General features: G+C 44.6%; 2 protein-coding genes across 4 annotated transcripts; one reads left to right on the top strand and one right to left on the bottom strand.

The window, feature by feature from the left end:
• Positions 1-24,392: 24,392 nt before the first annotated feature.
• LOC112236701 (cholecystokinin-like) lies at positions 24,393-41,345 on the top strand. The gene is made up of 4 exons (XM_042310387.1): positions 24,393-24,517; positions 27,840-27,960; positions 28,266-28,406; positions 41,164-41,345. The coding sequence occupies exons 2-4, from the start codon at positions 27,840-27,842 to the stop codon at positions 41,298-41,300; spliced, it is 399 nt and encodes a 132-aa protein (XP_042166321.1). The 5' UTR covers positions 24,393-24,517; the 3' UTR covers positions 41,301-41,345.
• A 12,458-nt stretch (positions 41,346-53,803) lies between these two features.
• LOC112236705 (synaptotagmin-like protein 1) lies at positions 53,804-64,991 on the bottom strand. 3 transcript variants are annotated; one of them, XR_006080524.1, is made up of 11 exons: positions 64,779-64,991; positions 63,837-63,967; positions 62,498-62,646; positions 62,230-62,341; positions 62,006-62,105; positions 58,345-58,443; positions 58,050-58,216; positions 57,800-57,902; positions 54,826-55,410; positions 54,249-54,321; positions 53,804-54,155 (listed from the first exon to the last, which is right to left on the bottom strand). XR_006080524.1 is itself a non-coding variant. In XM_042310379.1 (9 exons), the coding sequence occupies exons 3-9, from the start codon at positions 62,640-62,642 to the stop codon at positions 55,276-55,278; spliced, it is 861 nt and encodes a 286-aa protein (XP_042166313.1). In that variant the 5' UTR covers positions 62,643-62,646; positions 63,837-63,967; positions 64,779-64,991; the 3' UTR covers positions 53,804-55,275. The 3 variants fall into 3 exon arrangements, 1 of the variants encoding a protein (XP_042166313.1); XR_006080525.1 differs by having other exon boundaries at positions 54,249-54,894; positions 54,942-55,410; XM_042310379.1 differs by having other exon boundaries at positions 53,804-55,410.
• Positions 64,992-72,089: the final 7,098 nt, after the last annotated feature.

Here is a 72,089-nt window from a genome sequence, read left to right as displayed (position 1 = left end):
CCAAGGAGAAGGTCATGATTTTCTGAGTGGGGAGGGTGTGCCTTTTGTTTCCCAGGCCAAGGAGAGGGTCATGATTTTCTGAGTGGGGAGGGTGTGCCTTTTGTTTCACAGGCCCAGGAGAGGGTCATGATTTTCTGAGTGGGGAGGGTGTGCCTTTTGTTTCACAGGCCCAGGAGAGGGTCATGATTTTCTGAGGGGGAGGGTGTGCCTTTTGTTTCACAGGCCCAGGAGAGGGTCATGATTTTCTGAGTGGGGAGGGTGTGCCTTTTGTTTCACAGGCCCAGGAGAGGGTCATGATTTTCTGAGGGGAGGGTGTGCCTTTTGTTTCACAGGCCCAGGACAGGGTCATGATTTTCTGAGTGGGGAGGGTGTGCCTTTTGTTTCCCAGGCCAAGGAGAGGGTCATGATTTTCTGAGTGGGGAGGGTGTGCCTTTTGTTTCACAGGCCAAGGAGAAGGTCATGATTTTCTGAGGGGGAGGGTGTGCCTTTTGTTTCACAGGCCAAGGAGAGGGTCATGATTTTCTGGGGGGAACAGGCCAAGGAGAGGGTCATGATTTTCTGAGGGGGAGGGTGTGCCTTTTGTTTCACAGGCCCAGGAGAGGGTCATGATTTTCTGAGTGGGGAGGGTGTGCCTTTTGTTTCACAGGCCCAGGAGAGGGTCATGTGGAAACATGTTTTACGTTGGGGAGGGGGCTGCATATATATATATATATATATATATATATATTTAGGAAATATTGAGTTGGATGTCTTGCAAGATCACATAGGCCTGATGATTAATGAATATTTTACATAACAGAGCCGAATATAATAGCATACTGGGCCTTTATTACTGTTACACCAAAAACAACTCCTCGGTCATTTCTAATGAGCTTTTAGGGTGATTAACTCGCTGAAGCTGAATAGTCGCATCACTAGGCAGGATGTATGCTTTGATTTGAAACAAAATACAAGAAAGGCTAATAATTTGCCATCTGCTCTAATTCGCTAACGAAACAGTAATTGAAGAAGATATTTGTCTTGAAGAGGGCACGACAAAGTCTATTCCCCTCTCAGGAGACTGAAAAGATTTGGCATGGGTCCTCAGATCTTCAAAAGGTTTTACAGCTGCACCATCGAGAGCATCCTGACGGGTTGCATCACTGCCTGGTATGGCAACTGCTCGGTCTATGACCACAGAGCACTACAGAGGGTAGTGCGTACGGCCCAGTGCATCACTGGGGCCAAGCTTCCTGCCATCCAGAACCTCTTTATCAGGTGGTGTCAAAGGAAGGCCCTAAAAATGGTCAAGCACTCCAGCCACCCTAGTTATAGACTGTTCTCTCTGCTACCGCACAGCAAGTGGTACCGGAGCGCCAAGTCGAGGTCCAAGAGGCTTCTTAACAGCTTCTACCCCCAAGCCATAAGACTCCTGAAAAGCTAATCAAAGGGATACCCAGACCCCTCTTTTATGCTGCTGCTACTCTCTGTTTATAATCTATGCATAGACACTTTAACTCTACCTACATGTACATATTAGCTCAATTACCTGAACTAACCCTGTGCCCCCCGCACATTGACTCTGTACCACTGGTTTACTCTGTACCAGCTGTAGTTGACCACTGGTTTACTCTGTACCACTGGTTTACTCTGTACCACTGGTTTACTCTGTACCACTGGTTTACTCTGAACCACTGGTTTACTCTGTACCACTGGTTTACTCTGTACCACTGGTTTACTCTGAACCACTGGTTTACTCTGAACCACTAGTTTACTCTGAACCACTGGTTTACTCTGTACCACTGGTTTACTCTGTACCAGCTGTAGTTGACCAGTGGTTTACTCTGTACCACTGGTTTACTCTGTACCAGCTGTAGTTGACCACTGGTTTACTCTGAACCACTGGTTTACTCTGTACCACTGGTTTACTCTGTACCAGCTGTAGTTGACCAGTGGTTTACTCTGTACCACTGGTTTACTCTGTACCACTGGTTTACTCTGTACCACTGGTTTACTCTGTACCACTGGTTTACTCTGAACCACTAGTTTACTCTGAACCACTGGTTTACTCTGTACCACTGGTTTACTCTGAACCACTGGTTTACTCTGAACCACTAGTTTACTCTGAACCACTGGTTTACTCTGAACCACTGGTTTACTCTGTACCAGCTGTAGTTGACCACTGGTTTACTCTGAACCACTAGTTTACTCTGAACCACTGGTTTACTCTGTACCAGCTGTAGTTGACCACTGGTTTACTCTGAACCACTGGTTTACTCTGTACCAGCTGTAGTTGACCCCTGGTTTACTCTGAACCACTAGTTTACTCTGAACCACTGGTTTACTCTGTACCAGCTGTAGTTGACCACTGGTTTACTCTGTACCAGCTGTAGTTGACCACTGGTTTACTCTGTACCAGCTGTAGTTGACCACTGGTTTACTCTGTACCAGCTGTAGTTGACCACTGGTTTACTCTGAACCAGCTGTAGTTGACCACTGGTGTTACGGATACAGGTATCCTGTGTGTGTGTGTCCTGTGTTCTTTTCTCTCCTTCTCCCCTCACAGGTGAACATCATCACTCCCCAATCAGTCACCAATCCAATCATCAATCAGAAGACACACCTCCTCCTGTTTCCTACCCAATCACAGTTCCTTTCCCTTGGTTTAAAAACCCCATCAGTTGTTTGCTCTAGAGCTCAATCTCTCTGTAAATGCCATGTCTGTAGGTCTCTGTGTTTCACTCTCTCTTTGTGTCTTAAGCTCTTTTGTTTGAGCACCTCCATAGCACTTTGTCATCCCCTGTGAGTATTGTTTTGGTTATGGTGTTTGTTTGCGGGAAAAGGGGAAACCAAGACAAGTCGCCCATGGGCATACACTACCCGTAGGTAGACTTTGTTAAAAACACGAGTTAGAACTGGGCGGACCACCCACTGTATTTTTGGTTAGTTAGTTAGCTGTTGTTAAAATAGGCTAGTCTAGCTTAGGGGTGTTTTGGATGCTTATTGTTTCTTTCCTTGGGTCCAGCTCAGCCCCTTTTCCTGCTCCCCCCATTACCGTGTGTTTATTAATAAACCCTGAGTTTGACGGTAGATTTCAGTTGTCGTGGTTATTTCGTTCTCACTTTTACTTTGTCACTATTTGATTTGCATGAGTTATGTTACAGGTCTCATTACCATCCCCCCCCTAGACTGTCGGGCCAAAAGGGATTCGTAACAACTGGTTTACTCTGTACCACTGGTTTACTCTGTACCAGCTGTAGTTGACCACTGGTTTACTCTGTACTGCTGGTTTACTCTGTACTGCTGGTTTACTCTGAACCACTGGTTTACTCTGTACCAGCTGTAATTGACCACTGGTTTACTCTGTACCAGCTGTAGTTGACCCCTGGTTTACTCTGTACCACTGGTTTACTCTGAACCACTGGTTTACTCTGTACCAGCTGTAGTTGACCACTGGTTTACTCTGTACCAGCTGTAGTTGACCACTGGTTTACTCTGTACCAGCTGTAGTTGACCCCTGGTTTACTCTGTACCACTGGTTTACTCTGTACCAGCTGTAGTTGACCACTGGTTTGCTCTGTACCACTGGTTTACTCTGTACCAGCTGTAGTTGACCGCTGGTTTACTCTGTACCAGCTGTAGTTGACCACTGGTTTACTCTGTACCGCTGGTTTACTCTGTACCGCTGGTTTACTCTGTACCAGCTATAGTTGACCACTGGTTTACTCTGTACCAGCTGTAGTTGACCACTGGTTTACTCTGTACCGCTGGTTTACTCTGTACCAGCTATAGTTGACCACTGGTTTACTCTGTACCACTGGTTTACTCTGTACCAGCTGTAGTTGACCACTGGTTTACTCTGTACCACTGGTTTACTCTGTACCAGCTATAGTTGACCACTGGTTTACTCTGTACCAGCTATAGTTGACCACTGGTTTACTCTGTACCAGCTGTAGTTGCCTCTTTCTACAGCTTGGTGTCAATATTTCCTTATAGTACGTTTAACCAGAGAAGCTTTCATACTGTTTTAATGAAGCACAGGAGCAGACACACGCACGCAGGCCAGACAGTGTTTCAGTCACGACTCAAAGCCAGGAGGACGCAATGACCTGGCTAGTGCCTTTTCAGTACACTCACCAATGAATCAAATGGTATTGGTCACATGCGCCGAATATAACAGGTGTAGACTTAACCATGAAATGCTTATTTACTTGCCCTTTCCAAACAATGCAGAGACAATAGAAAAATTACAATATTAATACAATAAAAAGGCAATAAGGAGACGATACGAGCTGTACCGGTACAGAGTCAATGTGGAGGCTATATACAGGGGGTACCGGTACAGAGTCAATGTGGAGGCTATATACAGGGTATTACGGTACAGAGTCAATGTGGAGGCTATATACAGGGTGTACCGGTACAGAGTCAATGTGGAGGCTATATACAGGGGGTACCGGTACAGAGTCAATGTGAAGGCTATATACAGGGGGTACCGGTACAGAGTCAATGTGGAGGCTATATACAGGGGTACTGGTACAGGGTCAATGTGGAGGCTATATACAGGGGGTACCGGTACAGAGTCAATGTGGAGGCTATATACAGGGGGTACCGGTACAGAGTCAATGTGGAGGCTATATACAGGGGGTACCGGTACAGAGTCAATGTGGAGGCTATATACAGGGGGTACCGGTACAGAGTCAATGTGGAGGCTATATACAGGGGTACCGGTACAGAGTCAATGTGGAGGCTATATACAGGGGGGTACCGGTACAGAGTCAATGTGGAGGCTATATACAGGGGGTACCGGTACAGAGTCAATGTGGAGGCTATATACAGGGGTACCGGTACAGAGTCAATGTGGAGGCTATATACAGGGGGTACCGGTACAGAGTCAATGTGGAGGCTATATACAGGGGGTACCGGTACAGAGTCAATGTGGAGGCTATATACAGGGGGTACCGGTGAGTCAATGTGGAGGCTATATACAGGGGGTACCGGTACAGAGTCAATGTGGAGGCTACATACAGGGGGTACTGGTACAGAGTCAATGTGGAGGCTATATACAGGGGGTACCGGTACAGAGTCAATGTGGAGGCTATATACAGGGTGTTACGGTACAGAGTCAATGTGGAGGCTATATACAGGGGGTACCGGTACAGAGTCAATGTGGAGGCTATATACAGGGGGTACCGGTACAGAGTCAATGTGGAGGCTATATACAGGGGGTACCGGTACAGAGTCAATGTGGAGGCTATATACAGGGGGTACCGGTACAGAGTCAATGTGGAGGCTATATACAGGGGGTACCGGTACCGAGTCAATGTGGAGGCTATATACAGGGGGTACCGGTACCGAGTCAATGTGGAGGCTATATACAGGGGGTACCGTCAGAGTCAATGTGGAGGCTATATACAGGGGGTACCGGTACAATGTGGAGGCTATATACAGGGGGTACAGAGTCAATGTGGAGGCTATATACAGGGGGTACCGGTACAGAGTCAATGTGGAGGCTATATACAGGGGTACCGGTACAGAGTCAATGTGGAGGCTATATACAGGGGGTACCGGTACAGAGTCAATGTGGAGGCTATATACAGGGGGTACAGAGTCAATGTGGAGGCTATATACAGGGGGTACCGGTACAGAGTCAATGTGGAGGCTATATACAGGGGGTACCGGTACCGAGCAGTCAATGTGGAGGCTATATACAGGTGGTACCGGTACAGAGTCAATGTGGAGGCTATATACAGGGGTACCAGTACAGAGTCAATGTGGAGGCTATATACAGGGGGTACCGGTACAGAGTCAATGTGGAGGCTATATACAGGGGGTACCGGTACAGAGTCAATGTGGAGGCTATATACAGGGGTACCGGTACAGAGTCAATGTGGAGGCTATATACAGGGGTACCGGTACAGAGTCAATGTGGAGGCTATATACAGGGGGTACCGGTACAGAGTCAATGTGGAGGCTATATACAGGGGGTACCGGTACAGAGTCAATGTGGAGGCTATATACAGGGGTAGTCAAATGTGGAGGCTATATACAGGGGTACCGGTACAGAGTCAATGTGGAGGCTATATACAGGGGGTACCAGTACAGAGTCAATGTGGAGGCTATATACAGGGGTACCAGTACAGAGTCAATGTGGAGGCTATATACAGGGGTACCGGTACAGAGTCAATGTGGAGGCTATATACAGGGGGTACCGGTACAGAGTCAATGTGGAGGCTATATACAGGGGGTATATAGCTGAGCACTGCTTTTCCTTCACTCTGTGGTCTGACTTATCCCAAACTATCTCAATTTGGTTGAGGTCGGGGGATTCATTTGAGTAAATGTAACTTCTAAACTCACCCTAAACCCCTGATGATATTGAGACTTGACATTTCAAATAGGATTGAGCTCCTATTGCTATGTGGGAAATTTTATTTAATAAAAAAATGGACCAAAAAATAGCATTCATTTAATTAATCTATTGAATTCATTCCAAATGGATGGAATTGGAATAAAAATGGGCCCTGACTGCTGAGGGGAACCCTGACCTGCACAGCAGTGGAGACTGCTGAGGGGAACCCTGACCTGCACAGCAGTGGAGACTGCTGAGGGGAACCCTGACCTGCACAGCAGTGGAGACTGCTGAGGGGAACCCTGACCTGCACAGCAGTGGAGACTGCTGGGGGAGGACGGCACATAATATTGGCTGGAACCAAGTGAACGGAACACCATTGGTTGTTTTTGAATCCATTCAACAGCCATTACCACAAGCTCGTCCTTCCCAATTAAGATGCCACCAACCTCCTCACCTCCACCGTTCCTACCTGAGGGGGACCTGACCCTTACCTCCACCGTTCCTACCTGAGGGGGACCTGACCCTTACCTCCACCGTTCCTACCTGAGGGGGACCTGACCCTTACCTCCACCGTTCCTACCTGAGGGGGACCTGACCCTTACCTCCACCGTTCCTACCTGAGGGGACCTGACCCTTACCTCCACCGTTCCTACCTGAGGGGACCTGACCCTTACCTCCACCGTTCCTACCTGAGGGGGACCTGACCCTTACCTCCACCGTTCCTACCTGAGGGGGACCTGACCCTTACCTCCACCGTTCCTACCTGAGGGGGACCTGACCCTTACCTCCACCGTTCCTACCTGAGGAGGCATTATCATTATAAAGCATTGTATAATTCTCTTGCTATATCATCTACATTCCATACGACTCATTAGCAAATAGGACATGTTTGTCTGTATTGTTTTTTTTCTTCTCTACTCTAATTCAAAGTGTGGACTTTCTCCTTTTCTCTACTCATTTTCCAGGCAGTTACAATCTTCCTGGTCCAAACATAATGACTGTACCAGCTTAAAGTTAACAAAGAGGCACATATTCTCATATTCCCCATTATTCATCAGGTATGTTGACTGTTGAATTGTCTGGAGAGTAGATTAGTCTAAACGTGTGTGTGTGTGTGTGTGTGTGTGTGTGTGCGAGTGGTGTGTGTGTGTGTGTGCGCGAGTGTGTGTGTGTGTGACTGCCGTATTACCAGCTAGGTCACACCAGATACACTTCAGTATTCAACGTTTGTCCAGGTACCCAGGACGTCAGGAGATGTCTTCAATATTGTCCACTAGGGGCAACATGAACACGTAATACCATCTAGTAGGCTCACAGCTTTCTTGCTAGGGTGTTGTGGATTGGGATAGTGGGTTCAATCCCAATGCTAGGGACTTGTTTTAAAAAAAAAAAGTGTTTCAACCTTATCCCAAAATGTAATCCGTACCTTAATATCTCAATGGGAACTGTGGTGAATACAAACCAAGCTCAGATTTCTCACATTCTGTTTTGATTTCTCCTCAGGATTTTGCCTGCCATATGAGTTCTGTTATACTCACAGACATCATTCAAACAGTTCTAGAAACTTTAGTGTTTTCTATCCAATACTAATAATAATATGCATATATTAGCAACTGAGATTGAGGAGCAGGCTGTTTTACTTTGGGCAACTTATTCATCCAAGCTACTCAATACTGCCCCCCCCCCAGCCATAAGTTAACCAGTCAGAATTGATGCTTCAACTTAATTGTCATGTTTTTTCTGTTTTACCAACCCTTACCTAACTCAAATTAAAGCTGACAGTCTGCACTTTCACCTCATAGTCACTGTACCATTTGAAATCCAAAGTGCTGGAGAACCATAATAAAAACAAAAATGTGTCACTGTCCCAAATACATTTGGAGCTCACTGTAACTAGCACATGTCAGGTCTCTAGCACCCTGACCCTTGTCACCAATCTAATACACTCTCTGTCTTTCTCTCTCAATTCAATGTAAGGCTTTTATTGGTATGGGAAACATATGTTTACATTGCCAACGCAAGTGAAATAGATTAATAAACAGAGTTGAAATAAACAACAGTAAACATTTAAAATGTCCTATTATGTATATATACAGTGTTTTAATGATGTGCAAATAGTTAAAGTACAAAAGGGAAACTAAATAAACATTTCCTACACTGGGCCAAATGTGCACCACCCCATGGACTAAAACCAGGGTCTCTAGTGGCACAGCTAGCAACTGTGATACAGTGCCTTATAGACCACTGCGCCACTCAGGAGGCCCTGATTGCCCTTTTCTTGTGGTGTTAGGTCACACATCTTGCTGCTGTGATGGCACACTGTGGTATTTCATCCAATAGATATGGGAGTTTATCAAAATTGGATTTGTTTTCGAATTCTTTGAGTCTGTGTAATCTGAGGGAAATACAGTATATCACAAAAGTGAGTACACCCCTCACATTTGTGTAAATATTTGAGTATATCTTTCCATGTGACAACACTGAAGAAATGACACTTTGCTACAATGTAAAGTAGTGAGTGTACAGCTTGTATAACAGTGTAAATTTGCTGTCCCCTCAAAATAACTCAACACACATTGTCTAAACCGCTGGCAACAAAAGTGAGTACACCACTAAGTCAAAATGTCCAAATTGGGCCCAAAGTGTCAATATTTTGTGTGGCCACCATCATTGTCCAGCACTGCCTTAACCCTCTTGGGTATGGAGTTCACCAGAGCTACACAGGTTGCCACTGGAGTCCTCTTCCACTCCTCCATGACCACATCACGGAGCTGGTGGATGTTAGAGACCTTGCACTCCTCCACCTTCCGTTTGAGGATGCCCCACAGATGCTCAATAGGGTTTAGGTCTGGAGACATGCTTGGCCAGTCCATCACCTTTACCCTCTACATTGTAGAATAATAGTGAAGACATCAAAACTATGAAATAACACATGTAGTAACCAAAATAGTGTTAAACACATCAAAATCAAATTTATATTTGAGATTCTTCAAATAGCCACCTTTTGCCTTGATGACAGCTTTGCACACTCTTGGCAAGCAGTTGCTAATCAACAGATAGTTTGTTGATAGCATGACCATCTGTAGAGCATCTACAGATGGAAAATCTGGACTATCCAAATCAAGTGTGACCTACATTTATATTGTTTCCTTTATCTGCTGTAAACTGGAAATCATTTTTGACCTAAAATCATTAAATATCTATATTTTTTTTACTCCAAGACACACTACTTACAGGGGGACCAAAATGATTGACACCATTCATAAAGATGAGCAAAAATGGCTGTATAAAATAAATCATTAAAAAACAGAGTTACATTGTAATACCATAATATAATGGGGAAATGCTATTCTAGTCTATTAAATACAATTGCTCAGAGAAATATATTTTGTTTAACAAGGAATATACACTGCTCAAAAAAAAAAAAACACTTGAACAACACAATGTAACTCCAAGTCAATCACACTTCTGTGAAATCAAACTGTCCACTTAGGAAGCAACACTGATTGACAATACATTTCACATGCTGTTGTGCAAATGGAATAGACAACAGGTGGAAATTATAGGCAATTAGCAAGACACCCCCAATAAAGGAGTGGTTCTGCAGGTGGTGACCACAGACCACTTCTCAGTTCCTATGCTTCCTGGCTGATGTTTTGGTCACTTTTGAATGCTGGCGGTGCTTTCACTCTAGTGGTAGCATGAGACGGAGTGGCTCAGGGAGTGCAGCTCATCCAGGATGGGACATCAATGCGAGTTGTGGCAAGAATGTTTGCTGTGTCTGTCAGCGTAGTGTCCAGAGCATGGAAGCGCTACCAGGAGACAGGCCAGTACATCAGGAGACGTGGAGAAGGCCGTAGGAGGGCAACAACCCAGCAGCAGGACCGCTACCTCCACCTTTGTGCAAGGAGGAGCAGGAGGAGCACTGCCAGAGCCCTGCAAAATGACCTCCAGCAGGCCACAAATGTGCATGTGTCTGCTCAAACGGTCAGAAACAGACTCCATAAGGGTGGTATGAGGGCCCGACGTCCACAGGTGGAGGTTGTGCTTACAGCCCAACACCATGCAGGACGTTTGGCATTTGCCAGAGAACACCAAGATTGGCAAATTCGCCACTGGCGCCCTGTGCTCTTCACAGATGAAAGCAGGTTCACACTGAGCACGTGACAGAGGTGACAGAGTCTGGAGACGCCGTGGAGAATGTTCTGCTGCCTGCAACATCCTCCAGCATGACCGGTTTGGCGGTGGGTCAGTCATGGTGTGGGGTGGCATTTCTTTGATGGGGCCGCACAGCCCTCCATGTGCTCGCCAGAGGTAGCCTGACTGCCATTAGTTACCGAGATGAGATCCTCAGACCCCTTGTGAGACCATATGCTGGTGCGGTTGGCCCTGGGTTTCTCCTAATGCAAGACAATGCATTAGTGTCAGCAGTTCCTGCAAGAGGAAGGCATTGATGCTATGGACTGGCCCGTCCGTTCCCCAGACCTGAATCCAATTGAGCACATCTGGGACATCATGTCTCGCTCCATCCACCAACGCCACGTTGCACCAGACTGTCCAGGAGTTGGCGGATGCTTTAGTCCAGGTCTGGGAGGAGATCCCTCAGGAGACCATCCGCCACCTCATCAGGAGCATGCCCAGGCGTTGTAGGGAGGTCATACAGGCACGTGGAGGCCACACACACTACTGAGCCTCCTTTTGACTTGTTGTAAGGACATTACATGAAAGTTGGATCAGCCTGTAGTGTGGTTTTCCACTTTAATTTTGAGTGTGACTCCAAATCCAGACCTCCATGGGTTGATAAATTTGATTTCCATTGATAATTTTTGTGTGATTTTGTTGTCAGCACATTCAACTATGTAAAGAAAAAAGTATTTAATAAGAATATTTCATTCATTCAGATCTAGGATGTGTTATCTTAGTGTTCCCTTTATTTTTTTGAGCAGTGTATATATATATATTAAATGTATGGGGTCGTGACTCCCGAGTGGCGCATCGGTCAAAGGCATTGTATCGCAGTGCTGAGGCACCACTACAGTCACAGCCGGCCGTGACCGGGCGGCACACAATTGGCCCAGCGCTGTCTGGGTTTTCCTTGGCTCATCGCGCTGTAGCGACTCCTTGTGGAGGGCTGGGCACCTGCAAGCTGACTGTCGAACACTGTTTCCTCCGACACATTGGTGCTTAAGAAGCAGTGCGGCCTGGCGGGTCACGTTTCGAAGGATGCATGTCTCCACATTCGCCTCTCCCAAATTGCAGCGATGAGACAAGGTTGGAACTATTAATTGGATATTATGAAATTGAGGATACAGTGTGGTAAAATTATTGGAGAACACATTGGGAGTGATCTTAGACTGTTCCTCCATACAGAATCTTCCCAGATCCTCAATATCCTCTGGTCTGCCCTTATGAAATTCCCTCTTCAGCTCAAACCACAGGTTTTCAAAGGTGTTCAAAAATGTTGATTCAGTGGTCATTTAACCATTTCTTTGCGCGGTCCCGTCGATGTGGATTGGGGGGGTCTCTGAAGTCCACGATGAGCTCCTTTGTTTTGTTGACGTTGGGTGAGAGGTTATTTTCCTGACACCACAACAACACAATCAGTAATGTTTTCCTCGCCAGGCGAGGTATTGAAAACAGGGTTGTTCCCAAAAAATGTATCCCTACATTTTTTGAGTATTAGTGTACAAGTATTTATTTTATATAGTCATTTTTGCTCATCTTTATCAAGGGTGTGAATAATGTCGGAGGCCATTGTATGCATTGCATTTTTTTTTTAAATATATGAATTAGTATTATCTATATTAGTTTGCATACATAGTGTTAGTATATCTGTTAATTATTTAGTCATCAATTTTATTAATCAGATGTAATGAATTGCTGGACGTGGATCCCCAGTGTAGTGCGCTTCAAGATTTAGCTCAATGTTAGATGTTTAATTATTAACTAAAGTAAATGATATACAAGTAACAATGGTCTATGTAGCCAGTAGTGTAAGTGAGTGGTTGCGTGCATAGATGATGATAATGAGGGGTGGTGAGAGGTGCCAAAACAAACAAACAAGCCACAAATGCCACAACCAAAATCCAACAGTGTGTCTGCGTGGAGAGACTCCTTGATGTATGTATGGAGGAAAGATGTATTCATCCCCGGGACACACCCCAGCCCAGGTGTGTCTCATTTCGCTGACGACCCTCCCAGCTCCGCCCACCGAGTCATCGCAAGATTCTTAGTCAAAATGGGGGGGGGTCATGACTATGACGTCACTAGGGAATTTTGTTTAACTTAGGCAGGGATTTAATTGAAGGCATGTTGGAAAACGTCCTTGATGTTTGCTAAAACATTCATGGTAAACACTGCAGATGCCGGCTCAAATGTGAATTACCTTCAAAAAATAAAGTACATTACTCTTGTCAACAACGACTTAGATCCTGGCCTTAGATAGACCTACACACACACACACACAGGCAATTAATCTGGAGAGGTACTTGGAGATTCCCTCAAGCAGAATAATGAGGCCTGTCTATGTATGTTTCCTGTGTGTACATGCCTGCTTGCGCGCTCCTACGTCTGTTAAACGTCTGACATTATCCCATTACAGGAAGTATTCCAGCATTTTGAGACAGAGATGAGCAGAGGACGTCACACTGCATCGTAGGAATGACTGAGCCACGATCGTGTCTAAGCGTCCATTACGGAGATGTATGGTGTGCTGTCTGGCACAAAATGGCTGCTGTTCTTCATCCAGAACATGAAGCTCTAAATGGAGATATCATGAAGCTGTTGTTGATTATCATGACCAGGGAGAAGATACCAAAGTTGGGCACAGATAAGTAGGCAAAAGCCTTTCAAGTACTTTGCATCTCATGTTGAGCACGCACACACACACACAGACTCCTTCCCAGCTGCTAACAGTAGACATGGGGACAACTTACAGCTTTTCTTTTCCTCAGACAACACACACTTCTCTTTAACCTAAAATCCCCCCCGGATGCAGACGTTGAATGAATATTATGTTTTCACTCTTTCCTGTAACCTTTATGACATCATAATGAATTACATGAATCATATCTGATGTATGTAACGTTAGCAGTAAGCCGTGCATATGTCTCCCACATATTCCACAGAGCAGAGACCATTAGGGCTGCATGTGAATTACAACATTTTTATGAAGGAGAGGATATTCAGCTATTAAAGCAGCACTTCAGGGGATGTAGTGGTTCGTTCCAGAGAGGAAATGGAGCAATCAACTGGGTCAAAGCATCTAGTTTCTCTCCTTTGAAACCAATTACCAGAGTAACTTCTCGTTATGTATGACATTTCACAGATTCTTGTCTCTTTTTCCCATGTCGTAAGGGGTTATGGGCCCAGCTGGTTGGAACATCTGTCGTAAGGGGTTATGGGCCCAGCTGGTTGGAACACCTGTCGTAAGGGGTTATGGGCCCAGCTGGTTGGAACACCTGTCGTAAGGGGTTATGGGCCCAGCTGGTTGGAACATCTGTCGTAAGGGGTTATGGGCCAAGCTGGTTGGAACCACTGTCGTAAGGGGTTATGGGCCAAGCTGGTTGGAACCCCTGTCATAAGGGGTTATGGGGCCAGCTGGTTGGAACCCCTGTCGTAAGGGATTATGGGGCCAGCTGGTTGGAACACCTGTCGTAAGGGGTTATGGGGCCAGCTGGTTGGAACACCTGTCGTAAGGGGTTATGGGCCAGCTGGTTGGCCTCTCTGATCAATCCCCAAGAGGAAATTGAGAAACTCAAAGATGGAGACTTTCCATGACTTACGAAATTGCTTATATATATATATATATATATATATATATAGAGAGAGAGAGAGAGAGAGTGGGTCAGAAGTTTACATACACTCAATTAGTATTTTGTAACATTGTTTATTAACTTGGGTCAAACGTTTTGGGTGTATTTTGGCCCATTCCTCCTGACAGAGCTGGTGTAACTGAGTCAGGTTTGTAGGCCTCCTCGTGCTTTTTCAGTTCTGCCCACAAATGTTCTATAGGATTGAGGTCAGGGCTTTGTGATGGCCACTCCAATACCTTGACTTTGTTGTCCTTAAGCCATTTTGTCACAACTTTGGAAGTATGCTTGGGGTCATTGTCCATTTGGAAGACCCATTTGCGACCAAGCTTTAACTTCCTGACTGATGTCTTGAGATGTTGCTTCAATATATCCACATCATACCATAATGAAACATGTATCACATATTTTGTACTACAATATTTAATGATTGTACGAACAACTACACAGTGAAACTGTCGGTATCTTGTGTCTGGGTGATCTAAATGAATGTTCCTATGGTATTTCATGATAAACTAGTTATTTGAACCAATGATTCTGCAAGGTTTCTTTAAAGATATGAATGCACAATGCTATGTTTTGAACAGTGGACAGCCTGTGTTACAAGCGATGACCGTTTTGAGTTTTGTGTCTAGAGTTTTGAGAAATGACCACAAGGTTCTGAAATTAGTGCCAAAGTGATTGTAAAAAAAACTGTAATAATTGGAATATAAATGTAATTACAATGAATAGTAATGTATGTGAGAATAAGCTTTGGCTAGCTGTCTAAACCACCTGGAAAAAAATGGAACCATATAAAAAAATCGGAATCAGGTGAAACAATGTTTTCATTAGCAGGTTGTTTGTACTAATCGATCTGACTGGCCTGTGTGGTCTGATGACGGCTGTTTTAATTACTGTGTGATTATAGCACTCTCTCCTGCATCTCAACTCCTCTCATCCCTCTCTCCTCTCATCCCTCCCTCCTCTCTACACCTCTCATTCCTCTCTCCTCTCATCCCTTTCTCCTCTCATCCCTCCCTCCTCTCTACACCTCTCATTCCTCTCTCCTCTCATCCCTTTTTCCTCCTCTGTCCTCCAGATGACCATAGTAAACCATCTCTACAACACCAGTCTCCAGATGGCTATAGGAACATAGTAAACCACCTCTACAACACCAGTCTCCACTATAGGAACATAGTAAACCATCTCTACAACACCAGTCTCCAGATGACTATAGGAACATAGTAAACCATCTCTACAACACCAGTCTCCAGATGGCTATAGGAACATAGTAAACCACCTCTACAACACCAGTCTCCAGATGGCTATAGGAACATAGTAAACCATCTCTACAACACCAGTCTCCAGATGGCTATAGGAACATAGTAAACCATCTCTACAACACCAGTCTCCAGATGGCTATAGGAACATAGTAAACCACCTCTACAACACCAGTCTCCACTAGAGGAACATAGTAAACCATCTCTACAACACCAGTCTCCACTATAGGAACATAGTAAACCATCTCTACAACACCAGTCTCCACTATAGGAACATAGTAAACCATCTCTACAACACCAGTCTCCACTATAGGAACATAGTAAACCATCTCTACAACACCAGTCTCCAGATGGCTATAGGAACATAGTAAACCATCTCTACAACACCAGTCTCCAGATGGCTATAGGAACATAGTAAACCACCTCTACAACACCAGTCTCCACTAGAGGAACATAGTAAACCATCTCTACAACACCAGTCTCCACTATAGGAACATAGTAAACCATCTCTACAACACCAGTCACCACTATAGGAACATAGTAAACCATCTCTACAACACCAGTCTCCACTATAGGAACATAGTAAACCACCTCTACAACACCAGTCTCCACTATAGGAACATAGTAAACCATCTCTACAACACCAGTCTCCACTATAGGAACATAGTAAACCATCTCTACAACACCAGTCTCCATTATAGGAACATAGTAAACCATCTCTACAACACCAGTCTCCACTAGAGGAACATAGTAAACCATCTCTACAACACCAGTCTCCAGATGGCTATAGGAACATAGTAAACCATCTCTACAACACCAGTCTCCACTATAGGAACATAGTAAACCACCTCTACAACACCAGTCTCCAGATGACTATAGGAACATAGTAAACCACCTCTACAACACCAGTCTCCACTATAGGAACATAGTAAACCATCTCTACAACACCAGTCTCCAGATGACTAGAGGAACATAGTAAACCATCTCTACAACACCAGTCTCCACTATAGGAACATAGTAAACCATCTCTACAACACCAGTCTCCACTATAGGAACATAGTAAACCACCTCTACAACACCAGTCTCCACTATAGGAACATAGTAAACCATCTCTACAACACCAGTCTCCAGATGACTATAGGAACATAGTAAACCATCTCTACAACACCAGTCTCCACTATAGGAACATAGTAAACCATCTCCACAACACCAGTCTCCACTATAGGAACATAGTAAACCATCTCTACAACACCAGTCTCCACTATAGGAACATAGTAAACCACCTCTACAACACCAGTCTCCAGATGACTATAGGAACATAGTAAACCATCTCTACAACACCAGTCTCCACTAGAGGAACATAGTAAACCACCTCTACAACATCAGTCTCCACTATAGGAACATAGTAAACCATCTCTACAACACCAGTCACCACTATAGGAACATAGTAAACCATCTCTACAACACCAGTCTCCACTAGAGGAACATAGTAAACCATCTCTACAACACCAGTCTCCAGATGACTATAGGAACATAGTAAACCATCTCTACAACACCAGTCTCCACTATAGGAACATAGTAAACCATCTCTACAACACCAGTCTCCACTATAGGAACATAGTAAACCATCTCTACAACACCAGTCTCCACTATAGGAACATAGTAAACCATCTCTACAACACCAGTCTCCAGATGACTATAGGAACATAGTAAACCATCTCTACAACACCAGTCTCCACTATAGGAACATAGTAAACCACCTCTACAACACCAGTCTCCACTATAGGAACATAGTAAACCATCTCTACAACACCAGTCTCCAGATGACTAGAGGAACATAGTAAACCATCTCTACAACACCAGTCTCCACTATAGGAACATAGTAAACCACCTCTACAACACCAGTCTCCAGATGACTATAGGAACATAGTAAACCATCTCTACAACACCAGTCTCCAGATGGCTATAGGAACATAGTAAACCATCTCTACAACACCAGTCTCCAGATGGCTATAGGAACATAGTAAACCATCTCTACAACACCAGTCTTCACTATAGGAACATAGTAAACCATCTCTACAACACCAGTCTCCACTATAGGAACATAGTAAACCATCTCTACAACACCAGTCTCCACTATAGGAACATAGTAAACCATCTCTACAACACCAGTCTCCACTATAGGAACATAGTAAACCACCTCTACAACACCAATCTCCACTATAGGAACATAGTAAACCATCTCTACAACACCAGTCTCCACTATAGGAACATAGTAAACCACCTCTACAACACCAGTCTCCACGATAGGAACATAGTAAACCACCTCTACAACACCAGTCTCCACTATAGGAACATAGTAAACCACCTCTACAACACCAGTCTCCACTATAGGAACATAGTAAACCATCTCTACAACACCAGTCTCCACTATAGGAACATAGTAAACCACCTCTACAACACCAGTCTCCACTATAGGAACATAGTAAACCACCTCTACAACATCAGTCTCCACTATAGGAACATAGTAAACCACCTCTACAACACCAGTCTCCAGATGGCTATAGGAACATAGTAAACCACCTCTACAACACCAGTCTCCAGATGGCTATAGGAACATAGTAAACCATCTCTACAACACCAGTCTCCACTAGAGGAACATAGTAAACCATCTCTACAACACCAGTCTCCACTATAGGAACATAGTAAACCATCTCTACAACACCAGTCTCCACTATAGGAACATAGTAAACCACCTCTACAACACCAGTCTCCAGATGGCTATAGGAACATAGTAAACCACCTCTACAACACCAGTCTCCAGATGGCTATAGGAACATAGTAAACCACCTCTACAACACCAGTCTCCAGATGGCTATAGGAACATAGTAAACCATCTCTACAACACCAGTCTCCACTAGAGGAACATAGTAAACCATCTCTACAACACCAGTCTCCACTATAGGAACATAGTAAACCACCTCTACAACACCAATCTCCACTATAGGATCATAGTAAACCATCTCTACAACACCAGTCTCCACTATAGGAATATAGTAAACCATCTCTACAACACCAGTCTCCACTAGAGGAACATAGTAAACCATCTCTACAACACCAATCTCCAGATGACTATAGGAACATAGTAAACCATCTCTACAACACCAGTCTCCACTATAGGAACATAGTAAACCATCTCTACAACACCAGTCACCACTATAGGAACATAGTAAACCATCTCTACAACACCAGTCACCACTATAGGAACATAGTAAACCATCTCTACAACACCAGTCTCCAGATGGCTATAGGAACATAGTAAACCACCTCTACAACACCAGTCTCCAGATGGCTATAGGAACATAGTAAACCATCTCTACAACACCAGTCTCCACTAGAGGAACATAGTAAACCATCTCTACAACACCAGTCTCCACTATAGGAACATAGTAAACCATCTCTACAACACCAGTCTCCACTATAGGAACATAGTAAACCACCTCTACAACACCAGTCTCCAGATGACTATAGGAACATAGTAAACCATCTCTACAACACCAGTCTCCAGATGGCTATAGGAACATAGTAAACCATCTCTACAACACCAGTCTCCAGATGGCTATAGGAACATAGTAAACCACCTCTACAACACCAGTCTCCAGATGGCTATAGGAACATAGTAAACCACCTCTACAACACCAGTCTCCAGATGGCTATAGGAACATAGTAAACCATCTCTACAACACCAGTCTCCACTAGAGGAACATAGTAAACCATCTCTACAACACCAGTCTCCACTATAGGAACATAGTAAACCATCTCTACAACACCAGTCTCCACTATAGGAACATAGTAAACCATCTCTACAACACCAGTCTCCAGATGGCTATAGGAACATAGTAAACCACCTCTACAACACCAGTCTCCACTAGAGGAACATAGTAAACCATCTCTACAACACCAGTCTCCACTATAGGAACATAGTAAACCACCTCTACAACACCAATCTCCACTATAGGATCATAGTAAACCATCTCTACAACACCAGTCTCCACTATAGGAATATAGTAAACCATCTCTACAACACCAGTCTCCACTAGAGGAACATAGTAAACCATCTCTACAACACCAATCTCCAGATGACTATAGGAACATAGTAAACCATCTCTACAACACCAGTCTCCACTATAGGAACATAGTAAACCATCTCTACAACACCAGTCTCCACTATAGGAACATAGTAAACCATCTCTACAACACCAGTCTCCAGATGACTATAGGAACATAGTAAACCATCTCTACAACACCAGTCTCCACTATAGGAACATAGTAAACCATCTCTACAACACCAGTCTCCAGATGACTATAGGAACATAGTAAACCATCTCTACAACACCAGTCTCCAGATGACTATAGGAACATAGTAAACCATCTCTACAACACCAGTCTCCAGATGGCTATAGGAACATAGTAAACCATCTCTACAACACCAGTCTCCAGATGACTAGAGGAACATAGTAAACCATCTCTACAACACCAGTCTCCACTATAGGAACATAGTAAACCACCTCTACAACACCAGTCTCCAGATGGCTATAGGAACATAGTAAACCATCTCTACAACACCAGTCTCCAGATGACTAGAGGAACATAGTAAACCATCTCTACAACACCAGTCTCCACTAGAGGAACATAGTAAACCATCTCTACAACACCAGTCTCCACTATAGGAACATAGTAAACCACCTCTACAACACCAGTCTCCACTATAGGAACATAGTAAACCATCTCTACAACACCAGTCTCCACTAGAGGAACATAGTAAACCATCTCTACAACACCAGTCTCCACTATAGGAACATAGTAAACCACCTCTACAACACCAGTCTCCACTATAGGAACATAGTAAACCACCTCTACAACACCAGTCTCCACTATAGGAACATAGTAAACCATCTCTACAACACCAGTCTCCACTAGAGGAACATAGTAAACCATCTCTACAACACCAGTCTCCACTATAGGAACATAGTAAACCACCTCTACAACACCAGTCTCCACTATAGGAACATAGTAAACCATCTCTACAACACCAGTCTCCACTATAGGAACATAGTAAACCATCTCTACAACATCAGCATACAGAGGCAGACACACAGACAGAACTTGTTGGATGAATTATTGAGTGTGTTTCCCAAGATGGAGACTCTGTCTATAATCTGTTATAGAAATGCCCTGGGCAAGGGTCTCTCTCTCTCTCTCACTCGCTCTCTATGCCTTTTTCAATCAATTAATCAAATGTATTTAAAAAGCCCTTTTTTACATAAGCAGATATCTCACAGTGCTGTACAGAAACCCAGCCTAAAACCCCAAACAGCAAGCAATGCAGGTGTAGAAGCACGGTGGCTAGGAAAAACTCCCTAGAAAGGCAGGAACCTAGGAAGAAACCTAGAGAGGAACCAGACTCTGAGGAGTGGCCAGTCCTCTTCTGGCTGTGCCGGGTGGAGATAATAACAGTACATGGCCATTCAGGCCAGACTGTTCTTCAAGATGTTCAAACGTTCATAGATGAGCAGCAGGGTCAAATAATAATCACAGTGGTTGTAGAGGGTGGAACAGGTAAATGTCAGTTGGCTTTTCATAGCCGAGCATTCAGAGGTCGAGACAGCAGGTGCGGTAGAGAGAGAGAGAGAGACAGAGTCGAAAACAGCAGGTGCGGTAGAGAGAGAGAGAGACAGAGTCGAAAACAGCAGGTCTGGTGAACAGGTCAGGGTTCCATAGGCGCAAGCAGAACAGTTGAAACTGGAGCAGCAGCATGACTAGGTGGACTGGGGACAGCCAGGAGTCATCAGGCAAGGTAATCCTGAGGCATGGTCCTAGGGCTCACCTAAAGAATGTCTCAACGACAGAGCAACTCACTGGGTACAGGCGTCAATTAAACATCTATTCCACGTTGCTTCAGCGTAATTTCATTGAAATGACATAGAAACAACATTGATTCAACCAGGGTTTGCCCAGTGGGAAAGTACATTTTCTACCATACATCAGCTTAATGAAGTACTGGATCACCTTGTTTTAAGACCTGTGCATTTCTTACAGTTTGTAAACTTGCAAAAACATTTCAGGGAGTGCAGAGTATAAGACCAGACACACACACACACACACACACACACACACACACACACACACACACACACACACACACACACACACACACAAGGCTTGGCTGCACCTCCCACACGGTGTGGCTAGAGCCAATTTTGCACCACCTCCACCTAAACTGTGTGAAAGAGAGAGACACAGTGTGAGTGTGTGGGTGTGTGAGAGAGAGAGAGAGAGAGAGAGCGAGAGAGAGATTCTGTCAGACCTGGGCCCTGACAGTAAAACTCAGTAAGACAAAAAGGTTCTAAAAAAGGTCCAGTTGCCAGGACAACAAATACAAATTCCATCTAGACACCGTTGCCCTAGAGCACACAAAAAACGATACATACCTCGGCCTAAACATCAGCGCCACAGGTAAGTTCCACAAAGCTGTGACCGAGAGACAAGACGAGAAGGGCCTTCTATGCCATCAAAAGGAACACAAAATGTAACATCCCAATTAGGATCTGGCTAAAAATACTTGAATCAGTTTTAGAACCCATTGCCAATTTATGGTTGTGAGGTCTGGGGTCCGCTCATCGACCAAGAATTCACAAGATGGGACAAACACCAAATTGAGACTCTGCATGCAGAATTCTGCAAAAATATCCTCTGTGTACAACGTAGAACACCAAATAATGCACTCAGAGCAGAATCCAGAAAAGAGCCGTTAAATTCTACAACCACCTAAAAGGAAGCGATTCCCAAACCTTCCATAACAAAGCCATCACCTTCAGAGAGATGAACCTGGAGAAGAGTCCCCTAAGCAAGCTGGTCCTGTGGCTCTGTTCACAAACACAAACACACCCCACAGAGCCCCAGGACAGCAACACAATTAGACCCAACCAAATCATGAGAAAACAAAAAGATAATTACTTGACACATTGGAAAGAATTTACAAAAAAACAGAGCAGACTAGAATGCTATTTGGCCCTACACAGAGAGTACACAGCGGCAGAATACCTGACCACTGTGACTGACCCAAACTTAAGGAAATCTTTGACTAAGTACAGACTCAGTGAGCATAGCCTTGCTAATGAGAAAGGCCGCCGTAGGCAGACCTGGTTCTCAAGAGAAGACAGGCTATGTGCACACTGCCTACAAAATTAGGTGGAAACTGAGCTGCACTTCCTAACCTCCTGCCCAATGTATGACCATATTAGAGAGACATATTTCCCTCAGATTACACAGACCCACAAAGAATTTGAAAACAAATCAAATTGGGATAAACTCCCATATCTATTGGGTGAAATACCACAATGTACCATCACAGCAGCAAGATTTGTGACCTGTTGACACAAGAAAAGGGAAAGATGAATGGAGCCAAGTACAGAGAGATACTTGATGAAAACCTGCTCCAGAGCGCTCAGGACCACAGACTGGGGTGAAGGTTCACCTTCCAACAGGACAACAACCCTAAGCACACAGCCAAGACAATGCAGGAGTGGCTTCGGGACAAGTCTCTGAATGTCCTTGAGTGGCCCAGCCAGAGCCCTGACTTGAACCCGATCTAACAACTCTGGAGAGACCTGAAAATAGCTGTGCAGCAAAGTCCCCCATCCAACCTGACAGAGTTTGAGGGGATCTGCAGAGAAGAATGGGAAAAACACAGGTGTGCCAAGCTTGTAGCGTCAAACCCAATAAGACTGTAATTGCTGCCAAAGGTGCTTCAACGAAGTTCTGAGTTAAGGGTCTGAATTTTTTAAAATTGAGTTGCAAAAATGTCCAAAAACCTGTTATTGTTTGTCATTTTTACCTGTCGCCACATTATGAGGTATTGTGTGTAGATTGATGAGGTGGAAAAAAACAATCTATTTTAGAATAAGGCTAACATAACAAAATGCGGAAAATGTGGAGGGGCTCATTACAAATGCACTGTACATGGCTGTAATATGACATTTGAAATTACTCTATTCTTTAGAAACTTTTGTGAGTAATATTTACTCTTCATTTCTGATCATTTATTTCACTTTTGTTTATTATCTATTTCAATTGCTTTGGTAATGTAAACATATGTTTCTCATGCCAATAAAGCCCTTGAATTGAGAGAGAAGGAGAGAAGGAGAGAGATAACAAGAGAGAGAGAGAGAGAGAGAGAGAGAGAGAGAGAGAGAGAGAAAGAGAGAGAGAGAGAGAAGAGAGGAGAGAGAGAGTGAGAGAGAGTGAGAGAGAGAGAGAGAGAGAAAGAGGGAGAGAGAGAGAGAAAGAGGGAGAGAGAGAGAGTGAGAGAGAGTGAGAGAGAGTGAGAGAGAGTGAGAGAGAGAGAGAGAGAAAAGAGGGAGAGAGAGAGAGAAAGAGGGAGAGAGAGAGAGAGAGAGAGAGAGTGAGAGAGAGTGAGAGAGAGAGAGAGAGAGAAAGAGGGAGAGAGAGAGAGAAAGAGGGAGAGAGAGAGAGAGAGAGAGAGAGAGAGAGAGAGAGAAAGAGGGAGAGAGAGAGAGAGAGAGAGAGAGGGGGAGAGAGAGAAAGAGGGATGGTCAGAGAGAGAGAGGGAGAGAAAGAGGGATGGTCAGAGAGAGAGAGAGAAACAAAGAAAGAAAGAAAGAAAGAAAGAGAGGGAGAGAGAGAAAGAGGGATGGTCAGAGAGAGAGAGAGAAAGAGGGATGGTCAGAGAGAGAGAGAACACGACCTTGTAAAAATGGCTGTGGAGCAGTAGATCCAGCTATGTACAACTGATTGCAGTCCAGGAGGTTCTCTGGTCTGGTCATATAAATAATACCCCCTAGAGGTTCTAATGGGCATCACCAAGCTCACACACACACACGCGCACGCACACGCGCACACACACACGCACACACACACAAACTGCGTCATCATTGAGGTAAAAGCTTACACAAAACGCACACACACATACACACAGTGTGGAGAGCAGGGGTGTATATAAGGGGTGTCTCTCTGAGCGGAGAAGTTCCTTCATCCCTTTCTCACACACACTCCTCCAACACTCTCTCTCTGTCTCCATCTCTTTACTGAAGGTAAGAACAGTACTTATTCTCTCTCTCTGTCTCCATCTCTTTACTGAAGGTAAGAACAGTACTTATTCTCTCTCTCTGTCTCCATCTCTTTACTGAAGGTAAGAACAGTACTTATTCTCTCTCTCTGTCTCCATCTCTTTACTGAAGGTAAGAACAGTACTTATTCTCTCTCTGATTGTTTTTCTCGTTTTTTTCTTATTCGTAAATGTAATTAAGAACAAATGAATTACCTAATTGTCTGTAAATAGTAGTTCTTGAGTCAGGTACGAGAACAAGAACTTTGGAGAACAATCTTTTTTTATTTTTTATGAATCCAAATGGAATATTTTCTTGTTAAGTTGAGTTTTATCAAGTAGATAATTGATGTAACTTGGACTGCTGTGTCTATAATGATTGATCTGTTGAAGTGTGAAGATAACTGATGTAACTTGGACTGCCGTGTCTATAATGATTGATCTGTTGAAGTGTGTAGATAACTGATGTAACTTGGACTGCTGTGTCTATAATGATTGATCTGTTGAAGTGTGTAGATAACTGATGTAACTTGGACTGCCGTGTCTATAATGATTGATCTGTTGAAGTGTGAAGATAACTGATGTAACTTGGACTGCCGTGTCTATAATGATTGATCTGTTGAAGTGTGAATGATCAGCTGAAGTGCAGCTTTATTGATTGTACCAGCTGCCGGCGATCTCACCGATCTTCCACATAGACCTCTTCACAGACTGCTATCAGAAATCACAACATTACTTACCTTTGTTTCATTTGATCTTTTATGGTAAAAATAAGTCCATTTTCCATAGATCAACTTTAGTGTCTATTCTATTCTTGATTAGCTCATTTTATTTTGAGTATTCATCTGGAAAAGAAGTTTGGTAATTCATGAATAATTTTACTGGATGTGTGAAAGTAGCCTTGAATGGGAAGGGAGGGACAATTGCAACTAAGTGCCTCCAGAACAGTCAATAACAATATTACATCACTAATGCCTCTGTGGGATATTCTTTCAGTAAATCAGTTGCGTGGTAATGTAGCTTGGTTTTTAATAGAGTTGTAACATAGCTTGGTTTTTAATGGAGCAGCACTGAAACCAATGTGGTTTGGTTTGAGTGGCTCTCTAAATGTTGGAACATCCAACCACATCATCGTGTTACTGCAGGATGTGGGAGGAGAGAAAGGAGAGAGAACGAGAGGGAGAAAGAGGGAGAAAGAAAAGAGAGAAAGAGGGAGAAAGGAGAGAGAAAGAGAGGGAGAAAGAGGGAGAAAGGAGGGAGAAAGAGGGAGAAAGAGGGAGAAAGAAAGAGAGGGAGAAATGAGAGAGAAAGAGAGGGAGAAAGAGGGAGAAAGAGGGAGAAAGAAAGAGAGGGAGAAATGAGAGAGAAAGAGAGGGAGAAATGAGAGAGAAAGAGAGGGAGAAAGAGGGAGAAAGAGGGAGAAAGAAAGAGAGGGAGAAATGAGAGAGAAAGAGAGGGAGAAAGAGGGAGAAAGAGGGAGAAAGAAAGAGAGGGAGAAATGAGAGAGAAAGAGAGGGAGAAATGAGAGAGAAAGAGGTAGAAAGGAGAGAGAAAGAGGGAGAAATGAGAGAGAAAGAGGGAGAAAGGAGAGAGAAAGAGAGGGAGAAATGAGAGAGAAAGAGAGGGAGAAATGAGCGAGAAAGAGAGGGAGAAATGAGAGAGAAAGAAAAAAGAGAGAAAGAGAGGAGAAAGGAGAGAAAGAGAGGGAGAAATGAGTGAGAAAAGAAAAAAGAGAGAAAGAGGGAGAAATGAGAGAGAAAGAGAGGGAGAAAGAAGAAAAGGGAGAAAGAAAGGGAGAAAGAAAGAGAGAGGAGAAATGAGAGAGAAAGAGAGGGAGAAATGAGAGAGAGAGGGAGAAAGAGAGAAAGGAGAGAGAAAGAGGGAGAAATGAGTGAGAAAGAGAAAAAGAGAGAAAAGAGAGAGAAAGGAGAAAAAAGGAGAGAAAGAGAGGGAGAAATGAGTGAGAAAGAGAGGGAGAAAGGAGAGAGAAAGAAAAGAGAGAGAAAGAGAGGGAGAAAGGAGAGAAAAGAGAGGGAGAAAAGTGAGAAAGAGAGGGAGAAAGGAGAGAGAAAGAAAAGAGAGAGAAAGAGAGGGAGAAAGGAGAGAGAAAGAAAAGAGAGAGAAAGAGGGAGAAAGAAAAGAGAGAGAAAGAGGGAGAAATGAGAGAGAAAGAAAATAGAGAGAAAGAGGGAGAAATGAGAGAGAAAGAAAATAGAGAGAAAGGTAGAAATGAGAGAGAAAGAGGGAGAAATGAGAGAGAAAGATGAGAGAGAAAGAGAGGGAGAAAGGAGAGAGAAAGAAAATAGAGAGAAAGAGGGAGAAAGGAGAGAGAAAGAGAGGGAGAAAGGAGAGAGAAAGAAAATAGAGAGAAAGAGGTAGAAATGAGAGAGAAAGAGGGAGAAATGAGAGAGAAAGAAAAAAGAGAAAGAGAGGGAGAAAGGAGAGAGAAAGAAAAGAGAGAGAAAGAGGGAGAAAGGAGAGAGAAAGAGAGGGAGAAATGAGAGAGAAAGAAAAAAGAGAAAGAGAGGGAGAAAGGAGAGAGAAAGAAAAGAGAGAGAAAGAGGGAGAAAGGAGAGAGAAAGAAAATAGAGAGAAAGAGGGAGAAAGGAGAGGAAGAGAGGGAGAAATGAGAGAGAAAGAGGTAGAAATGAGAGAGAAAGAGGGAGAAATGAGAGAGAAAGAGAAATGAGAGAGAAAGAGGGAGAAAGGAGAGAGAAAGAGGGAGAAATGAGAGAGAAAGAGGGAGAAAGGAGAGAGAAAGAGGGAGAAATGAGAGAGAAAGAGAGGGAGAAATGAGAGAGAAAGAGGGAGAAATGAGAGAGAAAGAGAGGGAGAAAGGAGAGAGAAAGAGAGGGAGAAATGAGAGAGAAAGAGAGGGAGAAAGGAGAGAGAAAGAGGGAGAAATGAGAGAGAAAGAGGGAGAAATGAGAGAGAAAGAGGCAGAAAGGAGAGAGAAAGAGGGAGAAATGAGAGAGAAAGAGGGAGAAATGAGAGAGAAAGAGGGAGAAAGGAGAGAGAAAGAAAATAGAGAGAAAGAGGGAGAAAGGAGAGAAAGAGAGGGTGAAAGGAGAGAGAAAGAGGGAGAAATGAGAGAGAAAGAGGCAGAAAGGAGAGAGAAAGAGGGAGAAATGAGAGAGAAAGTAAAGAGAGAGGTAGAAAGGAGAGAGAAAGAAAAGAGAAAGAGAGAAAGAGTAAAAAGTAGAAAGAAGCAGTTTAACCATTTCCACCTTTCTCTTGCAATTCTCCCCTCTCTCTTCCCTTCTCTCTCCCCCTCTCTCTCTCTCTTCCCTGCTCTCTCTCTCCCCTAGATGACTGCAGGGTTGTGTATGTGTGTTCTGCTGGTGGTCCTGTGCACTAGCTGTTCAGGACGGACCCACTTCTCTCCCCCCCTCCAAGAGGGCAGCCCTGCCCTGCCCCCTCCCTCTGAAGGTAGGAACAGGAAGAGGTGCCACATCCGGATGTTGAATGCATTTCTATCAACGATAAAACACCTGAGCGGGGCTTGATTTGTCTTTCCCGGTACATAAAAAACAATGGATACGTTTTCGTTGAAACCGGTACCGTGATGATATGAATGTTTACACTTTTTTATGGCAAATCATGTGCTCTAGAAAGACGCTATAAAAGGTTTCATTCATGATATTATCATGATTTCTTTATGTCATTTAGTTCCGTCAAAACAACCCAAGACAGTTAACAAATGCTAACAAGGTGGTTTGTATTTCCTTTCATAGCACGTCTGGAAACCAAAGCCCACTTCCTCTCCGAGCCATACCTCAGACATACTCACTCCTCTCCTTTGGTCAATACCAACTCATATAAGGGAGAAGCCAAACTCATTGAACTGTTGGCTAGACTCATCTCCTCACAGAAAGGTGAGTTTAAATAAATGTAATAAAAAATACGGCCTACCAAAAGGCCTCCTGCGGACAATTTTGCCCTATAAAAATATAGGACAAAACAAACATCATGACAAGAGAGACAACACAACACGACATAAAGAGAGACCTATAAGACGAGAATGTGAGTGAGAGTGTGTGAGTGTGAGCGTGTGTGTGTGTGTAGAAAGATGAAAGAGCTCACATTGTTCTCTTCAAATGAACATTTTCTGAAGTCCCTTTAGAACCTCTCTTTCTCTGGTTGCTATGACAGTGACAGTGAGTTAAAGTCCCTTTAGAACCTGTCTCTATTTCTCTGGTTGCTATGACAGTGAGTTAAAGTCCCTTTAGAACCTGTCTCTATTTCTCTGGTTGCTATGACAGCGAGTTGAAGTCCCTTTAGAACCTGTCTCTATTTCTCTGGTTGCTATGACAGCGAGAGTGAGTTGAAGTCCCTTTAGAACCTGTCTCTATTTCTCTGGTTGCTATGACAGAGAGAGTGAGTTGAAGTCCCTTTAGAACCTGTCTCTATTTCTCTGGTTACTATGACAGTGAGTGACAGAACCTGATTTCTCTGGTTGCTATGACAGTGAGTTGAAGTCCCTTTAGAACCTGTCTCTATTTCTCTGGTTGCTATGACAGCAACAGTGAGTTGAAGTCCCTTTAGAACCTGTCTCTATTTCTCTGGTTGCTATGACAGTGAGTTGAAGTCCCTTTAGAACCTGTCTCTATTTCTCTGGTTGCTATGACAGTGAGAGTGATTTGAAGTCCCTTTAGAACCTGTCTCTATTTCTCTGGTTGCTATGACAGAGAGAGTGAGTTGAAGTCCCTTTAGAACCTGTCTCTATTTCTCTGGTTACTATGACAGTGAGTTGAAGTCCCTTTAGAACCTGTCTCTATTTCTCTGGTTGCTATGACAGTGAGTTGAAGTCCCTTTAGAACCTGTCTCTATTTCTCTGGTTGCTATGACAGTGAGTTGAAGTCCCTTTAGAACCTGTCTCTATTTCTCTGGTTGCTATGACAGCGACAGTGATTTGAAGTCCCTTTAGAACCTCTCTCTATTTCTCTGGTTGCTATGACAGAGAGAGTGAGTTGAAGTCCCTTTAGAACCTGTCTCTATTTCTCTGGTTACTATGACAGTGAGTTGAAGTCCCTTTAGAACCTGTCTCTATTTCTCTGGTTGCTATGACAGTGAGTTGAAGTCCCTTTAGAACCTGTCTCTATTTCTCTGGTTGCTATGACAGCAACAGTGAGTTGAAGTCCCTTTAGAACCTGTCTCTATTTCTCTGGTTGCTATGACAGTGAGTTGAAGTCCCTTTAGAACCTGTCTCTCTTTCTCTGGTTTCTATGACAGTGACAGTGAGTTGAAGTCCATTTAGAACCTGTCTCTATTTCTCTGGTTGCTATGACAGTGACAGTGAGTTGAAGTCCCTTTAGAACCCGTCTCTATTTCTCTGGTTGCTATGACAGTGAGAGTGAGTTGAAGTCCCTTTAGAACCTGTCTCTATTTCTCTGGTTGCTATGACAGTGACAGTGAGTTGAAGTCCTTTTAGAACATGTCTCTATTTCTCTGGTTACTATGACAGTGAGTAGAAGTCCCTTTAGAACCTGTCTCTATTTCTCTGGTTGCTATGACAGCGAGAGTGAGTTGAAGTCCCTTTAGAACCTGTCTCTATTTCTCTGGTTGCTATGACAGTGAGTTGAAGTCCCTTTAGAACCTGTCTCTCTTTCTCTGGTTGCTATGACAGTGAGAGTGAGTTGAAGTCTCTTTAGAACCTGTCTCTATTTCTCTGGTTGCTATGACAGTGACAGTGAGTTGAAGTCCCTTTAGAACCTGTCTCTATTTCTCTGGTTGCTATGACAGTGAGAGTGAGTTGAAGTCCCTTTAGAACCTGTCTCTATTTCTCTGGTTGCTATGACAGTGACAGTGAGTTGAAGTCCTTTTAGAACATGTCTCTATTTCTCTGGTTACTATGACAGTGAGTAGAAGTCCCTTTAGAACCTGTCTCTATTTCTCTGGTTGCTATGACAGCGAGAGTGAGTTGAAGTCCCTTTAGAACCTGTCTCTATTTCTCTGGTTGCTATGACAGTGACAGTGAGTTGAAGTCCTTTTAGAACATGTCTCTATTTCTCTGGTTACTATGACAGTGAGTAGAAGTCCCTTTAGAACCTGTCTCTATTTCTCTGGTTGCTATGACAGCGAGAGTGAGTTGAAGTCCCTTCAGAACCTGTCTCTATTTCTCTGGTTGCTATGTCAGAGAGAGTGAGTTGAAGTCCCTTTAGAACCTGTCTCTATTTCTCTGGTTACTATGACAGTGAGTTGAAGTCCCTTTAGAACCTGTCTCTATTCCTCTGGTTGCTATGACAGTGAGTTGAAGTCCCTTTAGAACCTGTCTCTATTTCTCTGGTTGCTATGACAGTGAGTTGAAGTCCCTTTAGAACCTGTCTCTATTTCTCTGGTTGCTATGACAGCAACAGTGAGTTGAAGTCCCTTTAGAACCTGTCTCTATTTCTCTGGTTGCTATGACAGTGAGTTGAAGTCCCTTTAGAACCTGTCTCTCTTTCTCTGGTTTCTATGACAGTGACAGTGAGTTGAAGTCCCTTTAGAACCTGTCTCTATTTCTCTGGTTGCTATGACAGTGACAGTGAGTTGAAGTCCCTTTAGAACCTGTCTCTATTTCTCTGGTTGCTATGACAGTGAGAGTGAGTTGAAGTCCCTTTAGAACCGGTCTCTATTTCTCTGGTTGCTATGACAGTGACAGTGAGTTGAAGTCCTTTTAGAACATGTCTCTATTTCTCTGGTTACTATGACAGTGAGTAGAAGTCCCTTTAGAACCTGTCTCTATTTCTCTGGTTGCTATGACAGCGAGAGTGAGTTGAAGTCCCTTTAGAACCTGTCTCTATTTCTCTGGTTGCTATGACAGTGACAGTGAGTTGAAGTCCTTTTAGAACATGTCTCTATTTCTCTGGTTACTATGACAGTGAGTAGAAGTCCCTTTAGAACCTGTCTCTATTTCTCTGGTTGCTATGACAGCGAGAGTGAGTTGAAGTCCCTTTAGAACCTGTCTCTATTTCTCTGGTTGCTATGACAGTGAGTTGAAGTCCCTTTAGAACCTGTCTCTCTTTCTCTGGTTGCTATGACAGTGAGAGTGAGTTGTTGATCCAGATGGCTGGTGTTTGTGAAAAGAAACCTGTAGTTTGTACATGTGTGAGCAGGTATATCTTTTCGGGTCTTTCCTTCTATCTTCTTAAATGTATCTGTTTTGTCAGTGATAGTATCTCTATAGACACACATACAGAGAGAACAGACAGAGAACAGACAAAGAACAGATAGAGAACAGACAGAGAACAGATAGAGAACAGATAGAGAACAGACAGAGAACAGATAGAGAACAGATAGAGAACAGACAGAGAACAGATAGAGAACAGATAGAGAACAGACAGAGAACAGATAGAGAACAGATAGAGAACAGATAGAGAACAGACAGAGAACAGATAGAGAACAGATAGAGAACAGATAGAGAACAGATAGAGAACAGACAGAACAGATAGAGAACAGATAGAGAACAGACAGAACAGATACAGAGAACAGACAGAGAACAGACAGAGAACAGACAGAGAACAGACAGAGAACAGACAGAGAACAGACAGAGAACAGACAGAGAACAGATAGAGAACAGATAGAGAACAGATAGAGAACAGACAGAGAACAGATAGAGAACAGACAGAGAACAGACAGAGAACAGATAGAGAACAGACAGAGAACAGATAGAGAACAGACAGAGAACAGACAGAGAACAGACAGAGAACAGACAGAGAACAGATAGAGAACAGATAGAGAACAGACAGAGAACAGACAGAGAACAGACAGAGAACAGATAGAGAACAGATAGAGAACAGACAGAGAACAGATAGAGAACAGACAGAGAACAGACAGAGAACAGACAGAGAACAGATAGAGAACAGATAGAGAACAGACAGAGAACAGACAGAGAACAGATAGAGAACAGACAGAGAACAGACAGAGAACAGATAGAGAACAGACAGAGAACAGACAGAGAACAGACAGAGAACAGACAGAGAACAGACAGAGAACAGATAGAGAACAGACAGAGAACAGATAGAGAACAGACAGAGAACAGACAGAGAACAGACAGAGAACAGACAGAGAACAGACAGAGAACAGACAGAGAACAGACAGAGAACAGATAGAGAACAGACAGAGAACAGACAGAGAACAGATAGAGAACAGACAGAGAACAGACAGAGAACAGACAGAGAACAGACAGAGAACAGATAGAGAACAGACAGAGAACAGACAGAGAACAGATAGAGAACAGACAGAGAACAGACAGAGAACAGACAGAGAACAGACAGAGAACAGATAGAGAACAGATAGAGAACAGATAGAGAACAGATAGAGAACAGACAGAGAACAGATAGAGAACAGATCTCTCTCAGATAAAGACGGGTCATTGAAAGAGAGAGAGAGAGAGAGAGAGAGAGAGGGAGAGATAAAGACGGGCCATTGAAAGAGATGGAGAGAGAGAGAGATAGACAGGTCATTGAAAGAGATGGAGAGAGAGGGAGAGATAAAGACGGGTCATTGAAAGAGATGGAGGGAGAGAGGGAGAGAAAGACGGATCATTGAAAGAGATGGAGAGAGAGAGATAAAGACGGGTCATTGAAAGAGATGGAGAGAGTGAGAGAGAGGGAGAGATAAAGACAGGTCATTGAAATAGATGGAGAGAGAGGGAGAGATAAAGACGGGTCATTGAAAGAGATGGAGTGAGAGAGAGCGAGAGAGACGGGTCATTGAAAGAGATGGAGAGAGAGATAAAGACGGGCCATTGAAAGAGATGGAGAGAGAGAGGGAGAGATAAAGATGGGTCATTGAGAGAGAGAGAGAGAGATAAAGACGGGTCATTGAAAGAGATGGAGAGAGAGAGGGAGAGATAAAGACGTGTCATTGAAAGAGATGGAGAGAGAGAGGGAGAGATAAAGACGGATCATTGAAAGAGATGGAGAGAGAGAGATAAAGACGGGTCATTGAAAGAGATAGAGAGAGAGAGAGGGTGAGAGATAGACGGGTCATTGAAAGAGATGGAGAGAGAGGGAGAGATAAAGACGGGTCATTGAAAGAGATGGAGAGAGAGAGGGAGAGATAAAGACGGGTCATTGAAAGAGATGGAGAGAGAGATAAAGAGAGAGAGAGAGAGAGATAAAGACGGGTCATTGAAAGAGATGGAGAGAGAGAGGGAGAGAGAAAGACGGGTCATTGAAAGAGATGGAGAGAGAGATAAAGACGGGCCATTGAAAGAGATGGAGAGAGAGAGGGAGAGATAAAGACAGGTCATTGAAAGAGATAGAGAAAGAGAGATAAAGACGGGTCATTGAAAGAGATGGAGAGAGAGATAAAGACGGGCCATTGAAAGAGATGGAGAGAGAGAGGGAGAGATAAAGACAGGTCATTGAAAGAGATAGAGAAAGAGAGGGAGAGAAAGACAGGTCATTGAAAAAGATAGAGAGAGAGAGATAAAGACAGGTCATTGAAAGAGATGGAGAGAGAGCGGGAGAGATAAAGACAGGTCATTGAAAAAGATAGAGAGAGAGAGATAAAGACAGGTGATTGAAAGAGATGGAGAGAGAGGGAGAGAAAAAGACAGGTCATTGAAAGAGATGGAGAGAGAGAGATGGAGATGGAGAGAGAGGGAGAGATAAAGACAGGTCATTGAAAGAGATGGAGAGAGAGAGAGGGAGAGATAAAGACAGGTCATTGAAAGAGATGGAGAGAGAGAGATGGAGAGATAAAGACAGGTCATTGAAAGAGATGGAGAGAGAGCGGGAGAGATAAAGACGGGTCATTGAAAGAGATGGAGAGAGAGAGAGAGATGGAGAGATAAAGACAGGTCATTGAAAGAGATGGAGAGAGAGAGATGGAGATGGAGAGAGAGAGAGAGATAAAGACAGGTCATTGAAAGAGATGGAGAGAGAGAGAGGGAGAGATAAAGACAGGTCATTGAAAGAGATGGAGAGAGAGAGAGATGGAGAGATAAAGACAGGTCATTGAAAGAGATGGAGAGAGAGAGAGATGGAGATGGAGAGAGAGAGATAGAGAGGAAGTAACAATCAGATGAGCTCCTGCATTTTTCAGCATTTTCTTTAAAAAAGATAGATTAGGAGTTAGATAAACTTAGATTTTTTGTCAGGAACACATACTGGATTCTACCCTCTACAACATAACCCCTACTTCAAATCAAAACTTAAAACCTACAACCTGATTTTGGACGGAATTACGGAATCACCTGGAAGGTTCACAACTACCAAGATTTGTTTCTCTATACAGCAAATTCTCTGGAAAACAACAGAAACCTGAAAACACCATCCAACCTGGAACTGACTTGACACAGCTTCAAATAGCACCGACGTGTCAAGTGAGAGGTGTCAAAGCTCATTAGCCCAACAATGGCAGGAGAGTCACACAGTCTACCCCAACCAAATGGAGAGGCCTTAGAAGCTCCCTCCCGCTGTTCAGAGGTAATTAAAATACAGTACCCTGTGCATGTAAAGAATGATAAGTCAAGAAAAGATTACAAAATGAAGCTCCTTATGGAAAATCAAGAGACACTTTTTGCTGACTATTACAAAAATGGGAACATCAGCAACCTTATCTTCCACACAAACCATCCCCTGGCATGGCACAGTGCTATATTAGCACACTACCCCTCTGTTACGAGAGGGGGGATTAACGAGGGGTGGAAACTCAGAATACTTGACAACGAGGACTCTGAGTTAAGTAATATAAATATCTATAAGTCCGGAACAGTGATGGTACAACGTAACCACAAACAGTTTCAGCTGGACTTTCACCTAATCAAAGAATTAGCTCAGCAGGAGAAACTCTCCCTTGATAAAGATACCCTCACCCCGAGAGGATCAGACCAGACCTCTTCATTATGTAACCCCACAGATGAGCAACCCCCAGCGGAGGGTCAACCTCCCAGCACAGATTACCACTCCCTCATTGAAATGAAGGACAAATTCACCCAGCTGGAGATAAGGCAGGTGGAGCTGGAACAGCAGGTGATTACACTTCAGTCAGCACAGACCCAGACAACAGTCCAGCACAACAACAGCCCCTTAACCAGACCCGGAGAGCTGGAGGTGGACAGAGACATATCTGCACTTTGGACAGTGGTGAGACAAATACAACAGGAGAAAGAGGAGCAGAACAGAGCACTAGAGGAGAGTATCAGACTGCTGGTGGAGGAGAGGTTGAGGGGGATAGAGGAGAGGGTGAGGGGGATGGAGGAGAAGTTGAGGGGGACGGAGTGTGACAGAGAACAACCCACTAGAGAGGTGGCCACCCCCACAGAGAAGCCAGCAGAACAGCCCACCTCAGCACCAAACAAAAGTCTCGACACCACAGCAGAACAGTCCACACCAGACCCTGACCATAGAGTCGACATCACAGCACAACAGATAAATGAAGAACCCCAAGCCCAGAGGCTCTCACCCCTCTGAGCACCCCCTGTCAGCCACCCTGATAGCCCTTCTGACAACCCCCCACACCCACTGAGGACAAACACAAGACACAGATTGTACTACTTATGGACTCAAATGGGAAATATATAGAAGAAAAAAACTTTTTCCCAAACACAGTGTGTCTAAACTCTGGTGTCCAAACACTCAGCGCGCCCTAGACCTTCTGTCTGAGGCCAAACTAGGCTCACCCAGCCACATAATAATACACACAGGCACAAACGACCTGAGAGCACAGCAGGAAAGAGTGGCCACAGCACTGAAGGGAGTGATTGAAAAGGCTTCTTCTACTTTCCCCAACGCACAAGTGGTTATCTCCACCCTGCTACCACGAAAAGACTTCCACCCCGCCACAATACAGCGGGTAAATGCAAGTATTTCCCGTGACTGTGCCTCAAAACCAAACGTTTTCCTGGCCCACCACTCCACCCTGGACCTGAACAGCCTCTATGACCAGGTCCACCTCTACAAGGCAGCAGTGCCCACCTTTGCCCGGACTCTAAAGGACATCGCTCTCAAACGTATCCCCAACACTCCACACAGGAGCAACAGATCAATAGACACCCCACCCAGACCAGCGAGACACCCTCCCAGATCTGCAGGACCTCCCCCTGGACCTACACATAGAGGACCCACGCCAAGAGGAATTACATCCAGACCACAGTACACCCAGACACATCCACACCCCCACCCCAACCAATCAACACCCCCCACATCAACCATGCCCACACTCCATTTAGGCCCCCTCAGATCAGACCTATGCCACTCCTGCCCACCCCATGCACCCCACCCCCGCAAAGAGGGCCTCAACATGGAAGCCACACATACGCCCAGGTAGTGAGCGGGCAAACAGTCCCAACCCCCACTCTCACACTCACCCAAGCCAATGGCATGTACCAGATGCTCAGCAGGCTCTGCTCACACTTACTGGCCTGAGGCCAAACCACGACCAACAACATTGGACACTCTATGGAACAAAAAGCCTTCACTATATTATCCTGGAATATCCAAGGCCTGAGGTCATCTGCCTTTGGCCTAAAGAGCAGAAACCCGGACTTCAAAGAAATCGGTAATACAGACATTGTCATCCTGCAAGAAACATGGTATAGAGGAGACGGACCCACTGGTTGCCCTCTAGGTTACAGAGAGCTGGTAGTCCCATCCACCAAACTACCAGGTGTGAAACAGGGAAGGGACTCAGGGGGTATGCTAATTTGGTATAGAGCAGACCTAACTCACTCCATTAAATTAATCAAAACAGGAACATTCTACATTTGGCTAGAAATTCAAAAGGAAATTATCCTAACAGAGAAAAATGTCCTCCTGTGTGCTACCTATATCCCCCACTAGAATCCCCATATTTTAATGAAGACAGCTTCTCCATCCTGGAGGGGGAAATCAATAATTTCCAGGCCCAGGGACATGTACTAGTCTGTGGTGACCTAAATGCCAGAACCGGACAAGAACCTGACACCCTCAGCACACAGGGGGACAAACACCTGCCTGGAGGTGACAGCATTCCCTCCCCCATATGCCCCCCTAGGCACAACTATGACAACATAACCAACAAAAACGGGTCACAACTCCTGCAGCTCTGTCGCACGCTAGGTATGTACATAGTCAACGGTAGGCTTCGAGGGGACTCCTATGGTAGGTACACCTATAGCTCATCTCTTGGCAGTAGTACTGTAGACTACTTTATCACTGACCTCAACCCAGAGTCTCTCAGAGCGTTCACAGTCAGCCCACTGACACCCCTATCAGACCACAGCAAAATCACAGTCTACTTAAACAGAGCAATACTCAATCATGAGGCATCAAAGCCAAAGGAACTGAGTAACATTAAGAAATGCTATAGATGGAAGGAATGCAGTTTGGAAACCTACCAAAAAACAATTAGGCAACAACAAATTCAATCCCTCTTAGACAATTTCCTGGGTAAAACGTTCCACTGTAATAGTGAAGGTGTAAACTTGGCAGTAGAAAATCTTAACAGTATATTTGACCTCTCAGCTTCCCTATCAAATCTAAAAATCTCAAATAGAAAACCGAAGAAAATTAACAATAATGACAAATGGTTTGATGAAGAATGCAAAAATCTAAGAAAGAAATTGAGAAACCTGTCCAACCAAAAACATAGAGACCCGGAAAACCTGAGTCTACGCCTTCACTATGGTGAATCACTAAAACAATACAGAAATACACTACGGAAAAAGAAGGAACAGCATGTCAGAAATCAGCTCAATGCAATTGAAGAATCCATAGACTCTAACCACTTCTGGGAAAATTGGAAAACACTAAACAAACAACAACACGAAGAATTATCTATCCAAAATGGAGATGTATGGGTAAACCACTTCTCCAATCTCTTTGGCTCTATAACAAAGAATAAAGAGCAAAAACATATACATGATCAAATACAGATCTTAGAATCAACTATTAAAGACTACCAGAACCCACTGGATTCTCCAATTACCTTGAACGAGTTACAGGACAAAATAAAAACCCTCCAACCCAAAAAGGCCTGTGGTGTTGATGGTATCCTCAATGAAATGATCAAATATACAGACAACAAATTCCAATTGGCTATACTAAAACTCTTTAACATCATACTTAGCTCTGGCATCTTCCCCAATATTTGGAACCAAGGACTGATCACCCCAATCCACAAAAGTGGAGACAAATTTGACCCCAATAACTACCGTGGAATATGTGTCAACAGTAACCTTGGGAAAATCCTCTGCATTATTATTAACAGCAGACTCGTACATTTCCTCAATGAAAACAATGTACTGAGCAAATGTCAAATTGGCTTTTTACCAAATTACCGTACAACAGACCATGTATTCACCCTGCACACCCTAATTGACAATCAAACAAACCAAAACAAAGGCAAAGTCTTCTCATGCTTTGTTGATTTCAAAAAAAGCCTTCGACTCAATCTGGCATGAGGGTCTGCTATACAAACTGATGGAAAGTGGTGTTGGGGGTAAAACATACGACATTATAAAATCCATGTACACAAACAACAAGTGTGCGGTTAAAATTGGAAAAAACACACACATTTCTTCACACAGGGTCGTGGGGTTAGACAGGGATGCAGCTTAAGCCCCACCCTCTTCAACATATATATCAATGAATTGGCGAGGGCACTAGAAAAGTCTGCAGCACCCGGCCTCCCCCTGCTAGAATCCGAAGTCAAATGTCTGCTGTTTGCTGATGATCTGGTGCTTCTGTCACCAACCAAGGAGGGCCTACAGCAGCACCTAGATCTTATGCACAGATTCTGTCAGACCTGGGCCCTGACAGTAAATCTCAGTAAGACCAAAATAATGGTGTTCCAAAAAGGTCCAGTCACCAGGACCACAAATACAAATTCCATCTAGACACTGTTGCCCTAGAGCACACAAAAACTATACATACCTTGGCCTAAACATCAGCACCACAGGTAACTTCCACAAAGCTGTGAACGATCTGAGAGACAAGGCAAGAAGGGCATTCTATGCCATCAAAAGAAACATAAATTTCAACATACCAATTAGGATCTGGCTAAAAATACTTGAATCAGTCATAGAGCCCATTGCCCTTTATGGTTGTGAGGTCTGGGGTCCGCTCACCAACCAAGACTTCACAAAATGGGACAAACACCAAATTGAGACTCTGCACGCAGAATTCTGCAAAAATATCCTCCGTGTACAACGTAGAACACCAAATAATGCATGCAGAGCAGAATTAGGCCGATACCCACTAATTATCAAAATCCAGAAAAGAGCTGTTAAATTCTACAACCACCTAAAAGGAAGCGATTCACAAACCTTCCATAACAAAGCCATCACCTACAGAGAGATGAACCTGGAGAAGAGTCCCTAAGCAAGCTGGTCCTGGGGCTCTGTTCACAAACACAAACACACACTACAGAGCCCCAGGACAGCAGCACAATTAGACCCAACCAAATCATGAGAAAACAAAAAGATAACTACTTAACACATTGGAAAGAATTAACAAAAAAACAGAGCAAACTAGAATGCTATTTGGCCCTACACAGAGAGTACACAGCGGCAGAATACCTGACCACTGTGACTGACCCAAAATTAAGGAAAGCCTTGACTATGTACAGACTCAGTGAGCATAGCCTTGCTATTGAGAAAGGCCGCCGTAGGCAGACATGGCTCTCAAGAGAAGACAGGCTATGTGCTCACTGCCCACAAAATGAGGTGGAAACTGAGCTGCACTTCCTAACCTCCTGCCCAATGTATGACCATATTAGAGAGACATATTTCCCTCAGATTACACAGATCCACAAAGAATTTGAAAACAAATCCAATTTTGAAAAACTCCCATATCTACTGGGTGAAATTCCACAGTGTGCCATCACAGCAGCAAGATTTGTGACCTGTTGCCACGAGAAAAGGGCAACCAGTGAAGAACAAACACCATTGTAAATACAACCCATATTTATGCTTATTTATTTTATCTTGTGTCCTTTAGCCATTTGTACATTTTTAGAACACTGTATATATATATAATATGACATTTGTAATGTCTTTACTGTTTTGAAATTTCTGTATGTGTAATGTTTAATGTTAATTTTTGTTGTTTTTCACTTTATATATTCACTTTGTATGTTGTCTACCTCACTTGCTTTGGCAATGTTAACACATGTTTCCCATGCCAATAAAGCCCTTGAATTGAATTGAATTGAATTGAGATAAAGACGGGTCATTGAAAGAGATGGAGAGAGAGAGAGAGAGAGATGGAGCGGTGTAATTGTGCCTCTGAACCTCATTAGTAAAAGCTGTTATTAATTCTATAACCAGACGGAGGGTTGGGCTTAGAACACTGGCCTCTGACACACACACACACACACACACACACACACAGAGAGATCATTCTGAGATCTGTGAAGTGCCTTGGCTCAAAGGAAGCATGTGAGAGGACTAGATGTAACATGCTTGACAGTTACACCTCCTACACTGACAGTGTGTGTGTGTGTGAGGTAGTGAGGGGAGTGATAAAAGCTCCACAGTGACACTAACACCATGGATATTACCATCAGTGTCAGGCTCGTCCTATATTACCATCACATGCCAGTCAAACCACCACGGTCAGATGTTACCAGTATCAGGCTCGTCCTATATTATCACACCAGTAAAAGATTTTTAAAAGATTTTTAAAAATCTTTTACTCCCCCCTCCCTCCTTGCTCCCTCTAGGTTACATCAGTGGGAACTCAACAGTGAAGAGCAGAGCCAGCGGTCTCAGTGCTAACCACCTGATAAAAAACCGAGACTACAACGGGTGGATGGACTTTGGCCGCCGCAGCGCAGAAGAAAACAAGCACTCCTCGTAGAAAAGTAGTCCCTCTCTACAAGAAAAGAACAAGTCACTGTCTCGTCATGAGAGTGTATTTATTCTGTATTTGATGTACATTTGTTTGTAAACACTATATGATGCAATATACAGCATCTACAGTGACAAGAAAAAGTTTGTGAACCCCTTGGAATTACCTGGATTTCTGCATAAATTGAGCATCAAATTTGATCTGACACAGCGTGCTTAAACTAATAACACGCAAATATTTGTATTTTTCTTGTCGATATTGAATACATAATTTAAACTTTCCCAGTGTAGGTTGGGAAAAGTAAGTGAACCCCTAGACTAATGACTTCTCCTGGAGCTAATTGGAGTCAGGAGTCAGCTAACCTGGAGTCCAATCAATGAGATGAGATTAGAGAATTTGGTTAGAGCTGCCCTGCCCTATAAAAAAAACACTCAAACATTTGAGTTTGCTATTCACAAGGATCATTGCCTGATGTGAACCAAGCCTCGAACAAAAGAGATCTCAGAAGACCTAAGATTAAGAATTGTTGACTTGCATAAATCTGGAAAATGTTATAAAAGTATCTCTAAAAGCCTTGATGTTCATCAGTCCACGGTAAGACACATTGTCTATAAATGGAGAAAGTTCAGCACTGTTGCTACTCTCCCTAGGAGTGGCCGTCCTGCAAAGATGATTGCAAGATCACGGCACAGAAAGCTCAATGAGGTTAAGAAGATTCCTAGAGTGTCAGCTAAAGATTTACAGAAATCTCTGGAACATGCTAACATCTCTGTTGACGAGTCTATGATACGTAAAACACTAAACAAGAATGGTGTTCATGGGAGGGCACCACGGAAGAATCCACTGCTGTCCAAAAAACCCATTGCTGCACGTCTGAAGTTCGCTAAAGTGCACCTTAATGTTTTACAACGCTACTGGCAAAATATTCTGTGGTCAGATGAAACTACAGTTGAGTTGTTTGGAAGGAACACACAACACTATGTGTGGAGAACAAATAGGCACAGCACACCAACATCAAAACCTCATCCCAACTGTAAAGTATGGTCATCATGATTTGGGACTGCTTTGCTACCTCAGGGCCTGGACAGCTTGCAATCATTGACGGGAAAATTAATTCCCAAGTTTATCAATACATTTTGCAGGAGAATGTAAGGCTATCTGTCCGCCAATCGACGCTCAACAGAAGTTGGGTGACGCAACAGGACAACGACCCAAAACATAAAAGTAAATCAACAACAGAATGACTTCAACAGAAGAAAATACACCTTCTGGAGTGGCTCAGTCAGAGTCCTGACCTCAACCCGATTGAGATGTTGTGGTATGACCTCAGGAGAGCAGTTCACACCAGACATCCCAAGAATATTGCTGAACTGAAACAGTATTGTAAAGAGGAATGGTCCAAAATTCCTCCTGACCGGTCTAATCCGGAACTACAGAAAAATGTTTGGTTTGAAGTTATTGCTGCAAAATGAAGGGTCAACCAGTTATTAAATCCAGGGGTTCACATACTTTTCCCACCCTGCACTGTGAATGTTTACAAGGTGTGTTCAATAAAGACATGAAAACATATCATTGTCTGTGTGTTATTAGTGTAAGCAGACTGTGTTTGTCTATTGTTGTGACTTAGATGAACATCAGATCAAATTTTATGACCAATTTATGCAGAAATACAGGTAATTCCAAAGGGTTCACATACCTTTTCTTGCTACTGTACATATGCCACATTTAGCAGAAAGGCTATTTAATGTTCTGCTTTTCTGTCCTGGCTTTTTGTCTGTTTATGGTTTTGGAGGGAATTGTATGGAATATAAAAAGGTCAGGTGTGGCTGGAAAGAGATTTATAGTTCTCAGTGAGACAAACCTGGATCAATACCTGGTCAGGTGTGGCTGGAAAGAGATTTATAGTTCTCAGTGAAACAAACCTGAATCAATAAAAGTTGAGAATGTACAGTATTTCAACAGAAGTTCCCAAAGATACACACACACACACACACACACACACACAAAAGTATGGACACACAGATAACAACTTACACACGCGTCAACCATATAATATACTCGTGGTATAACCTCAAGACTTTACACTAGAAATTAAAATAGTGAACAGTGGCCCATTATAGCACATCAAGTTGGTAGAATACACATCTCTACTCCTCTAGAACCACAGTCCTGCTGCTTTTCAGTTATCTCAATTAACCAATTACCATCATTAATTAAATTATTAAGGCCATTGATTGGTCAGAGAGTACACACACCTGGTTTCCCGGGTCTGAATCAGTCTCTGATTTAAAGGCAAGGATGAAAAACCAGTATCATGAATATTTAGGCCTGTGTATGCGCAGTGCTGATTTTAGCATATACAGTTGAAGTCGGAGGTTTACATACACATCAGCCAAATACATTTAAACTCAGTTTATCACAATTCCTGACATATAATCCTAGTAAAAATTCCCTGTCTCAGGTCAGTTAGGATCACCACTTTATTTTAAGAATGTGAAATGTCAGAATAAAAGTAGAGAGAATGATTATTTCAGCTTTTATTTCTTTCATCACATTCCCAGTGGGTCAGAAGTGTGGTGGTTAATTTCTGTATTATCAAATGAGGAGAGACAATCTTATCGCACAAGTCAGAGTTATAAGTAAACTGAATCTTTATTAGTGAAAGCTTTGCAATAGCGGTGACTTGTCGATGAATCAAAACCTCAGATGATTCGTTGACAGAGCCCCAACACAAAGATCCACCCCCTAGTCGACATAACAAACCACTGATATTAGGAACAGTTCACAAAGTGAGACTTTATAAATGAGAAAGGAGTATCCCGTAGCCAGATAGCATTCACTTTAAATTAGCGTTCAGTTTAGCCCCTAAGACGAGGTTCCTATCTCGTTCCTGTTACTCCTAGCACAAAAACAGCAACTCGACCAATGGCATAAATCAATTGTCAACTCAAGACACTAACACACACATCCCCCAAAGCCAAAGGAGGGAGTGACTGGCACACAAACATTGTGGAAACCAGTAATTGGTTCCCCATTAATCACACCATCCCTTCACATGGTTTAGAATAGGTACAGACACATTCACATATGAAGACAAATGTTCCCTCCTGTTCTCTACCCTTTCTGATATTCTGCATAGCACCAGGGACATGTGAAAGACAAGCCTGACCTCTCCTCTCTCTGGAGAGCCCCAGGTGACTGAGCCCCAGGTGACTGAGCCCCAGGTGACTGAGCCCCAGGTGACTGAGCCCCAGGTGACTGAGCCCCAGGTGACTGAGCCCCAGGGGACTGAGCCCCAGGTGACTGAGCCCCAGGTGACTGAGCCCTAGGTGACTGAGCCCCAGGTGACTGAGCCCCAGGTGACTGAGCCCCAGGTGACTGAGCCCCAGGTGACTGAGCCCCAGGTGACTGAGCCCTAGGTGACTGAGCCCTAGGTGACTGAGCCCCAGGTGACTGAGCCCCAGGTGACTGAGCCCCAGGGGACTGAGCCCCAGGGACTGAGCCCCAGGTGACTGAGCCCCAGGTGACTGAGCCCCAGGTGACTGAGCCCCAGGTGACTGAGCCCCAGGTGACTGAGCCCCAGGTGACTGAGCCCCAGGTGACTGAGCCCCAGGTGACTGAGCCCCAGGTGACTGAGCCCCAGGTGACTGAGCCCCAGGTGACTGAGCCCCAGGTGACTGAGCCCCAGGTGACTGAGCCCCAGGTGACTGAGCCCTAGGTGACTGAGCCCTAGGTGACTGAGCCCCAGGTGACTGAGCCCCAGGGGACTGAGCCCCAGGGGACTGAGCCCCAGGGACTGAGCCCCAGGTGACTGAGCCCCAGGTGACTGAGCCCCAGGTGACTGAGCCCCAGGGGACTGAGCCCCAGGTGACTGAGCCCTAGGTGACTGAGCCCTAGGTGACTGAGCCCTAGGTGACTGAGCCCTAGGTGACTGAGCCCTAGGTGACTGAGCCCCAGGTGACTGAGCCCCAGGGGACTGAGCCCCAGGGGACTGAGCCCCAGGGGACTGAGCCCCAGGTGACTGAGCCCTAGGTGACTGAGCCCCAGGTGACTGAGCCCTAGGTGACTGAGCCCTAGGTGACTGAGCCCCAGGTGACTGAGCCCCAGGTGACTGAGCCCCAGGTGACTGAGCCCTAGGTGACTGAGCCCCAGGGGACTGAGCCCCAGGTGACTGAGCCCCAGGTGACTGAGCCCCAGGTGACTGAGCCCTAGGTGACTGAGCCCCAGGGGACTGAGCCCCAGGTGACTGAGCCCCAGCTGAGGGAAGAAGTGCAACTGCCAACACCAGAGTCCAAAGGGATACATTCTACTAACAAGTATATCACATAAGCATATTATACAGATAAAACATCTTAATTATCTATGTTACCCAACTCATTATGATTCATCCGCCACAGAAGTTTACATACACTCAATTAGTATTTGGTCGCATTGCCTTTAAATTGTTTAACTTGAGTCAAACGTTTCAGGTAGCCTTCCACAAGCTTCCCACAATACGTTGGGTGAATTTTGGCCCATTCCTCCTGACAGAGCTGGTGTAACTGAGTCAGGTTTATAGGCCTCCTTGCTTGCACATGCTTTTTCAGTTCTGCCCACAAATTGAGGTCAGGGCTTTGTGATGGCCACTCCAATACCTTGACTTTGTTGTCCTTAAGCCATTTTGCCACAACTTTGGAAGTATGTTTGGGGTCATTGTCCATTTGGAAGACCCATTTGCGACCAAGCTTTAACTTCCTGACTGATGTCTTGAGATGTTGCTTCAATATATCCACATAATTTTGCTACCTCATGATGCCATCTATTTTGTGAAGTGCACCAGTCCCTCCTGCAGCAAAGTACCCCCCACAACATGATGCTGCCACCCCCCTGCTTCACGGTTGGGATGGTGTTCTTCAGCTTGCAAACCTCACCCTTTTTTCTCCAAACATAACGACATTATGGCCAAACAGTTCTATTTTTGTTTCATCAGACTAGAAGACACTGCTCCAAAAAGTAAGATCTTTGTCCCCATGTGCAGTTGCAAACCGTAGTCTGGCTTTTTTATGGCGGAATTGAAGCAGTGGCTTCTTCCTTGCTGAGTGTCCTTTCAGGTTATGTCGATATAGGACTCGTTTTACTGTGGATATAGATACTTTTGTACCCGTTTCCTCCAGCATCTTCACAAGGTCCTTTGCTGTTGTTCTGGGATTGATTTGCACTTTTCGCACCAAAGTACGTTCTTCTCTAAGAGACAGAACGCGTCTCCTTTCTGAGTTGTGTGACGGCTGTGTGGTCCCATGGTGTTTATACTTGCGTACTATTGTTTGTACAGATGAACATGGTACCGTCAGGCGTTTGTAAATTGCTCCCAAGGATGAACCAGACTTGTGGAGGTATACAATTTATTTTCTGAGGTCTTGGCTGATTTATTTAGATTTTCCTTTGATGTCAAGCACAGAGGCACTGAGTTTGAAGGTAGGCCTTGAAATACATCCACAGGTACACCTTCAATAGACTAAAATTATGTCCATTAGCCTATCAGAAGCTTCTAAAGCCATGACATCATTTTCTGGAATTTTCCAAGCTGTTTAAAGGCACAGTCAACTTAGTGTATGTAAACTTCTGACCGACTGGAATTGTGATACAGTGAAATAATCTGTCTGTAAACAACTGTTGGAAAAATGACTTATGTCATGCACAAAGTAGATGTCCTAACCGACTTGCCAAAACTATAGTTCAAGGTCAAGGTCCTAAATGATATCTTAACCGCCATCGATAAGAAACATTACTGTGCAGCCGTATTCATTGATCTGGCCAAGGCTTTTGACTCTGTCAATCACCACATCCTCATCGGCAGACTCGACAGCCTTGGTTTCTCAAATGATTGCCTCGCCTGGTTCACCAACTACTTCTCTGATAGAGTTCAGTGTGTCAAATCGGAGGGTCTGCTGTCCGGACCTCTGGTAGTCTCTATGGGGGTGCCACAGGGTTAAATTCTTGGACCGACTCTCTTCTCTGTATACATCAATGAGGTCGCTCTTGCTGCTGGTGATTCTCTGATCCACCTCTACGCAGACGACACCATTCTGTATACATCTGGCCCTTCTTTGGACACTGTGTTAACAACCCACCAGACAAGCTTCAATGCCATACAACTCTCCTTCCGTGGCCTCCAATTGCTCTTAAATACAAGTAAAACTAAATGCATGCTCTTCAACCGATCGCTACCTGCACCTACCCGCCTGTCCAACATCACTACTCTGGACGGCTCTGACTTAGAATACGTGGACAACTACAAATACTTAGGTGTCTGGTTAGACTGTAAACTCTCCTTCCAGACCCATATCAAACATCTCCAATCCAAAGTTAAATCTAGAATTGGCTTCCTATTTCGCAACAAAGCATCCTTCACTCATGCTGCCAAACATACCCTTGTAAAACTGACCATCCTACCAATCCTCGACTTTGGCGATGTCATTTACAAAATAGCCTCCAATACCCTACTCAATAAATAGGAAGCAGTCTATCACAGTGCAATCCGATTTGTCACCAAAGCCCCATATACTACCCACCATTGCGACCTGTACGCTCTCGTTGGCTGGCCCTCGCTTCATACTCGTCGCCAAACCCACTGGCTCCATGTCATCTACAAGACCCTGCTAGGTAAAGTCCCCCCTTATCTCAGCTCGCTGGTCACCATAGCATCTCCCACCTGTAGCACACGCTCCAGCAGGTATATCTCTCTAGTCACCCCCAAAACCAATTCTTTCTTTGGCCGCCTCTCCTTCCAGTTCTCTGCTGCCAATGACTGGAACGAACTACAAAAATCTCTGAAACTGGAAACACTTATCTCCCTCACTAGCTTTAAGCACCAACTGTCAAGAGCAGCTCACAGATTACTGCACCTGTACATAGCCCACCTATAATTTAGCCCAAACAACCACCCCTTTCCCTACTGTATTTAATGAATGTATTTATTTTGCTCCTTTGCACCCCATTATTTTTATTTCTACTTTGCACATTCTTCCATTGCAAATCTACCATTCCAGTGTTTTACTTGCTATATTGTATTTACTTTGCCACCATGGCCTTTTTTTGCCTTTACCTCCCTTATCTCACCTCATTTGCTCACATCGTATTTAGACTTGTTTATACTGTATTATTGACTGTATGTTTGTTTTACTCCATGTGTAACTCTGTGTCGTTGTATGTGTCGAACTGCTTTGCTTTATCTTGGCCAGGTCGCAATTGTAAATGAGAACTTGTTCTCAACTTGCCTACCTGGTTAAATAAGGGTGAAATAAAAAATAAAATAAAATAAAAATGAGCGAGCTAGGACGGACGTTGTCAATATAACTATTTGTTCAGCACTTTTGAAATGTACAGCACCAGAATTCAGAACATTTGGCAGTCTTACAGTATTCTCCCTGTACACCAAGTCAGAACCATAGGATAAATAATGGGGGGGCATATGAGCGGACAATAAAAGCTCTTACAATATTCAAATGATTACATCTCTCTAAAACAGGCTATAGGCTAATTAACAGGGGAAAAGGGACCAAATTATTAGCGTGATGCACATGGGCTACTAACAGCTTACTACACAACATACACTCAGTAACGTTATTACTTTCTAAGCTACAGTATACATATCTCCCTGTCATATTCCATCATTTATGCAGCAGCATACAATACATTTTAAGATTCCCTGTCACGATCGTCGTAAAGGGGAGGCCAAAGAGCAGCGTGGTGTGAATGCATGATTTAATGATTGACGAAAAACAGGAAGTGCACTGAACAAACTATACAATATAATAAGACGACCGTGACTGCTAATGAAACACTGTGCTAACATGCAACATCACATAGACAATAACCCATGAAATACCCCAAAAAGATGGCTGCCTAAATATGGTTCCCAATCAGAGACATCGATAAACAGCTGCCTCTAATTGAGAACCAATCTAGGCAACCATAGACATACATAAACACCTAGATGGTAAACAACCCCATAAACCTACAAAAAACCCTAGACAGTAAAAAACACATACATCGCCCATGTCACACCCTGACCTAACCAAAACAATAAAGAAAACAAAGAATACTCAGGTCAGGGTGTGACATTCACGTTGTTCTGCTGTGCTCACTTCCTTCCAAACCACTCATTGTTGAATTTGCCATTTCTATCTTGTTGTGTAATGTTTATGTCCAATGGCCGATGAGCACCGATATGGTTTATCTGTCATTTCTCTTCTTAATGTCTCTTCATATGACAAGGATTTGCTAGTAGATTTGACTTGATTCATGATGAAGACTGCTAGCTAAGATTTAGAAATTATGATGTTGACATGATCTGTCCAATCAAAGCTACTGTAGATATATCGTGATTTGACGTCATTTTATCTGTGACCAATGACCTTGACCCTTCTTGGATGGGTACCTCTAATGTCAGCAGCCGAAGGTCTAGAATTTTCGAGGTCTCCCCTTACACTTCGTGGTGACAGAGTTTCCCCATGTGTGACAGAACACTGAACTATTCACAGACCAAAAATAATCAGCACGTAGCAGGTAAATTGTGGGCCCACCTGCCCTAAATGACACACAGTGTGTGCGCAAGTCAAATCGTGTTTCCATAAAATGTTTGGGTTAAGTTATTGGTGGATTTAAGTTTCAGATTAAAATGCAGTAATTTACCAGTTTGCAATCATCCACGTGGATGTGATGTTCAGATGCTCATGAACAATACCTTTAGTTTATTTCCATATAGTAGACCTAATGTTTTCTATGTTTGAAATTGTTGTCTCTGAGCTCCATGTCCGTCAGTGTTTGGTGTCTCTGAGCTCCATGTCCGTCAGTGTTTGGTGTCTCTGAGCTCCATGTCCGTCAGTGTTTGGTGTCTCTGAGCTCCATGTCCGTCAGTGTTTGGTGTCTCTGAGCTCCATGTCCGTCAGTGTTTGGTGTCTCTGAGCTCCATGTCCGTCAGTGTTTGGTGTCTCTCTGAGCTCCATGTCCGTCAGTGTTTGGTGTCTCTCTGAGCTCCATGTCCGTCAGTGTTTGGTGTCTCTGAGCTCCATGTCCGTCAGTGTTTGGTGTCTCTGAGCTCCATGTCCGTCAGTGTTTGGTGTCTCTGAGCTCCATGTCTGTCAGTGTTTGGTGTCTCTGAGCTCCATGTCTGTCAGTGTTTGGTGTCTCTGAGCTCCATGTCTGTCAGTGTTTGGTGTCTCTGAGCTCCATGTCTGTCAGTGTTTGGTGTCTCTGAGCTCCATGTCTGTCAGTGTTTGGTGTCTCTGAGCTCCATGTCTGTCAGTGTTTGGTGTCTCTGAGCTCCATGTCTGTCAGTGTTTGGTGTCTCTGAGCTCCATGCCTGTCAGTGTTTGGTGTCTCTGAGCTCCATGTCTGTCAGTGTTTGGTGTCTCTGAGCTCCATGTCTGTCAGTGTTTGGTGTCTCTGAGCTCCATGTCTGTCAGTGTTTGGTGTCTCTGAGCTCCATGTCTGTCAGTGTTTGGTGTCTCTGAGCTCCATGTCTGTCAGTGTTTGGTGTCTCTGAGCTCCATGTCTGTCAGTGTTTGGTGTCTCTGAGCTCCATGTCTGTCAGTGTTTGGTGTCTCTGAGCTCCATGTCTGTCAGTGTTTGGTGTCTCTGAGCTCCATGTCTGTCAGTGTTTGGTGTCTCTGAGCTCCATGTCTGTCAGTGTTTGGTGTCTCTGAGCTCCATGTCTGTCAGTGTTTGGTGTCTCTGAGCTCCATGTCTGTCAGTGTTTGGTGTCTCTGAGCTCCATGTCTGTCAGTGTTTGGTGTCTCTGAGCTCCATGCCTTGTCTGTCAGTGTTTGGTGTCTCTGAGCTCCATGCCTGTCAGTGTTTGGTGTCTCTGAGCTCCATGTCTGTCAGTGTTTGGTGTCTCTGAGCTCCATGTCTGTCAGTGTTTGGTGTCTCTGAGCTCCATGTCTGTCAGTGTTTGGTGTCTCTGAGCTCCATGTCTGTCAGTGTTTGGTGTCTCTGAGCTCCATGTCTGTCAGTGTTTGGTGTCTCTGAGCTCCATGTCTGTCAGTGTTTGGTGTCTCTGAGCTCCATGTCTGTCAGTGTTTGGTGTCTCTGAGCTCCATGTCTGTCAGTGTTTGGTGTCTCTGAGCTCCATGTCTGTCAGTGTTTGGTGTCTCTGAGCTCCATGTCTGTCAGTGTTTGGTGTCTCTCTGAGCTCCATGTCTGTCAGTGTTTGGTGTCTCTCTGAGCTCCATGTCCGTCAGTGTTTGGTGTCTCTGAGTTTTGTCCTTCACCTGTACAACCTTTAACACTGTGAATAAACAGGACACTATTTACACCTGATCCTGCTGCCTCCTGCTACTCACAGTTCTTTAAGAATGCTTCAACTGGGAGGCTAATCATATGTGTTCCTTCAGTCAGAATTGAATTTACTCTCGTCTCCAAAAGTCAATGGCCATTACACAATCTCCTCTTCTCCTTCCTCCGTCAACATGAAATCTACAGAATGAAACATACTCTCCTGTTTATGACATTAACCTTCAGAGGCAGAAGGAGAAAGAGGGAGATTCCAACCCGAGTCCCTTGAGGCTCAGTTGTTAGAGCCTGAGGTTTGTAATGTTGACAGTTTGATTCCAATGGAGGGGATGTAATCACTTCTGAACACTGCTCCAGCTAAGAGTGTCTGTTAAATACAGTAAAGTACTACTAACGCAGACAACTCATATCTGAGGCACACATTTAAGTTGAACATTGCGTATTTCTAATCCAGTTGGACGCAAAAGAAGAATATGAAATGTAAAATAAGGGATGTTTTTAGACTCTGGGCCCTATACCCCGTCTGGCTCTACACCAGGCAAACTAGGCCTTCTCATTACATTTGGTCAAAATCAGTCATTATTTGGGAAGGCATGTCTCGAACATTCCACATAATTTTAAATGTCAAAAAAAAAATATCTAAATAACTCATGTTTGGAAAATTGAGATAGTTGGAGAAAGCAGGAAAACTATTTAAGTTTATCATCTGGGCCAGGGGTGATTACATTGTATTTATTCTACATTGGTCAGGTGTGTTAGGACTGGAAACAGTTAATAGTATCTGAAGACCCAAACCGCCATCCCTTTCATACGGAAGACAGAGACTCGGGGAAAAAAGCATAAAAGAACATTTAGTCCAGCGTTTGGACATCAAATACCTTCGACAAACACACGTGCATTGTGGGAGATGGTCTTCAGAAGCGTAACAGTCAGCCCAGTGTTCAGACACCGTGATCGTGTGATTGACACCCATGGCATTTGAAATGCAATTTCCGTCTGTTGACATTTAGCTAATTGTATTGCATTAGAAGCAGTTGTAGTGATATTTGTGGGTTATTGATGGGAGAACACACACACACACACACACACAGGTATGATGATGGAAATGTTCCTGTTCATTTCTCCATTATCCACCAATCATCCTCCATCTGTCTGTCAGCGGTTACAATACGGAAGGAGAGTAGAAACATTATCTCTGTGTGTGTGTGTGTGTGTGTGTGTGTGTGTGTGTGTGTACGTGTTTAACTATTTTTGTGGGGACCAACTGGGGGACATTTTTTTAGTCCCCACGAGATCAAATGATATTTCTAAGTGGCTTTAGGGTTAAGGTTAGAATTAGTGTTAGGGTTAGGAGCTTGGGTTAGGTTTAGGGGTTAGGTTTAGGGTTAAGGTAAGAGTACGGGTTAGGTTTAGGGAAAAAAGGATTTGGAATGGGACTGAATTGTGTGTCCCCACAAGGTTAGCTGTACAGGACTGTGTGTGTGTGTGTGTGTGTGTTCTGAAAACAGACTCTGAAATCAGCTGTCCAACAGGGCCATCTGCTGGTAGTGGTGTGCAGGCTTTAGCTCTAGCCCTGCTCTAACACAAGTTATTGAACCAATCAGCTGCTCACCAGGACCATGCTTTGTACAAGCAGGTGTGTTAATAGTATGGCTGGAGTAATATCTCCCAGTAATTAATCATTATCAGGAGAAGGGGCTGGCTAAGCTTTCCAAACAACTCTATAACCACAGAACCACAACTCTATAACCACAGAACCACAACTCTATAACCACAGAACCACAACTCTATAACCACAACTCTATAACCACAACTCTATAACCACAGAACCACAACTCTATAACCACAGAACTACAACTATATAACCACAGAACCACAACTCTATAACCACAGAACCACAACTCTATAACCACAGAACCACAACTCTATAACCACAACTCTATAACCACAAGTCTATAACCACAGAACTACAACTCTATAACCACAGAACTACAACTCTATAACCACAACTCTATAACCACAGAACCACAAGTCTATAACCACAGAACTACAACTCTATAACCACAACTCTATAACCACAGAACCACAAGTCTATAACCACAGAACCACAAGTCTATAACCACAGAACACCTGTTTTAACTTTGTGCTAAATGAGTGTTCCAGTACAAATGAGAATCCATTATGAAAGTGACATACCGCAATGTGTGAAATCTTGGGAAGAATACAAGGTTTGAATATTCAATCAAAAGAATTTAATTAATAAATAACATATTTACATACGTCAATGTAAGAGCTAGTGGGTGTGATACATGACAAAATGTGCAGAATTGTGGGAAATAATCTTTAAAATCAGCAAACTGTTGTCTCCCCCATCAAGAGGGGTGTGAACAGTGCTTATACCCATAGAAATAGACGTGGCACGGGATGTTAGATGGGATGTTTCCCAATGCTGGAAGTGGGGCCTGTGTGAATAAGTTAGGGAACACCTTCTCTAACCCACCTCTTGACGAAGGAGTCGATGGCGCCACCTTTGGTGGAGAGCCTGCCGCAGCCAAATGTGTATCTCCCCAGATGGAGGAAGACCTCCACCTACACACACACACACACACACAGAGAGAAAGGAAATGACGTCTGTGTGTGGCTTGACGTCTGTAGGTGACGTGCGTAGTGAGCTCAGCTCACCCTCAGATCCTGCTGGGGTGAACTTGATAAAGAGCATGATGTTTCCTCGACTACTGATAGACTCTGGACTACACTGCAACAGAGAGAGAGAGAGTGACAGAGAGACAGGGAGAAAGAAGAGCGAGACAGAGAGAGAGAGAGAGACAGGGAGAAAGAAGAGAGAGAGAGACAGGGAGAAAGAAGAGCGAGACAGAGAGAGACAGGGAGAAAGAAGAGAGAGAGAGACAGGGAGAAAAGAGAGCGAGAGAGAGAGGTGAAAGGAGCGAGAGAGGGAAAGAGAGAGGGAGATTGAAGAGAGGAGCGCTCGGGTTAGAAAAGCTCGTTGAAATTCTCAGCACCTCTCCTCCTGTTAAGACTACACACAATGTAGGACTTACTGCATGCTGTGGTGTGTGAATGTGCATGTGCGTGTGTGGGTGTAGGTGTTTGTATGTATGCGTGTTTGGTATGTGTTTGGGTGTCTGCATGTATGTGTTTGGTATGTGTGTAGGTGTTTGTGTGCTTGTATGTATGCGTGTTTGGGTGTTTGTGTGTCTGTATGTACGCGTTTGCTCGCACGTGTGTGTATTGGTCCTACCCGTGGCTGTAGTTTGTACCAGTCAGGGTCTGTGTGTGTCCAGTCCCAGTGAGCCAGCTCCAGCTCTACCTCTCCTAGGAACAGGTTTCTACCCAGGGAGGCAGCTCCAGCTCTACCTCTCCTAGGAACAGGTTTCTACCCAGGGAGGCAGCTCCAGCTCTACCTCTCCTAGGAACAGGTTTCTACCCAAGGAGGCAGCTCCAGCTCTACCTCTCCTAGGAATAGGTTTCTACCCAAGGAGGCAGCTCCAGCTCTACCTCTCCTAGGAACAGGTTTCTACCCAAGGAGGCAGCTCCAGCTCTACCTCTCCTAGGAACAGGATTCTACCCAAGGAGGCACCTCCAGCTCTACCTCTCCTAGGAACAGGTTTCTACCCAGGGAGGCAGCTCCAGCTCTACCTCTCCTAGGAACAGGTTTCTACCCAGGGAGGCAGCTCCAGCTCTACCTCTCCTAGGAATAGATTTCTACCCAGGGAGGCAGCTCCAGCTCTACCTCTCCTAGGAACAGGTTTCTACCCAGGGAGGCAGCGTGCCACACAGACAGGTTCAGAGTCCTGCCACGCACCTCTGACACGCTGATCCTATACTGGGAAACACAAACAACGTTAACACACACATCATTCATATCAAATTGTATTAGTCACATGCACCGAATACAGTGAAATGCTTACTTATTAACCAACAACGCAGTTAAGAATATTATATTTATATATATATATATATATATATACACACTGCTCAAAAAAAATAAAGGGAACACTTAAACAACATAATGTAACTCCAAGTCAATCACACTTCTGTGACATCAAACTGTCCACTTAGGAAGCAACACTGATTGACAATAAATTTCACATGCTGTTGTGCAAATGGAATAGACAACAGGTGGAAATTATAGGCAATTAGCAAGACACCCCCAATAAAGGAGTGGTTCTGCAGGTGGTGACCACAGACCACTTCTCAGTTCCTATGCTTCCTGGCTGATGTTTTGGTCACTTCTGAGTCTGTCAGCGTAGTGTCCAGAGCATGGAGGCGCTACCAGGAGACAGGCCAGTACATCAGGAGACGTGCAGGAGGCCGTAGGAGGGCAACAACCCAGCAGCAGGACCGCTACCTCCGCCTTTCTGCAAGGAGGAGCAGGAGGAGCACTGCCAAAGCCCTGCAAAATGACCTCCAGCAGGCCACAAATGTGCATGTGTCTGCTCAAATGGTCAGAAACAGACTCCATGAGGGTGGTATGAGGGCCCGACGTCCACAGGTGGGGATTATGCTTACAGCCCAACACCATGCAGGACGTTTGGCATTTGCCAGAGAACACCAAGATTAGCAAATTCGCCACTAGCGCCCTGTGCTCTTCACAGATGAAAGCAGGTTCACACTGAGCACATGACAGACGTGACAGAGTCTGGAGACGCCGTGGAGAACGTTCTGCTGCCTGCAACATCCTCCAGCATGACCGGTTTGGTGGTGGGTCAGTCATGGTGTGGGGTGGCATTTCTTTGGGGGGCCGCACAGTACTCCATGTGCTCGCCAGAGGTAGCCTGACTGCCATTAGGTACCGAGATGAGATCCTCAGACCCCTTGTGAAACCATATGCTGGTGCGGTTGGCCCTGAGTTCCTCCTAATGCAAGACAATGCTAGACCTAATGTGGCTGGAGTGTGTCAGCAGTTCTTGCAAGAGGAAGGCTATGGACTGGCCCGCCCGTTCCCCAGACCTGAGTCCAATTGAGCACATCTGGGACATCATGTCTCGCTCCATCCACCAACGCCACACCACAGACTGTCCTGGAGTTGGCGGATGCTTTAGTCCAGGTCTGGGAGGAGATCCCTCAGGAGACCATCCGCCACCTCATCAGGAGCATGCCCAGGCGTTGTAGGGAGGTCATACAGGCACGTGGAGGCCACACACACTACTGAGCCTCATTTTGACTTGTTTTAAGGACATTACATCAAAGTTGAATCAGCCTGTAGTGTGGTTTTCCAGTTTAATTTTGAGTGTGACTCCAAATCCAGACCTCCATGGGTTGATAAATTTGATTTCCATTGATAATTTTTGTGTGATTTTGTTGTCAACACATTCAACTATGTAAAGAAAAAAGTATTTAATAAGAATATTTCATTCATTCAGATCTAGGATGTGTTATTTTAGTGTTCCCTTTATTTTTTTGAGCAGTATATATATATATATATATATATATATATATATATATATATATATATATATATATATATATATATATATGTCTGGGTAGCCATTTGACTAGATGTTCAGTGGTCTTATGGCTTGGGGGTAGAAGCTGTTTAGAAGCCTCTTGGACCTGGACTTGCGGTACCGCTTGACGTGCGGTAGCAGAGAGAACAGTCTATGACTAGGGTGGCTGGAGTTCTTTGACAATTTTTAGGGTCTTCCTCTGACACCGCCTGGTATAGAGGTCCTGGATGGCAGGAAGCTTGGCCCCAGTGATGTACTGGGCCGTAAGCACTACCCTCTGTAGTGCCTTGCGCATCGGAGGCCGAGCAGTTGCCATTCCAGGCAGTGATGCAACCCGTCAGGATGCTCTCGATGGTGCAGCTGTAGAACATTTTGAGGATCCGAGGACCCATACCAAATCTTTTCAGTCTCCTGAGGGGGAATAGGTGTTGTCGTGCCCTCTTCACGACTGTTTTAGTGTGTTTGGACCATGTTATAATTGCACATTATAATGAGAGAGACAGGAATAAGACAGACCAGAGAGACAGGCAGGCAGAGGAGAGACATGAGAGATACAGGAATGAGACAGACCAGAGAGACAGACAGGCAGAGAGAGGAGAGACATGAGAGAGACAGACCAGAGACAGGCAGGCAGACAGGCAGAGACATGAGAGATACAGGAATGAGACAGACCAGAGAGACAGGCAGGCAGAGAGAGAAGAGACATGACATAATCCGAGGGAAATAAATGGAGAAACAAAGCGAGAGATGTGTGAGTGCTCTCACTTTTAGTGTCTGGTCAAAGACTGGATTGAGGGTCTTTCTCTTTACTGTTGTTTTCTTCTTACTGTGAGACGACTTATCAGGCAGGAGATAGGCCTTTGCGTACCTAAAACACACACACACACACACACACACACACACACACACCACACACACACACACTTCTTAACACAAAACAAGTGCTTCTTAAACAGATACTTCCCAAAAATTATCCCAGTTAGCATCTTCGAAATACCAACCCTACTTTACTTACGGGTCGGAGTGGTTCTTGCGTGCAGCAACCAGGCCTTCACAACGACACACTCTGACCTGTAGCTCCTCCCTCTGAGTGTCATAGTCCAATGAGAACAGGACACGCCCCTTTACCGCCACCGCCCCAAACTCCCCAGAACTGAACAGACTCATCATACTGCCACTTAGCTACACAAAGACAACACACACACAAACGCACAGAGAGAATACACAGAAACACAGAATAAAATTGATCAAAATAACCCCACTTAGCTGAAGGAACACTGTGAGTATGTGTAAGTGTGTGTGTGTCTCACTGTGTAGTTAGACTGTAGACTTAGAGTGCTGATGGAGAGCCCAGGCCTTAGAAGCGTCAGATCAGCATCTGTCACGACACTGGACACAGAGTCTGTATCCTACACACACACACACACACACACACACACACACAGAGAAGGTGAGGGAACACTTACTTCCGGCGCCGACAGAGATGGCCGCCTCGCTCGCGTTCCTAGGAAACTATGCAGTTTTTTGTTTTTTTACGTGTTATTTCTTACACTAGTACCCCAGGTCATCTTAGGTTTCATTACATACAGTCGAGAAGAACTACTGAATATAAGATCAGCGTCAACTCACCATCAGTACGACCAAGAATATGTTTTTCGCAACGCGGATCCTGTGTTCTGCCTTACAAACAGGACAACGGAGTGGATCCCATGCAGCGACCCAAAAAATGACTCCGAAAAAGAGGGAAACGAGGCGGTCTTCTGGTCAGACTCCGGAGACGGGCACACCGTGCACCACTCCCTAGCATTCTTCTTGCCAATGTCCAGTCTCTTGACAACAAGGTTGATGAAATCCGAGCAAGGGTAGCATTCCAGAGGGACATCAGAGACTAACATTCTTTGCTTCACGGAAACATGGCTCACTGGAGAGACGCTATCCGAGGCGGTGCAGCCAACGGGTTTCTCCACGCATCGCGCCGACAGAGACAAACATCTTTCTGGTAAGAAGAGGGGCGGGGGCGTATGCCTTATGGCTAACGTGACATAGTGTGATGAAAGAAACATACAGGAACTCAAATCCTTCTGTTCACCTGATTTAGAATTCCTCACAATCAAATGTAGACCGCATTATCTACCAAGAGAATTCTCTTCGATTATAATCACAGCCGTATATATCCCCCCCAAAGCAGACACATCGATGGCTCTGAACGAACTTTATTTAACTCTCTGCAAACTGAAACCATTTATCCGGAGGCTGCATTCATTGTAGCTGGGGATTTTAACAAGGCTAATCTGAAAACAAGACTCCCTAAATTTTATCAGCATATCGATTGCGCAACCAGGGGTGGAAAGACCTTGGATCATTGTTACTCTAACTTCCGTGACGCATATAAGGCCCTGCCCCGCCCCCCTTTCGGAAAAGCTGACCACGACTCCATTTTGTTGATCCCTGCCTACAGACAGAAACTAAAACAAGAGGCTCCCACGCTGAGGTCTGACCAACGCTGGTCCGACCAAGCTGACTCCACACTCCAAGACTGCTTCCATCACGTGGACTGGGAGATGTTTCGTATTGCGTCAGATAACAATATTGACGAATACGCTGATTCGGTGTGCGAGTTCATTAGAACGTGCGTTGAAGATGTCGTTCCCATAGCAACGATTAAAACATTCCCTAACCAGAAACCGTGGATTGATGGCAGCATTCGCGTGAAACTGAAAGCGCAAACCACTGCTTTTAATCAGGGCAAGGTGTCTGGTAACCTGACCGAATACAAACAGTGCAGCTATTCCCTCCGCAAGGCTATCAAACAAGCTAAGCGCCAGTACAGAGACAAAGTAGAATCTCAATTCAACGGCTCAGACACAAGAGGCATGTGGCAGGGTCTACAGTCAATCACGGACTACAGGAAGAAATCCAGCCCAGTCACGGACCAGGATGTCTTGCTCCCAGGCAGACTAAATAACTTTTTTGCCCGCTTTGAGGACAATACAGTTCCACTGACATGGCCTGCAACAAAAACATGCGGTCTCTCCTTCACTGCAGCCGAGGTGAGTAAGACATTTAAACGTGTTAACCCTCGTAAGGCTGCAGGCCCAGACGGCATCCCCAGCCGCGCCCTCAGAGCATGCGCAGACCAGCTGGCCGGTGTGTTTACGGACATATTCAATCAATCCCTATACCAGTCTGCTGTTCCCACATGCTTCAAGAGGGCCACCATTGTTCCTGTTCCCAAGAAAGCTAAGATAACTGAGCTAAACGACTACCGCCCGTAGCACTCACTTCCGTCATCATGAAGTGCTTTGAGAGACTAGTCAAGGACCATATCACCTCCACCCTACCTGACACCCTAGACCCACTCCAATTTGCTTACCGCCCAAATAGGTCCACAGACGATGCAATCTCAACCACACTGCACACTGCCCTAACCCATCTGGACAAGAGGAATACCTATGTGAGAATGCTGTTCATCGACTACAGCTCGGCATTCAACACCATAGTACCCTCCAAGCTCGTCATCAAGCTCGAGACCCTGGGTCTCGACCCCGCCCTGTGCAACTGGGTACTGGACTTCCTGACGGGCCGCCCCCAGGTGGTGAGGGTAGGCAACAACATCTCCTCCCCGCTGATCCTCAACACTGGGGCCCCACAAGGGTGCGTTCTGAGCCCTCTCCTGTACTCCCTGTTCACCCACGACTGCGTGGCCACGCACACCTCAAACTCAATCATCAAGTTTGCGGACGACACAACAGTGGTAGGCTTGATTACCAATAACGACGAGACGGCCTACAGGGAGGAGGTGAGGGCCCTCGGAGTGTGGTGTCAGGAAAATAACCTCACACTCAACGTCAACAAAACTAAGGAGATGATTGTGGACTTCAGGAAACAGCAGAGGGAACACCCCCCTATCCACATCGATGGAACAGTAGTGGAGAGGGTAGCAAGTTTTAAGTTCCTCGGCATACACATCACAGACAAACTGAATTGGTCCACCCACACAGACAGCATCGTGAAGAAGGCGCAGCAGCGCCTCTTCAACCTCAGGAGGCTGAAGAAATTCGGCTTGTCACCAAAAGCACTCACAAACTTCTACAGATGCACAATCGAGAGCATCCTGGCGGGCTGTATCACCGCCTGGTACGGCAACTGCTCCGCCCTCAACCGTAAGGCTCTCCAGAGGGTAGTGAGGTCTGCACAACGCATCACCGGGGGCAAACTACCTGCCCTCCAGGACACCTACACCACCCGATGTTACAGGAAGGCCATAAAGATCATCAAGGACATCAACCACCCGAGCCACTGCCTGTTCACCCCGCTATCATCCAGAAGGCGAGGTCAGTACAGGTGCATCAAAGCTGGGACCGAGAGACTGAAAAACAGCTTCTATCTCAAGGCCATCAGATTGTTAAACAGCCACCACTAACATTGAGTGGCTGCTGCCAACACACTGACACTGACTCAACTCCAGCCACTTTAATAATGGGAATTGATGGGAAATGATGTAAATATATCACTAGCCACTTTAAACAATGCTACCTTATATAATGTTACTTACCCTACATTATTAATCTCATATGCATACGTATATACTGTACTCTATCTCATCGCTGCTCTATGCTGCTCTGTACCATCACTCATTCATATATCCTTATGTACATATTCTTTATCCCCTTACACTGTGTATAAGACAGTAGTTTTGGAATTGTTAGTTAGATTACTTGTTGGTTATTACTGCATTGTCGGAACTAGAAGCACAAGCATTTCGCTACACTCGCATTAACATCTGCTAACCATGTGTATGTGACAAATAAAATTTGATTTGATTTGAAGAAAAAAAACATACACATTGTCAGCATGTTTCTAGAGCAATACTATGAGGGAGGGAGGAAGATTACCTTTCCACAACTAGACTGATAATCTTCCATCTACACACTGAATTATCCAGCTAATGAACACATATACACGACTAACCTGTGGGTTTGGGCTCCTGGGTCTGGGCTCCTGGGTCTGGGTTTGGGCTCCTGGGTCTGGGTCTGGGCTCCGGGGTCTGGCTGTAGGTCGACTCCTGTAACTGAGATGAACATGTTTTAAAAAACGACATTCATTAAAACTGTACATACCAGTCCTTCTCCAAGAGAAACATTCCCTAGCCACTACTATACCATCCGAACCCTCTGTATTAGAAATGCCTTCACCTTCTCTTGTCGTCCTCCTCTTTCTTGTCCTCTATCTGAGAGCTGGGGTCGTTGTTGTTAGTGGGAGGAGCATCTTCTGTCTGCCCTTTAAACACCCCACTCACAGACAAATCTGCCAATCAATCAATCAATCAATCAACCAATACCAGATGGCCTCCTACACTTGGTTATTCTTGGTGTGTGTGTGTGTGTGTGTGTGTGTGAGTGAGTGAGTGAGTGAGTGAGTGAGTGAGTGAGTGAGTGAGTGAGTATGTGTGTGTGGTCTGACCTGTTCTTGGCTTCCTGCCTCGTATGGATGCCTGTACGATGTCAACGCCATCCTTTGGGTCTCGGTAACGCTTGCTCCTCTCCTCATGAAACCACGCCCCCGACAGCAACCTCAGACTCACTGGGTCCGCCTCTTTCTGCTGCATGGTCCTGAGGGTTTAACATCATGTTTCACTATTGTACCAATTATTGCAATGACTGTGACATGTGGTTGTTTTCCCTATGAAACTGCTGAAAGTCGATTTAGAAAAGAGCATCTAGGGGCCTCCCAAGTGGCGCAGCAGTCTAAGGCGTCACTACAGACCCGGGTTCAATCCCGGGTTGTATCACAACCGTGATCGGGAGTCCCATAGGGTAGCGCAGAATTGGCCCAGCATCGTCCGGGCTAGGGAAGGGTTTGACCGAGGGGGGGGGGCTTTACTTGGCTCATCGCGCTCTAGCGACTCCTTGTGGCAGGCCGGGCAACTGCAGGATGACCGTGGTTGTCAGGTGAACTTTGTTTCCTCCGACACATTGGTGCAGCTGGCTTCCGGTTTAAATCGGCAGGTGCTAAGGAGTGGTGTCACCTTGGTGGTGTCGGTTTGGCGGTGTCGGTTTGGTGGTGTCATCTTGGTGGTGTCGGTTTGGTGGTGTCACCTTGGCGGTGTCGGTTTGGTGGTGTCACCTTGGCGGTGTCGGTTTGGTGGTGTCACCTTGGCGGTGTTGGTTTGGTGGTGTCACCTTGGCGGTGTCGGTTTGGCGGTGTCGGTTTGGTGGTGTCGGTTTGGTGGTGTCACCTTGGCAGTGACGGTTTGGCGGTGTCGGTTTGGCGGTGTCGACACATGACTCGACCTTTGCCTCTCCCGAAGCCCGTTGGGGAATTGCAGCGATGAGACAAGATCAAAACAAGATCGAAATTGTGGAGAGAAAGGGGGTAAAATATAAGCAAAATTAAAATGTAAATAAAGAGCAAAGAGCATCTGATACGGCAAACATTTTTAAGTAAAACAATGTTTTAGTTATTTGAATCAGGTGTGTTAGTGCTGGGCTGGAACAAACACCTGCACCAACACCAGCCCTCTGTGGATAACATTAACATACCTCTATATAAAAAAAACTTAAATTAATTGGGGTGGCAGGTAGCCTAGCGGTTAGAGTGTTGGGCCAATAACCGAAAGGTTACTAGATCGAATCCCTGAGCTGACAAGGTAAAAATCTGTCATTCTGCCCCTGAACAAGGCAGTTAACCCACTTTTCTTACGCCTAAGAATTTGTTCTTAACTGACGTGCCTAGTTAAACTTTTTTTTAAATCAGTCAACATGATGCTCATCAGAAACCTAAAGGGTTAAATAATAATCACCTCTGACCTTACACGCCCCTCATCAAGGCAACGCAGATTCGAGTCCCTTAGTAACACTTCCAAGATGGATGTCTGCTCTGCCTCTGAGAGGTGACTCAAATCCAACAACTCCCCTTCTCCCTCCTTCACCTCTGAGAGAGACACAGACAGACAGTGAATGCTACAGCATTACATGGTCAAATACAAAGTACTAAATCAAATCAAATCAAATTTATTTATATAGCCCTTCGTACATCAGCTGATATCTCAAAGTGCTGTACAGAAACCCAGCCTAAAACCCCAAACAGCAAGCAATGCAGGTGTAGAAGCACTAGTCCCTGCTTTACACAGGGATCAGTTTATCAGTTGGTACTTCCTCTTAAAATGAGGCCAGTATTAGATCTCTAATCTCAACTGTGTGTGTGTGTGTGTGTGTGTGTGTGTGTGTGTGTGTGTGTGAACGGTGGTCTCAACTGTGCGGTTAGTGCATGCGCTCAGAGCTTCGGTTTGGTTTGTGAGGTTTGTTTGGCAAATAGGGGTGTGTTATCATTAACCCAAAAAGTTGTTTTGCAACAAAAACTAGCATTTGTATTAGACAGATTGAGCTAGGTCCCGCCCTGTTTGCTCGAACGCTAGTTTTTGTTGCAAAACGTTTTGCAACTGTTTGGAGTAGGAATACACTCCAAGATACAGAGCACCACATCCGCGGCGCGCGAGATTTCCACCCTAACAAAACACCCCCAACGGTCTGACTGATGAGACAAGATATAATAACATATTTTCAACTGCTTTAACTTTTAACTGAAAAGCCTGTTAGTCACCAGTGACCTCGGTAAACACCTTCTAAAGAAAACATGCGGAAATAGCCTACACTGACGCACGCACAGCGCAAGAGACTTGTACCTGTCACAACGTGCCAATAAACTCGAATGAAAACGAGTACAAATGAAATGTCATACCTACATCAATGATGTCCAGAATTGGTGGACATTTTCTCCGGGGAAAGTTTTGGTGTCTGAAAAGGCCAAGCAGAGTCTGTTGGAACTTAGAGTTTGGAGCGGTTGACACACACGAGTGATCATATGGAAAGCCAAAAGTTTGACTTGGGTAAACGCGAACACGCCTTCTCTTCCGGGCAGGATGCAAAACACGGACTGGGGCATAAAACAAATAGCATCGGAGAAACCTGTAGGTTATTACAGTGTTATAAGACACTTACATCATATTTAGATAATGGTAGCTTGTAGTTAGGTAGCTATGCTCACGCGCCTATCTCGCTGTAGGCTTATTAATAATCGATAATCGGACAGAAGCACGAGCATTGATTCAGCCAGACAGTGTCTCAGCATATGGTGGACACACCAGTCCAGAACTGTGTTCATAATATTGTAATTAACAGGAAAAGTTTAATTTGTGTCAGGTTTCGCTATAGGGAAATTGGAGAGTGGTAGAGAAAAAGTTGATGTGGCTTGTGTATTTACATGATAAGTGTTATCAGATAGTAAAGTGCTGTGTTTGATTAAAAGGTGTGTGTGTGTGAAGGAGAGAGAGAGAGAGAATTTGATAGAGGTTATAGCATTTTCTTCACGGATGTCTGGCCATATGGCTAGGTGGGGTCAGGGTTAGGGTGAGGTATTATACAGTAGCTGCCCACACCTACTAAACATACATATGGGTAACCTACACGGTCTCAAACACACACACACACACACACTGAAGTACCGACACACTTACACAGTCTTACACATACACTGCTACAGCAGTATAACACACCTGCATAACAGTGTGTACTGACAGTCTGTATGGTAAAAAGAGATTGTGTGGGTGAGTTCAGAATGTGTGTCTGTGTCTGTGTCTGTGAGTGGGACACTCTGGCAATAAGCCTTTTGTCAGTGTGTGTGTGTGAGAGAGAGAGTGTGTGCATGGGTGTGCTTGTGAGAGAGAACAAGTCCAGCATTTAGTCCTTTGTCAGTAGATCTGATGTACAGCCAGATTGTTTGTGTGAGTTCAGTTCACTGAGTTCAGAGGTCCAGGAGTTACGTTCTTGCTGAACAACTACAACCAACCAACCAACCAGCCAACCAACCAGCCAACCAACCAGCCAACCAACCAACCAGCCAACCAGCCAACCAACCAGCCAGCCAGCCAGCCAACCAACCAACCAGCCAACCAACCAGCCAACCAGCCAACTAGCCAACCAGCCAACCAGCCAACCAGCCAACCAACCAGCCAGCTAGCCAACCAACCAACCAGCCAACCAACCAGCCAACCAGTTAACCAACCAGCCAGCCAGCCAATCAGTTAACCAGCCAACCAACCAACCAAACGAACAGCCAACCAGCCAGCCAACCAACCAACCAAACAGCCAGCCAACCAGCCAACCAACCAGCCAGCCAGCCACCCACACAACCAGTTAACGAACCAGCCAGCCAGCCAATCAGTCAACCAGCCAACCAGCCAACCAACCAACCAACCAGCCAGCCACCCACCCACCCAACCAGTTAACCAACCAGCCAGCCAATCAGTCAACCAGCCAACCAACCAACCCAACCAAATCAAATCAAAGTTAATTGGTAGTGTGCACAGTTCAGCAAGTGTGATATAGACTTGTTCAGCGAAATGCTTATTTTACTATCTCCTACCAATGCATCACAAAGTCAATCAAGTACACAAATAATTAAAATGTAATATATACCTATACGTACAGTGTGGCAAAAACGTATTTAGTCAGCCACCAATTGTGCAAGTTCTCCCACTTAAAAAGATGAGAGAGGCCTGTAATTTTCATCATAGGTACACTTCAACTATGACAGACAAAATGAGAAAAAAAATCCAGAAAATCACATTGTAGGATTTTTTATGAATTTACTTGCAAATTATGGTGGAAAATAAGTATTTGGTCATTAACAGAAGTTTATCTCAATACTTTGTTATATACCCTCTGTTGGCAATGACAGAGGTCAAACGTTTTCTGTAAGTCTTCACAAGGTTTTCACACACTGTTGCTGGTATTTTGGCCCATTCCTCCATGCAGATCTCCTCTAGAGCAGTGATGTTTTGGGGCTGTTGCTGGTCAACACAGACTTTCAACTCCCTCCAAAGATTTTCTATGGGGTTGAGATCTGGAGACTGGCTAGGCCACTCCAGGATCTTGAAATGCTTCTTACGAAGCCACTCCTTCGTTGCCCGGGCGGTGTGTTTGGGATCATTGTCATGCTGAAAGACCCAGCCACGTTTCATCTTCAATGCCCTTGCTGATGGAAGGAGGTTTTCACTCAAATTCTCACGATACATGGCCCCATTCATTCTTTCCTTTACACGGATCAGTCGTCCTGGTCGCTTTGCAGAAAAACAGCCCCAAAGCATGATGTTTCCACCCCCATGCTTCACAGTAGGTATGGTGTTCTTTGGATGCAACTCAGCATTCTTTGTCCTCCAAACATGACGAGTTGAGTTTACCAAAAAGTTATATTTTGGTTTCATCTGACCATATGACATTCTCCCAATCTTCTTCTGGATCATCCAAATGCTCTCTAGCAAACTTCAGACGGGCCTGGACATGTACTGGCTTAACAGGGGGACACGTCTGGCACTGCAGGATTTGAGTCCCTGGCGGTGTAGTGTGTTACTGATGGTAGGCTTTGTTACTTTGGTCCCAGCTCTCCTTAGGTCATTCACTAGGTCCCCCCGTGTGGTTCTGGGATTTTTACTCACCGTTCTTTTGATCATTTTGACCCACGGGGTGAGATCTTGCATGGAGCCTCAGATTGAGGGAGATTATCAGTGGTCTTGTATGTCTTCCATTTCCTAATAATTGCTCCCACAGTTGATTTCTTCAAACCAAGCTGCTTACCTATTGCAGATTCAGTCTTCCCAGCCTGGTGCAGGTCTACAATTTTGTTTCTGGTGTCCTTTGACAGCTCTTTGGTCTTGGCCATAGTGGAGTTTGGAGTGTGACTGTTTGAGGTTGTGGACAGGTGTCTTTTATACTGATAACAAGTTCAAACAGGTGCCATTAATACAGGCAACGAGTGGAGGACAGAGGAGCCTGTGAGAGCCAGAAATCTTGCTTGTTTGTAGGTGACCAAATACTTATTTTCCACCATAATTTGCAAATAAATTCATTAAAAATCCTACACTGTGATTTTCTGGATTTTTTTTCTAAATTTGTCTGTCATAGTTGGAATGTACCTATGATGAAAATTACAGGCCTCTCTCATCTTTTTAAGTGGGAGAACTTGCACAATTGGTGGCTGAATAAATACTTTTTTGCCCCACTCTATATATACTGTGTATAAACAAGAAATCAAGTACGGTGGGATTAAAACCAGATAAACAATCCAAAAAGCCCTGTAACAGTAATCCAAATTTAAATGTACGTACACTGAGAAAATATACACAAGATATACTAAGAATGATATGTACAGCAGTAGACGTATTAGACTGAGCTACAGTTGAAGTCGGAAGTTTACATACACCTTAACCAAATACATTTCAACTCAGTTTTTCACAATTCCTGACTTTTAATCCTAGTAAAAATTCTCTGTATTAGTTCAGTTAAGATCCCCACTTTATTTAAGAATTTGAAATGTCAGAACAATAGTAGAGAGAATGATTTATTTCAGCTTTCATTTATTTCATCACATTCCCATTGGGTCAGAAGTTTACATACACTCAATTAGTATTTGGTAGCATTGCCTTTAAATTGTTTAACTTGTGCCAAACTTTTCGGGTTGTCTTCCACAACCTCCTACAAAAAGTTGGGTGAATTTTAGCACATTCCTTCTGACAGAGCTGGTGTAACTGAGTCAGGTTTGTTGGCCTCCTTGCTCGCACACGCTTTTTCAGTTCTGCTCACAAATTTTCTATAGGATTGAGGTCAGGGCTTTGTGATGGCCACTCCAATACCTTGACTTTGTTGTCCTTAAGCCATTTTGCCACAACTTTGGAAGCATGTTTGGGGTCATTGTCCATTTGGAAGACCCATTTGCAAACGAGTTTTAACTTCCTGACTGATGTCTTGAGATGTTGCTTCAATATATCCACATAATTTTCCCACCTCATGATGCCCTCTATTTTGCGAAGTGCACCAGTCCCTCCTGCAGCAAAGCACCCCCACAACATGATGCTGCCAACCCAGTGCTTCACGGTTGGGATGGTGTTCTTCGGCTTGCAAGCCTCACCCTTTTTCCTCCATAATGACGATGGTCAAACAGTTCTATTTTTGTTTCATCAGCCCAGAGGACATTTCTCCAAAAAGTACAATTTGTCCCCATGTGCAGTTGCAAACCGTCTGACTTTTTATGGCGGTTTTGGAGTAGTGGCTTCTTCCTTGCTGAGCGGCCTTTCAGGTTATGTCGATATAGGACTTGTTTTACTGTGGATTTAGATACTTTTGTACCTGTTTCCTCCATCATCTTCACAAGTTCCTTTGCTGTTGTTCTGGGATTGATTTGCACTTTTTGCACCAAAGTACGTTCATCTCTAGGAGACAGAACGCGTCTCCTTCCTGAGCGGTATGACGGCTGCATGGTCCCATGGTGTCTATACTTGCATTTGGAAATTGCTCCCAAGAATGAACCAGACTTGTGGAGGTCTACTACAGATTTTATTTTTTTCCCCCATGATGTCAAGCAAAGAGGCACTGAGTTTGAAGGTAGGCCTTGAAATACATCCACAGGTACACCTCCAATTGACTCAAATTATGTCAATTAGCCTATCAGAATCTTCTAAAGACATGACATCATTTTCTGGAAATTTCCAAGCTGTTTAAAGGTACGGTCAGCTTCTTCCATATGTAACTTCTGACCCACTAGAATTGTGATACAATGAATTATAAGTGAAATAATCTGTCTGTAAACAATTGTTGGAAAAATGACTTGTGTCATGCACAAAGTAGATCTCCTAACAGACTTGCCAAAACTATAATTTGTTTAACAAGAAATTTGTGGAGTGGTTAAAAAACGAGTTTTAATGACTCCAACCTAAGTGAATATAAACCTCCGACTTCAACTGTATGTCAAGAATCAAGTATTTAAATAAATATATTCAGTGTGTATTATCAGTGTAACTAAAACACATTGTACAGTGGTAGAAATATTACAATGAGCTATGGCGGATACAGTATTTAAATACACAGTGTGAAATGGGTTCATTGAACCAGCTGGGTGTCCAGTGATTCAATGTCTCTATGACATGGGACAGCAGCGTTGCTGTGTGTGTGTGTGTGTGTGTGTGTTAGTGTGTGGTTGTGCGCGTGGGTGTGGGTGTGTGTGTTGTGTGAGTGAGTGAGTGAGTGAGTAGTGATTGACTTGGTAGACAGCTAGTGATGTCTGTTCAACAGTCTGATGGTCTAGTGATGTCTGTTCAACAGTCTGATGGTGTAGTGATGTCTGTTCAACAGTCTGATGGTCTAGTGATGTCTGTTCAACAGTCTGATGGTGTAGTGATGTCTGTTCAACAGTCTGATGGTCTAGTGATGTCTGTTCAACAGTCTGATGGTCTAGTGATGTCTGTTCAACAGTCTGATGGTCTAGTGATGTCTGTTCAACAGTCTGATGGTCTAGTGATGTCTGTTCAACAGTCTGATGGTCTAGTGATGTCTGTTCAACAGTCTGATGGTGTAGTGATGTCTGTTCAACAGTCTGATGGTCTAGTGATGTCTGTTCAACAGTCTGATGGTCTAGTGATGTCTGTTCAACAGTCTGATGGTCTAGTGATGTCTGTTCAACAGTCTGATGGTCTAGTGATGTCTGTTCAACAGTCTGATGGTCTAGTGATGTCTGTTCAACAGTCTGATGGTAATAGAAGCTGTTCAACAGTCTGATGGTCTAGTGATGTCTGTTCAACAGTCTGATGGTAATAGAAGCTGATCAACAGTCTGATGGTAATAGAAGCTGATCAACAGTCTGATGGTCTGGTAATAGAAGCTGTTCAATAGTCTGATGGTCTAATAATAGAAGCTTTTTCTCTGTTTCTCCATCTTGGCACTGATGCACCTGTAACGTCTTCATCTTTTGGTCCGTAGCCAAGTGAATAGTCTGTGGCCCTGGTGACCGAAAGCCTTAATGATCTTCTTGGCTTTCCTTTGACACCTAGTGATGCATGTATCCTGGAGGGGAGGCTCCGTGCCCCCGGTGATGTTTTGAGCTGAATGCTATGTGGTTGACAGCCACGTGGTTGTGGGCGGTGCAGTTGCCATACCAGGCGGTGATGCAGCACGACAGAATGCTCTCAATGATGCATCTGTAAAAGTTTGTGAGAGTCTTAGGGGGCCATGCCGAATGTTGTCAACCACGGTGTTGGTGTGGCGAAACCATTTCAGGCGGTCAGTGATGTTTACGCAGAGGAACTTGAGGCTTTGACCCTATCCACTGCGGCCCCGTGGATGAGGATGGGGGCGTGCTCCCTCTTCTCTCTCTCCTGTAGTACACGATAAGCTCCTTCATTTTGTTGAGGGAGAGTTATTTTCCTGGCACCACTCCGCCAGGCCTCATCATTGTTGGTAATACCTACCACTGTCGTGTCGTCAGCAAACATAATGATTGAGTTGGAGTTGTGCATGGCCACGCAGTCATGGGTGAACAGAGAGTACAGGAGGGGGCTGAGCACACACCCTGGTGGGCCACCGTGTTGGGGGTCAGCGTGGTGGAGGTGTTGTTGCCTACCCTCACCCACTGGTGGTGGCCTGTCAGGAAATTTAGAATCTAGTTCCCCAGGGAGGAGTTCAGACCCAGGGTCCTGAGCTTAGTGATGAGCACTATGGTGTAGAAGGCTAAGCTGTAGTTGATGAACAACATTCTCACATAGGTATTCCTCGTCCAGGTGAGATAGGGCGGTGTGCAGTGCAACGCCGATTGCGTCGTCCGTGGATTTGTTGGGGCAGTATGCAAATTGTAGTGGGTCAAGGGTGTCGGGTATGGTGGAAGTGATATGGTCCTTGACTTTCAAAGCACTTCGTGATGACAGAAGTCCCTGCCACATGTCTCGTATCTGAGCCATTGAATTGCGACTTCACTTTGTCCATGTACTGTCCTTTTGTCTCTTTGATTGTCTTGCACAGTAGGTCATAGGTGTTCTGTTTGTACAAATGTGGCGTTTGCTCTTTCAGTTTTACACGAATGCTGCCATCTATCCACGGTTTTTGGATTGGATATGTTTTATTCGTCACTGTAGAAACAACATCCTCTATGCACTTTCTGATTAACCCAGAGACAGGGTCAGTGTATTTGTCTACGTTATTTCCAGAGGTAGCCCGGAACGTATCCCAGTCTG

This window comes from Oncorhynchus tshawytscha, linkage group LG31 (assembly GCF_018296145.1).
Source record: "Oncorhynchus tshawytscha isolate Ot180627B linkage group LG31, Otsh_v2.0, whole genome shotgun sequence".
In the NCBI taxonomy this organism is placed as follows: Eukaryota; Metazoa; Chordata; class Actinopteri; order Salmoniformes; family Salmonidae; genus Oncorhynchus; species Oncorhynchus tshawytscha.
This window is presented reverse-complemented; position numbering and strand designations above follow the sequence as displayed.

Bases quoted from the DNA above. Each gene is read 5' to 3' on its own strand.
- LOC112236705 (XM_042310379.1), bottom strand. From the start codon at position 62,642: ATGCAGCAGAAAGAGGCGGACCCAGTGAGTCTGAGGTTGCTGTCGGGG. The intron at 58,217-58,344 runs GTGAGACACACA...GTCTTTGTGTAG, and splicing joins GTCTACAGTCTAACTACACA to CTAAGTGGCAGTATGATGAG. The intron at 57,903-58,049 runs GTAAGTAAAGTA...TGTGTGTTTTAG, and splicing joins CGCAAGAACCACTCCGACCC to GTACGCAAAGGCCTATCTCC.
- LOC112236701 (XM_042310387.1), top strand. From the start codon at position 27,840: ATGACTGCAGGGTTGTGTATGTGTGTTCTGCTGGTGGTCCTGTGCACT. The intron at 27,961-28,265 runs GTAGGAACAGGA...TTCCTTTCATAG, and splicing joins CCTGCCCCCTCCCTCTGAAG to CACGTCTGGAAACCAAAGCC. The intron at 28,407-41,163 runs GTGAGTTTAAAT...TGCTCCCTCTAG, and splicing joins ACTCATCTCCTCACAGAAAG to GTTACATCAGTGGGAACTCA.